Source organism: Meriones unguiculatus, chromosome 5, assembly GCF_030254825.1.
Source record: "Meriones unguiculatus strain TT.TT164.6M chromosome 5, Bangor_MerUng_6.1, whole genome shotgun sequence".
Lineage (NCBI taxonomy): Eukaryota > Metazoa > Chordata > Mammalia > Rodentia > Muridae > Meriones > Meriones unguiculatus.
Genome location: NC_083353.1, coordinates 119,522,308 through 119,594,396, shown reverse-complemented (window position 1 = coordinate 119,594,396; position 72,089 = coordinate 119,522,308). Strand labels below are relative to the sequence as shown.

Here is a 72,089-nt window from a genome sequence, read left to right as displayed (position 1 = left end):
CCACCGGAAAATAGCAGTCCTACTACAACAAGCTCTGGACATATTATCACACCTAAATCACAAGAAAAAGGTTTTAAAGCTGAGGTTATGAAAATGGTAGAGACCTTAAGGGAGGAAAATAAAGGTCTCAAAGTAGCACAAGAAAATACAATCAAACAGGTGAAAGAATTGAACAAATCCTTCAAAGAAATTAAAGGAATACAGGAAACTACAATCAAACAGGAGAAGGAAATGAATAAAACTGCTCAAGACCGAAAAATGGACTTAGAAGCAATAACAAAAACGAAACACAATCTGAGAGTAAAGTGGGAGAAAAAGAGGTAGTAAAACTTTTGCTTATATCCTGAAACAGTATATTCATTTCTCCGCACCCTGCTGACTCCCCAATGGCATTTGTCATTATTTTAAGCCTGACATAGGGGCTGGTTGACATACTTTTTTAAATTCTATTTTATTTGCATTTCTTAATGCCTTTTTCTCCCTACTCCATCCCATTCCTTTCCAACACCTGAAAACCAGGTAGGAAAGAAAGGTTAGTGGGGAGAGGGTTCATAGTTTTCCTTAGCTACTTTCTTCTGGTTAGGGTTGTCAGGTTCCTTGGGACCTATCCAGTCATCTTCTTTTCAGGATATCACCAGCTTCTTATCACTCTGCATCAAAAGCAAACAGGAGCAGCAGGAAGGAAACAGCCTTCTGCTTTCTTGGAGCCCGACACTCTCTGGGCTCTGGCATTTATTTCCTGTTCAGAGTCCTCAGAGTTAAACCATCTGCAGCTGGCTAAGAGCCCCTCTCAGGGCTGGCATGAGACAAATACTTTGCTGCTGTGGTCAATCTGAATTATTCCCATATCCTCCACCTGGGATAAAAACAAAAACATGTTTACATCCACAACATTTCTGTTTAAAAAAATATTGGCTTTTGCTCTAAGATTAATAAACTATATACAAGAATTATGAGAATTATCATGTAAGAATTACATTTACAATGTCCAGTCCATTTGTCTTCGGCAATCTTGGAAAAAGTATTCCAGTACCCATCCTAGCCTGGAGAGCCCTACGTTCTGTACCTAAGTCACATTCTAATCATAGTTTGTATCTATTAACCTACAAACACCTATCTAGCACCCTAAAACATCTTTTTAGACATAAACCATTGTCTTAAGTTTAATTTTAGTAAAACTATGAGAATCTAGTCTTCAACCCCGTCAGAGACTGAGAAGGAAATAATATTACCTAAGTATATAGGAAGCATAGAGCAAAGAGCTTCCAGAATATAAGAAATGACAGAGACAGGTAACTGCCTGGACGCTCATCAGAAGTTTCTCTGTATCACTGGGGCATTCATCTTCAGCCTACTGGCCCAGAATATCTTAGATGCTTTTCTGTGAAGCAGAAATTTTAAAGGACTGGCCTACCTAGTCTCTGTAAAGTGGCCCAATACAGAGAGAGCACTGGAGGGTGTTGCCACAGGAAATCTTAAATAGTCCAACTTTATGTCAATATTTTGTGCGACAACCATAGGAAATAATTTTTAAACAGTTTCCTCAATGTATCATTTATTATTACATGGATAATATTTTGTTGGCTGATTCTGATGAAGCTACATTAGAAAAAAAATGTTTAAGGAGACACAAAGAATTCTGCCATGTTGGGGGTTACAGATTACTCCAGACAAAAATATGAGAGAGAGAGAGAGAGAGAGAGAGAGAGAGAGAGAGAGAGATGTCAGAGTGCAGCTGGGAACCTGCCTTCCCACCCAGAGGCTACAGATCCAGCTGGCTGTACCACACAAAGAGCCCCCGACTTGGGCACCACTTGTTAGTGTTACTTTTTTCTTTTTTTTAAGTTTAATTTTATTTATTACAATTTATTCACTTTGCATCCCAACTGCAGTCCCCTCCCTTGTCTCCTCCCAGTCCCACCCACTCTCCTTCTCTCCCTATGTCCTTTCCCTATTCCCCTGATAGGGGAGGTCCTCCTCCCCTTCTATCTGACCCTAGCATATCAGGTCTCATCAGGAGTGACTGCATGGTCTTCCTCTGTGGCCTGGTAAGGCTTCTCCCTCCTCAGGGGGAGGTGATCAAAGAGCCAGCCACTGAGTTCATGTCAGAGACAGCCCTTGTACCCCTTACTAGGAAACCGACTTGGAAACTGAGCAGCCAATGGGCTTCCTTTGAACAGGGGTTCTAGGTCCTCTCCATGCATGGTCCTTAGTTGGAGTATTGCAGGCCCACATGGGCCCAGGTATTTCATGGAGTTCCTATCCCCTCCAGGTGTCAGTGTGACTTTCTATACTATCTTATTTTGGTTTCTTATACCTCTTCCTCACTTCTCCACCTCAATCCCTTCCATCAGCCCAGTCCTGGGTGGGAGAGAAAGAACGTTAGTGGGGAGAAGGGTCATAATTCTCCTAAGCTGGTTAGAGTGGTTGGTTTTCTTGGGGAAATCTTTGTTTCAGGATTATCTCTAATTTCTTCTCATCCAACTGCATCAACAGCAACCAGAAGCAGCAGGCAAGAAAGGAGGGAAGCACCAGCAGCCTGCTGTCTCAGTGTCCCCTCAACATTCTTAGGCTCTGGCCTTTATTCTCTCTCAGTGTACTCAGAACTAAACTATCTGTACCTGACAGAGAGCGTCTATCAGAGTCCGCATGAGGCAAATATTTTACAGCTATTGACAGTCTGAATTGGCCCCATTTCCCACACCTGGAATTAAAACAAAAACATGTTTACATCCGCAACAGAAAAGACACAAATATTCTGATTTCTGTATATACATTGATTATGCACAAATCATCAATAGAAAAAATCATATTAAATATAGCCACAAAAGTTGCATATTCTTTTGCATGTTTTTTTGTACCGAATTCTAAGGTGTGTCTGGAAACATGCTCCTCCCGTAGATGTTTATCTGAATTTGGCAGAAAAAGCCTTTACATGTGCTATTATACATACTATAGGGTAAAATCTGTAAACTTTTGGAAAATGGCCTCTTCACACGAAATGGATGTGAACACACAAACTGTATGACTGCGGAGTGTGAGCTGCTAGAGAGGTAGCTCAGTGGAAGGATGTTTGTCGAGCACGCACAAGGTCTTGACCATGGCTATCTGCAAAGAAATGTCAGCCTCTCTTATTATAGTCTAGCTAGTACAGGAGTTAGCATTTATTTCATAGCTTTTGCATATCCTGTTAAATTCTTTAATTCTAAAATAACTAAAATTATATCTTACTAATCATCTAACACAAGACATGTGTGTCCCCCTCTGTCCCATATCTTAGAACACTTGAATCTTTTAAATATATTTTACATATTCATTTAATTTCCTCTATTTATAAAATTATAAGAACATGTAGAAATGACATTTTTTAGGGCTGTTGAATTGGCTCAGTGGGTAAAAGTTCTTGCTGCCAAATCTGATGACTCATGTTTTATCTTCAGAATCTACATGATAAAAATGAGAAACAACTTCTGCCAGCTGTCCTCTTTATCTGTGTGTTTATCTGTTTTGACATTCAAATTTGCACACCTCTCAAACACACAATAAATAAATAATTTTAAAAGAGTTCATTTTGATTATGAGTTGGCTACTCATAAAACATTGTAAATATCTCTTGCTTTGACAATCTGTTCAGTTTCATCCTGTTATAATATAGATACATAATGGTAAAACATATCGGAAAGTATAAAAGTTTAATCAGCATTTCACAAAATCATCATAAGCTATACCTTATTTGACATATTTAAATATTAAAAAATTAGAGTACATGGCTGAAACAATATGTAAAAATATAGTGTATTTACACTATCATTTTATATTTCTAAAACAATAAGAGTGTTGTAAGAATGCTATGTTTTGAAACTAGTGCTATAGTTCATAATTATAATGCCTGGGAGTTACCAAAACTTTATCTATTAAGCCTGAAATAAAAATTCATTTCAGGACATCTGATATCTGTTTGTACGATGTATCTTTTTTTATTATTATTATCCCAGCTGTATCCCTCCCTCATTCCCTCCCATTCCCACCCTTCCTCCCTCATCTCCACCCTGCCCCTTTCCAAGTCCACTGATAGGGGAGGACCTCCCCTTTCATCTGACCCTGTTTTATCAGGTATCTTCAGAACTGGCTGCAAAGTTCTCCTCTGTGGCCTAGCAGAACTGCTCCTCCCTTGTGGGGTGGGGAGGTCAAAGAGCCCGCCATTGAGTTCATGTCAGAAATAGTCCCTGTTCCCTTTACTAGGGAAACCCACTTGGTTACTGAGCTATCACGGGCTACATCCGAGCAGAGGTTCTAGGTTATATCTATACATGGTCCTTGGTTGGAGAAACACGATATATCTTATATATTATAACTTAATTATTTTAAATCACAAATGAGTATCATGTTTCTCTAACATTGTGAAATATTTGCATAGTACTTATACCAGGCATAACATAAAAAATTGATAAAGCAATATGAAATGGAAAAGGTTTAATCTGGAAGAATTTCTAATGAACTGAGCTTTCTATAGAGCATGCAGGATGATCTCTAATGTATCTTAGGGACCCATGGGGTGAACATCTTTGAACCTGCATGTCAGCCACCATAGCACAAAAAGAGAGGTTTGTCTCAGCTTTGTATCTCCCCAGATCAAGGCACACGAGTGTCCTGAAGGAAAAGCTAATGTGGCAATCTGGCAGCACCTAATGTAAAAAATGTTCTCCAACAACTCAGTTTTCAAATTTTGTATTAAATGAGCCAGAAAGTAAATGGAACAGAGAAGGACGTAGGTGATCATGGGTTTTAAGACTTTGATGTGGGCATTGGCAAGGGCATCTCTGCATCTTTCTGTATACTGCTGCATCCTCTTATGATGTCTCCATAGGGAGAAAATGAGCAGGAGAAAAGTGGACTGGGAAATCACGAAGGGTGGGAAAGTAAAAATAGAGTAGTTAATGATTAAAATAACCCTGTAAAATGCTGCAGTGTCATTTGAAGAGAAACCGTACAGCGGATATCTTCTATGGCCACCTATCTGGCCATCAATGTATGAGTTTATCAGTAGAGTGTTTAGAAACAAGAAGGCCAAAGACATGAGCAAAGTCCCTGAAACCATCTGGTTAACTCTCATCTTTAAGTAAACAAAAAAAGAGTTAGAAAAGTTGGCTATTTTAAGAAAATAAAAAAGGCCAAGGCATGCAGCAAGCCACATGCTGAAATGACTGCTGAAAATAATGTGAAAATTTAATAGTTTTACCAATATTGTACTTAGCACCAAGTCTGAGTACAGTGTAGAAAGAAATAAAAATGTGAGTAAAGTCGAAAGATGGGAGATTCTGGAGAAAGCCAAGGCTGTAAGTATTTGATTCACTGCTGAGATCTTTCTTTTCTTGACCCAGTGGATGCAGTTCACCAGGGCTATGAATCCATTTCCAAAGCATCCTACTATGATTTCCACAACGACAATACATAAAAGTATGCTCTGTATGATGCCATTCATTGTCTGTAAAGAAAGTTACGATTTCTGAGGTCACTGTAGAAAATTTGAAGAGCTGAATCCGAGTCTTAGACCTTCACAGTATACTCGATGTTAAGAATGCTCTATTCAGAAAAAAAAAAAAAAAAACAGCAAATATCAAACTTTGAAAATATTGGGCTCATAGCATATCATTTTTTTTCTGCCAGAGTGACTTTTTCTCCCATTCATTTCAACCAAGCTTCATCCTGAATGTATTCTTTAGGACAAAACGGTGTGGAGTATTCTTTACTGGATCCCAAAGAAAATACTAAGCTTTTACGTTCCAAGATAAAAATAAATACATGTTGTTTGTATTGGTACCCTGATTCTGCCATAATAATATTTTCATCTGGAAACTGTAGTTGAAGACTATTAACTTAACGAATTCTAAGATGCAGGAGGCAACCAGAACCCAAACATGTGTAAGACGCTTTCTGTCCCCAGGGCTGACACAGCGTTGAACATTAGTGTTGTGCAGAAGCTCTTGAAACAGACATTGGATTTGTCTGATAATGTCGCAGACACTAACATTCAACTAAACACTAAGGAGATAACCACACATGTATATTATTTTGCAAAGTGTCTGGAACACATGCACAAACACCTCCTCCCCCCACGTTTCCTTGAATTACAATCCCTTGTTTCACATTCAAATGTTTACAGACGATCTCATCTCTTATTATTCATCAGGCTGTGTATAGTCCTGTGACAGTTTCTCTGACAATGTTTAAAATGCTCTACCATATAATCACATCAGAATTAATATAAAATTCAGCAAACTTGGGGACTTTTAAACCCACACATGTAGAAAATACATATCATTAGCTTTAGAGATGAAGGAGAAACACAGGTGACGTTTCATTATGAAGGCCCAATCCCATCCTCAGTCTCCTAAATCAACTATCCTCCAAAATCAGTATAATTGAAAAATCCTCAAAACTTTACAATAATTACACGATAGACATACAATGAAGGGAGAAAGGGGTAGTTCTGGAAACCTTTGAGTCAGTTTCTGTGAGTTGAAAAGTGCACTTACCTCCAGGGGCACAAACAGTCTGGCTGGTCTTCCAGCTGGCAAAGATGAGCTCAAGTAAGAGGAGAAACAGAAATGCAAACACCTAGGGTGTGGCAGTGTAGAGTGGGCAGAGTGCTTTAGGGGCTATTTTGGCAAGTTGGTATGTTCTGTTAGGGCTCACTGGGAATACGGCTCTGGCAGTATCCAAAACATGTTTACTTTAAAATGACCTCAAAAGTCCTTTCTCTGGGGATGGGTGGCCCATTCAACTCAGAGAAAAGGGAGGAGAAAAGGCCAAGAAGAGAAACATTGTGTCCTTGAGTAGTAAAATAGTAAGAGGCAAACCATTTCCAACAGATGTTACTATTATTTGTTCAATGACATAAAGATGCCAAATGTGGGAAACAGGGGCTGGAGTTTCATCCATGAGGATCTTATTTCAGGGAAGAAATCTCAACTGGGATGTCCAGCTGACTACGTTACTTTCTCCAGTCAATTTTCAGCTGGAGAAAGGAGAATTTTGTTCCCTGGAAAGAAGGTATGTTTTCACCCTGGTCCTCTTTGCCAAGTCCTAGAAGTATCTTTCATTGTGGCTTGAAAACACCATAAGTTCCACCATCAGTCCACTGGGATTGACCATCTTTCCAGACAGCTAAGATGGCACCAAGAATAATTCAAACACACTTCATTTACAATCCAAAATAAAAAGTGAATGTCAAAGAGATGAGCAGTACCTTCTTCCATTTTAATGTTTCTTTAGGTATATTTGGAGGCTTTAGCATGCTACATATGTCATTGGTATTTTGGCTTTATTATAATGATTATAATGAATTCAAGCAATCAAAGAAGATTAAGCAATTACAATTTTTACCTGTATTTCTCCCTTTATAGGTCATTATGGTTATAATTGTTATCCCGTGATCACATTTCTATAAATATTTAAAATGTATAAAATATAAAACTAAATTAAATGCTGGAACACTGCCATTCTTATTTAGTAAAAATTAAAATAAGTGGTTTTTAAATTTCTCCTTTTGAAACACTTGCAGTATCAATTAAAAAGACACTTTTGATAACAGTAGAAATTTTGTTTTATTGTGAGATAATTGATTAATTGTGCTTCTCAACATTAGCCCCTATCAAACCCAGGAGACATTTAGCTGCCTTCTCAGAAAATAAAATAAAATAAAAAAACACTAATATCAGCAGCAAGATGAACTTTTAACTGAGTGAGAGTCCTCAAGGTTTTGAGGACACACATTTGGGGAGAGTAAAAAGACAGCTGAGAAGTGGTCCTCTGTGATATGGGAAAAGATCAATAAATAGCAGCAAAGGATTAATGACCTAAAAGCCTCAGATGAACTGAGAAACTCTAGACAGGAAAGTTGACATGTTAATAACATCATCCACAGAAAATTACCCTCTGGTATGCCCCTAATAAAAAGATCAACATATCAACACCTGCTGGTATTTAACCCTTTGAAACTGCAGAGAAACAGATCTGCGAAGGAATCTTGCATCCAAAAGTTCCCTTTTCTACCTGTACTCTGCCCCATCTTCACCAAGTCTCAGTGTTGACAGCCTCTGCTCCCACACAGGACCTGCTGCCGCCTTCGTTGTTCTGATTAAATAGCCAGTTGCTCCTGTAGAGGTTCCTCTCCATCCAATCCTGGTCTAACAGGCAGCATCTTGGACCAGCTTCCTCCAGGGATGCTCAAAGTTCAGGCTGATGATTCTGGTGAAGTCAGATTCAAGGATGTAGAGAAGACCACATCCTTCAAGAGCAGCCACCTGAAGTGGGTTTTCAAGACCAGGTTTTGCCAATTTAAGCCATTTAAGTCTATAACCCTAGAAGACTGAACTGAAAGGTGGCTTCCTGAGGTTACTCTTTGCGATGAGAGTAAAAGGTCTTCACGCAATTACCATTGATGTTTGAGTAGTTTTTAGCTCTGTTTTATTTATGTTTCCTATACCTCTTTCTCCCTTCTTTACCCCAACCACTTCCAACACCCCAACACCAGCTAAGAGAGAAAAAAGGTTAGTTGGGAGAAGGGCTGTAGGTTTTATTAGCTACTTCCTCCTGACTGAGGTCATCAGGTTCCTGGAGGTAAATCCAATCCTCCTTTAGGGATATCTCCATCTTTTTTGCCACAGCAACCAGCAGCCTTCTTTCTTGGAGCTCTTCAAAACCCTCTGGGCTCTTGCTTTTATTCCCTCTCCAGTGCTCTCAGAATGAAACTATCTGCAGCTGGCAAAGAGCCCCTCTCAGAGCCTGCACAAGGCAAAACAGTTTGCTGCTGTGGATAACCTGATTCAGTCCCATGTCTCACACCTGGGACTAAAACAAAAACATGTTTACATGTTACCAACCAAAACATTCACAACACATTGAGACAATAAAATGAGGAGAATCTAAGGATCGTTGTCAGTCTATGATTTCTTGGTAGAATGGGACCATCCCAAATTAGAAAGAAAAACAACTGGACCTTGAATAAGGGCCAGCTAAGAAAGAAGAACAAGTCAGGCGATTTAGGCCCGCTATGGGAAAAGAGGGGAGGACTGTCCTTGGAGCTGTGAGCTCCCCGCTACAGCTGCCAGCCGCATAACTGCTATCTTTTCTGCTGACTAATCAATGTAAAGGCCTGATTTTTTAGGAATAAAAACTCTGTGCTTTGTATGCTCGGGGTCGTCTCCTGCTTTGAAGGGACGACCCCCATCGCGATCAGAATAAACTGCCTCTTGCTTTTGCATCTTCTGTGAGTCTCTTTGGGGGAGGGAGCGGTACAGACCCTGCACCGGGAGTGCAGGTTTTGCAGTGGTTAAACAGAAAGTGAGTCACCAGAATCTCCAAAATATGTCATGAGGTAGGTTCTCAATGACCAAGTACTTATGAACAACAGCAACAAACGTCACATGATCACATTTTCTGTGACTTCCTGGGACAGGACTGGAGCAACCGACTCTACCAGCTGGGGATCTCACAGAGCATGTGTTCTGATGTTCTTCGTAAGATTATCTCTAGGGCCTTGACTCACGTCCATCCTAACGGATTGCATTGGTTCACTGGTGTGTTTCTGTTAATCTAGATGAATATGTGACTGATACTTAGTTTTGACAGCTGCTGAAATTTTCACATTGTTTGTAACCTTCAAGTGTTGGGGACCACCTGAGGAAACTCGCCAACTTCAGAGACCACCTGAAGGAGCTCACCAACTTGCCTGTTCCCTTACTTGCAGTAAACATACTGCTTGGAGATGCCCGTTCCCTTACCTGCAGTAAACATACTGCTTGGAGATGTCAGAGACCACCTGTGGAAACCCATCAACCTGCCTCAACTTGCCCGTTTCCTTACCTGCAGTAAACATACTGCTTGGTAACAGCAGAGATGTGCTCACAGAACCATGGCTTATCACAAGATGTTTCAGGCCCCTGGCCGAGAAGAATTTGTAATTTTTCACCCACCCTACTTCCTCATCCTGAACCCTATATAAAAGCTGATTCTGCTCAGTAAAGTTGGTCCTTGACAAGCACCTGTTTGCTTGGACTCATTTCTTTCTCTCAGCCCATCTTTTCACAGGATCGGATTCTCTTCTATCCCCCACTAATAACAGGCTCCGCTGGCCGGAGCATTCAAGGAAAATGACACCATTATAAGGACGCAAGATGAAAGAAGAGTGTCACAGTTGTTTTCCAGGGAAGAGCCTTACTATCATACCAACATGCCCTCTGATGCAGTTTGTAACTGAGTCTGTTGCACAGAAATGTCTATTGACAAGTATTTGTTTTGTTGGAAAATTCAAAGCAATTCTATTTAGGATTTTGAAAACAAAGCACATTACCCTGATGCCTATTCTATGCTCTCAATTTTATTGACATTTTATGAAATATGTAATTCTAATTCAATGTATTAATGCTACCATAATAAGTACCAATAAGTAGGAAATGATAATATCTTTAAATATTGTAACATGAAAGAGTGAAACACAAAACACCATGTTACTAATTCTTCTTTTGTGATGGTATAGCCTTTGCTTTTTTGGAGTAAACATGATTTCTCAAGTATTCATCTTTTTTTTAAAAAATAAACATTTATTATGTATACAATTTTCTGCCTGCATGTGTGCCTGCACACTAGAAGAGGAGACCAGATCTCATTATACATAGCTATGATCCACCATGTGGTAGCTGGGAATTGAACTCAGGACCTTTGGAGAGCAGCCAGTGCTTTTAACCTCTGAGCCATCTCTCCAGCCTCAATATTCATCTTCTTTATCATGGTCTTTGCTCAGATTTTAGAAGGCCTGTGAAAATCATTCATGGATTTTCATGGTAGTCCTACATTTATTTTTATTATTTTCAATGTGGTAATATATTTATTAAAAAACCTAGAAAATATTTTGGAAACATATTAACTCAAAATAAATTTTGGGGAAGAAAACTGTTACTAACTACAAATAATAGAACACATGTCATTTGTGTATAGAAAGCCAGAAAGTATCACTAAAGTAGTTAATTGCTTTCTATTAGAGAAAAACAAAAACAAAAACAAAACAAATCTACCAAAACAGCTTATATATCTCCCAGATAACTATGTTGTTAAAACTCCATCTACCTTTTATGTTCCCACTTCTCAGCATTCACACTGCCAATACACTTGCATCTACTGATATTCTGTCTAGAATTGTGGAATTTTCAGACTTTTTCTCTAATAAATGCTTCAATTTATAGAAGCTTTGTTGGTATAATGTTCTTTTGGAATGTATACAGTTTACCCTCGTTCATTCAAATGCTGATCTCTCTACCCCACAATGTGGTTTCAATCTGGACATTGCATTGTTATGCTTATTCTAAGCATCAACTGTCTCAAGTTTGTGTAAACATGCCACCATTTGTTCACTATATTGTCAATTAAACAACCAGCCCAGTGCTGTGCAATGGTGAGAATAGGATGGCACATCCTGGCCAGAGGGGAAAGAAAGGAAGCAGGAGGAAGGAGGAGAATCTGGAGGAGAGATCTTGGAACCACATGGAGAAATGGAACAGACCTAAGATATGACTAAAAGCAAGTATAATGGGTGAAGTCTGAATGATAGGAAGCTATGCAGGCTTGGAGGTTTAGGATAGAGTAACTATTGCCCAGCATTGTGCTCTAGGTTAGGTAAAATAATCCTAGTCTCTGTGTGGTGATTTGGGTATACAGGTGGTTTAGGAATAACCGCTGCTTTACTAAAAGACAAGTCAATAATAAATATTATTATACCACAACAAAGCTTATAAGTACAGCATGAAACCAATGCCTGAAATTTGCAGTGGTGAAGAGTGTTTTCATCTCTGTGAATTGTTGGTGCATACTCTTCTGTTCTTTCACCCATTTTTAACTAAGGTATAATTTGTACCAAACATCTAATGCCCAAAAATCAAGATGCTACACATTACCCATTACAGGACAAACTGGATCTCCTCTTCAGTGGCTCTTGCATAACTGATGTGAAATTAATTTTAATTTTTATTAATTACAATTTATTCACTCTGTATCCTCTTCTGTAGCTCCTTCCTTCCTCCCCTTCCAAACACACCCTTCCTCCCCCTTCTCTACCCATGCCCCTCCCCAGTCCACTGACAGGGGAGATCTTCCTCCCCTTACTTCTGATCCTAGTCTACCAGGTCTCATTAGGAGTGGCTGCATTGTCTTCCTCTGTGGCCTGGTAAGGCTGCTCCCTCCTCAGGGGTGGATGATCAAAGAGCAGGCCAATTAGTTCATGTCAGAGACAGCCTTGTTCCCATTACTATGGAACCTACTTGGACACTGCACTGCCATGGGCTACATCTGTTCAGGGGTTCTAGGTTATCTCCATGCATGGTCGTTGGTTAGAGTATCTCAGAAAAGACCCCCAACAGCACAGGCTCTAAGAGCAACAACCAATAAATGGGACATCATGAAACTGAAAAGCTTCTGTAAAGAAAAGGACACTGTCAGAACAAAACGACTGCCTACAGATTGGGAAAGAATCTTCCCCAACCCTATATCTAACAGAGAGCTAGTATCCAGAATATATAAAGAATTCAAGAAGTTAAACAGCAACAAATCAAATAATCCAATTAAAAAGTGGGGTTCAGAGCTAAACAGAGAATTCTCAATAGAGGAATATTGAATGGCCAAAAAAACACTTAAAAGAAATGCCCAATATCCTTAGTCATCAGGGGAATGCAAATCAAAACCACCCTGAGATTTTACCTTACACCCATCAGAATGGTCAAGATCAAAAACTGAAGTGACAACACATGCTGGAGAGGATGTGGAGAAAGGAGAACCCTCCTCCACTGCTGGTGGGAATGTAAACTTGTACAACCACTCTGTAAAGCAATCTGGTGCTTTCTCAGACAATTAGGAATAGCACTTCCTCAAGATCCAGCTATACCACTCCTGGGCATATATCCAAAAGAGGCTCAAGTACACAACAAAGACATTTGTTCAACCATGTTTGTAGCAGCTTTATTTGTAATAGCCAGAAGCTGGAAACAGCTCAGATGCCCCTCAACTGAAGAACGGATACAGAATTGTGGTACATCTACACAATGGAATATTACTCAGCAATAAAAAAACAAGGGAATGATGAAATTTTCAGATGGGAAGGTTTTATAAACAACACAATATAAAGTACTATGTGCACCTCTTTTTTAATATTTGGAAGAAAAGATTAACATTTAGTTTTGCTGACAGGTAATAAAGTCATATAGGTCTCGGTTATTATTCAAGTTGAGAGATAATATGTACTTGACAATTATGTTAGCAGTTTCCCTCTATTCACCATTACTCAAACAGTGATAATCTGACAGTAAGAAATTCTTTACTATTAAGCTGTGATTTCATGTGTGTCATTTTAATGTTTGAAAATGGATTGTATTGATTATTATGAATTCTATACTACTTTAAAATGGAATGTTTATTATGATAGGAAAGATTACATCTTTATGATGATCAAAACATGAAACATTTATGAAAAATATGAATCCACTGAAAAGAGAAATAAATATAAGTCTCAGCCCTTGACTTGTAAAAAAACACTGATGTCAACACAATGTCATGCTTATTTTTCATCCCTGTCATTAAACGGCAAAATCTTCTCTGAGTTTTTCATCTGGTTATGGCATCTGGTATGAGTCAGTGCTGCTTGTGGTAATTAAATATCAACTTTATTCTAAATAAATTTGTTACTGTTCAATAATACTTGTGCATGTACTATTGTAATGATTCTCTTTGTGTGACAAAATAAGAAATCAGGATGATATAGTACCTACCTCAAACATACATTTTCTATATGATTTAAAATTGAAGTGTCAGTTGTCTACAATGTTGGAAGTTCGGATAAGTAAATGTAAACCTAAAGTTACAGATATGTTTGGCATAACAAAAAAAGGTTAACATGCTGAAGTAAGATATGTTTTTATATAATATATAAACACATATGAAAATTACTTCTAATAGAGAAGAAAAAGAAAGAACATGTGTATACTTGCCTTCCTATTTGAGAAAAAAATCCTAACACATTTTATATCATTAGAGATTTTTTTTTGCCTGAATCTGCATATATGCTATTGCAATACTTTTTAATTATTTTCAGAAATTTATTAAACTACTGTTCAAATGCAAGATTTTAATGTTATAAGCATAATTAAAATCTAGTGTAAATACCTATAGAAATTAGTCAAATACTAATATTCTGCGAATGCGTGGCAGGAGGTATAAAGAGACACAGATGCCCTCAGTTTGGTTTCTGCAGAAAGTCCCACCCTGCCCCTGTTACTGCTCAGTGAAGGAAAAGGGTTTCGTTATTTCAGACACTGTTTTGCCTCCCTCACAACTAACACAGTGCTGTTCTCGCTGCTGCTTTCGACTTAGCACAAATCCACACGTGAAAGGCTGAGCTGGTCTGATGTTCTGATTCACTTGGACGCCTGGGAGCTCTTCCCCAGCCACACTGCAGACACAATGTACGTGGCATTTAACAAGAAGAAACTGTAATTTCAAGACCTCTCGATGAACCTCGGCGCTGTGATCTGATCACGGGATCAGCTCAGGGGCATAATTTGTATTTCTCCACTCCATAAATGTGTGTTTGATCACAGTTTCAAACCAATGTCAAACTTCTGCAAAATAGCTCTGGATATAGCCCAAACAAAAGATTTCTATTTTTTTTTTCTTTTGACCCAGTTCCTACAGGTCACCAGTACTCTGAAGACAATGGAAAATCCCAGAAGCAAATTCACCTGTTTCTTGGATGGGAAGGAGAACTAATAGGAAGTTTAAGTGTGGCGGCAGACATACATACATATATGTGATTTCTTAATCTAAGTTCATTTAATTAAAGTTGGGTTTCTGAATGCACATTGAACTTTCTACAGCCTTTTACTGTCTGTGATCATTATACAGCAGGAAATCTTGCTACCACACACCAGAGAAAGCTCAGTGGTTTTCATAGAAAACATTGTCCTCAAAGGGCTCAGAAGTTCTATCTACCGATTGCATCGTAGGCTGGAATTTTCAGCAGCAGATGCTGGGCAAAAGTTGATTTTTTATTTGCTAGATTGAAAATGAAGACTCACACTCTGTCATGTTTTTTCAGGTTTTAACCTTGTCTATCCATCTACTTCATTTGGGCTCATCAAGTATGGATGTCAGTTAACATTTGACATCTGAAATGTGACTCATGTAGAAAGTGTCAAACTCGGCTCTCTGAAATTGACCTGAATGCTTCATTATTGCCAAAAATGTGAAAAGGATTAAAGGAATTTTCTTATTAATATCTTCCTATGTTTTTCTCAAATCCCCCCAAAATACAGCCTCAATAATTTAGATAATAAGCCATAAATAAGACACAAATAAACACACACTACCTCCTAGGACCAGGAAACATAGACATGAATCATTACTCTGTATTTTTCATAATGGTCCTCAGAAAATTCTTTTTTATTTTACTCAGGCTTCTCACCCTATAATGCCTCTCTCTCACAATTACTCTGTTCAAACTTTCTTCACCATAAACATTACTTAAAGTTCATCTCTTCAATATTTGATAAGGGTATTTCATAGCTACATGTCAAGTTCACTGTTCATTAGTTTTCATAAAAATTGTATTACACAGAAGAATGTTAATTCAGAACCTGCCTGTTCTGGCAAGGGATCACATTCAAAGAACTTTTAGGTCTATGTGATCCAGCTGGAATAAGACACACCTTTAATCCAGGAGACAGCGGCAAGCAGAACTGAGTTCAAGGCCAGCCTGGTATAGAGCAGGTTTCAGGTAAAGGAAAGCTTAGATCTGGGTGTGGTGATACAAGCTTTTAATCCCAAACAATGAAGGTAGAGTTGTTTGTAGAAGGAAGCACCTATGTTTGAAAATGATGTGACAGAAACAATGACGAATCAGATGAAGAGTTGACAGAATAGGATATGCCCAACTCTCTCATGAGAAGTGAAAGGAAAAGGAAGCTACTTAGACAAGAGAGAGAGAGAGAAAGAGAGAGAGAGAGAGAGAGAGAGAGAGAGAGAGAGAGAGAGAGAGAGAGAGAAGACAGTTTTACCAGGACAGTAACAGAGAGACAGGTTGATGAGAGAGGACTCAGATGAAGACCAAATGAGGCAGAGAATGAGGAGCCAGGAGATAAGAGAAGATTGTTAGAGTTAGTTTGAGGCCAAGCAGAACAATTTAGAGGCCAAGAAAAAAGCCAGATTGAATAAATCAGCTGGGAGCGGTATTTGAGCTAGGACAGTTGAGTTGAACCAGGCATCCCAGAGAACAAGTAAGGACAAGTAAGGGTGAGCATATTCAGCAGTAAATCCCATAGGCAGAAAACACTCTAGGCCTTGGTTTGATTGTACCAAGGCTAGAAGCTTCCAGTACTAGGGCTAGGTTAGCAGAAGGAGGCAGTAAGCCTCCCAGATAACATTTAAAACAGGTGAATAAAAGCTATTTTTACAAAATTATGCAAAAATTATCAGATTGATTAACTTAGTAATTGATTGTTTCAATTTAAGAAGTAGTCACCTAAATAAATTTTCAGTTTTGAAACATATTATCATGACCCTTTAAAATCTTGTAATGGCTAAGAAATGATTTTGTTATTACCATATTTCAAATTCCACAATGTAAATTGTCTTGACTTTTAAATAACTTTAATTGTGTTTGGCAAAACTGCTATGCTTATTCTATTCAGTTATTTGCTAGTAATTTTTATTTTCTCCAGTGGAGTGTCACAGGGTATATTAACTTCATTGGAAAGCAGTTCCCATGTCTAGACATAGTTGGCCAACACAAAACAGAATCTATTTTATTGTCTTGTATTGTACATAGTATTTTTGTCTTATTGGATTTTTTATTTGTTCCTTTGATATTTTGTTAAGAGGAAAAACATGAAGTTGGTGTATAGGGAGATGGGCATGATTTGGAAAGAGTTGGGGAAGGAGATAGAATATGATCAAATGTATTTTATAAAAAGTTAAGTAAATAAATACATAAAAATGACTTAGACTTATTCTAGAGAATATATATGCATATATGTACATACATACTTTCATATATATACTGAATGAGGTAACTCAGACCCAGACAAACAAATAATGCTTTTTCTGTCATATGTAGTTCATAGCTTTAAATTTTAAGATTTTTGTATTTGCTGGGTGTGGTAGCACATGCCTTTAATCCCAGCACTTGGGAGGCAGAGGAAGAGGCCAGCCCATTGTATAAAGTGAATTCCAAGACAGACAGGGCTACAAAGAGAAAACGTGTCTAAAAACAACAACAACAACAACAACAACAACAAAAGATTTCTGTGTTTACATTGAAATTAGTGTCTACAGAAGCCAGGGATCAATATAAGGGCCATGAAGAATGGGATATTAAAACTGAGCTCAGGGACTACGAGAGCTAGAAAGATTTAGAGCAGTGTTTCTCAACCTGTAGGTCGTGACCGTTTGGGGATTGAATGGCTCTTTCACAGGAGTCTCATCTCAAACATGGTGAATATCAGATATTTAAATCGTAGTTCAAAACAGTAACAAAATTATAGTCACAAAGTAGCAACAAAATGATTTTGTGGTTGGGTCTCACCACCACATGACATAAGTATTAAAGGGTCACAGCATTAGGAAGGTTTAGATTTAGATAGAAATTAGGGAAGACGGTGGAGAGATGGAGATGCAGGGTAGGGACAATAAACCAGGATATTGGGAAAATCATATTAAAACACTACTCAATCACAAGCTAACAAAAATATCTGTCTTTTGGAGTCCGGGATACTTCAGTCATGGTAATTGTTTCTATCTCCATCCATTTACTTGACATTATGAACACTAGCCAACAGGGTGAAGGTGTCTGGCTTATTTTCAGTTTGATCATCTGCTGCATCCCATGAGTGTGGTTGTCACATATTTTAAAAATTTTTTAATTGCTTCTTTGTGAATTTCACATCACACACTCTAAATCCCACTCATCTCCTCATCCCTTTGTACCAATCCTCTGCCCTTGCCACCTCCCCACAAAGAAAAATACATCTTATAGTGGAAGCTCCAGATGTATCACACTATGTCACACAGTATACCCTTTTGTCCACACTTCTTTGCTTGCAAATGGCAATGGCACAGTCAGTGGTCTAGGTGGAGGCTTTTGGATTCCGCTACACTATCAATACTGGATCCTCATTGGGACTCCTCTCGGATATCCTGTTGTTACCCTGTGTCATGCAGATCCTGCAGCTTTTGTTCTGCAGGACCAGCCCCTTCACACATTCTAGCAGATCATAGATGGGGTAGGTGTTGGGGTGGGCCAACTCGAAGCACTGGATCTGGGCCTGGGTGGTAGCTGAGCTGGTCATCCCACTATCTCTTTTGCACCCACACCAGCAGAGCTTGGTCCTCTTGTGGAGCTCCTGTCCTTCCTGGGTCTTTCTGTCTCTCTACTCTTCCATAAGATTCCCTACACTCTGCCCAAAGTTTGGCTGTGAGTCTCAGCACCTACTTTGGTCACCTGCTTGGTGGAGTTTTTCAGAGGACAGCTATGGAAAGCTATATAAGGACATCTATGGAACCATTTCTGCTGTCTATTCTACTTGACAATTCTAAATGACAATTAAGCATCTTCCCTAGGGTCTTCTTTGTTACTCAGCTCCTTTAGGTCTGTGGACTGTAGTATGGTTATCCTGTATTGTATGGCCAATGACTGCTTATAAGTGAGTATATAGCATGCATGTCTTTCTGGATCTGGGTTACCTCACGCAGGATGATCTTATCCATTTACCTGCAAATTTTAAGATGAATGGAACAAAACAACAGCCTACAGACTAGGATAAAATCTTCACCAACCCTACACTTGACAGAGGGCTGGGTTTATAATAAAAGTTACATAGTCCTCTTTATCAGATTGTCCCATTGTTTAAATCACAAGTATTTACAAATATTTACTTACAAATATTTACTTAAATATTTAAAATATGTGAATTTATATATGTGAGACCTTCTTGACTCCTGAGTTTCCTTAAGGATAAGTGAAAAGATTCCTTGGATGGCACGTGGACCCTAAACTTCTATGCTTTTAAACCTGTACCTGAACCACAACATGACTGAAAGAGAAGCACACCTCAACCTACTGTTTCCCAAAATCAAGACAAAAGGGTGAGCAGAAAGAACAGCATTTCCCAGAGACCTGACAAGCAAAAGGATCAGGTATCTCTCCGGTGACACAGAACTCCAAACTTTCAGGAAAAATGATAGAAAAAAAAAGAGTATATAACAGTACAGAAGCAATGATAGTTTGCAAGGCTCTGGTGTGTGCTGTGTTGCTGACGTCTCTGCATCCTTTGACATTGTGTTGTATGTTCTTCAGATGTCTCCACAGAGAGAAGATGAGCAGGAACAAAGTTGCCAGGGCCATAACAAATGGTATGAGTGTGAATATAGGGTTGGTAAATGAAAGAAGTTTGCAAATTTGTGCATGGTTACACAGTCTGAAAATTTGAGATGCATTTCTTTGAACACCATCAACACACAGGTCAGAGTAGATTTTTATAACAATAGTATTTAAGACCAAGAAAAATAAAGACGTTAACAATGTCAACAAGACCACGTTTTTAACTCTAAACTTGAGGTAAAGAAAAATAATGTTAGAAAAGTTGGCAATCCTGAGAAAATAAAAGATGCTCAGGCTTGCAGTAAGCCAAAGATTACAATGATTGATCACTGTGCAGGAGATAAAATACATTTTCAACATTTTTTTAGTCATGTGCAATGCTGGGTCAAGCACAGATATCCACCAATCTAGGAATACCAACCAAATTAGAGTGATTCTGGAAATTGCCAGAGCAGTGAGGATTTGATCCACTGGAGAGATTTTTCTTCCTTGGACCCAGTCTATGCAGGTCATCAGAGCAATGAATCCATTTCCTAGGATTCCCATTATGAATTCCACACTGAAAATTACTGCAAATGTGGTCTCGAAAGCAGCAGCCATTGTCTGTAAAACAGTGCCCAAAGTTCTGAGATTACTGCTGAAAATATGTTAATATATTCCTCTAAAATACAATGCTTCTTCAAAGTATGTAATGTACCCCCATTAAAAACTTGCAGAGGAAAAAAAAATTGCAGAGGTGTTATCACACAAGCAGGCATCAAGATTTCTTTATGAGTCATATGATTCCTAATGAAAATCTTAGACTGAGAGGCTATAAAGAAACTTCATCCAAACACTAACTAGGTTGAATGATTCTAGAATATTCTCTGGTTAATGCTGAAGGAAACACCTGTGTTTTTGTATGCCAACATACAAAAATTTATTTGCATTTTTTCCTTTTGATTTTCATAATGTTTTACTTTCTGGATAACTGACTATCAGACAAAGTAATGTTCAAATTAATATAAAAATCATTAAAAACCTGCACTAGTGTGTGGAAATTCTTTAGCACTCTTCAAACTGGGTCTGCACAAAGATATATGTGCATATTATTAAAATATTAATGTATGAATTGCTACCTAATAATCTGTCTGAATCCAAGACTTAAGTGCTTAATATTGAGAAAAATACTTATTGATCACTTTACTTCATATAAAGGCATGTATGCCCTTACAAACACACAAGTACACATTAATTGATGCAAAATTCACCTTTCTCTAGTATTAAAAATTCAGCTTGTTATTTTAGTCAGTACTATACATGTGGCTCAGGTTTAGTGTTTTGATATTAAATATTGTTTAGAGAGTACCGTCAGGTAAACATTAAAGTATTAAATGTACATATTCAATAACACTGAGTTGTATGTTCTCTCCATGTGAAAATAGGTAGAAGATTCTGTCTCCCTTTGAAGTAGTCAGTGTTGTAAATCAGTTAATCGCATCTGTTTCAGTCTCTGCTTCTCTCTTTCCAAGTAAGACAAAAATCTTGCATTAGTATGAATGACTTGCAGATTTAATTTATAACCCCTCACTCCAACATCTCTTTTGTGATCATCATTACAAGAGGCAACATAGGCAGGAAAATTTGCTGCTAGGCAGCATTGACAGTGAGCATGATCACACTATATTCTTTTCCCCAATAGGCAAAACGTGAACAAAAAAAGAAAGTAAGAAAAGAGAGAGAGAAAAACAAGCAAACAAACTCAGCAACACCTGAAACATCAGGAAAAAATGTATTGGAAATATCAAAAGTGGCTGAGAGAGACACAGGGAGGCCCTCGTGGAGTGGAGCCAGAGGCTTTATATACCTAGCATCCCGCAGCAATATTTAGCAAAGTAAATGGATAGAACATATTTTCTTGAAATTCCCACAAATGCTTACACCTAGGTTTCAATAGAAGGAAATCTTTCAAGAATACTAGAAAACAAAACAGAAATGCAAACTTACCAAGAGGAAGGGAGTTCTGTATGCTGTGGCTCCTGTCAGATAGCCAGGAGGAGCTCAGAAATGCCAACGCGGCCACACATGCAAACTCCCCTGAGGTAGGGCTGTGTGGAAAGATGAGGCATCAGGAGTTTCACAGATTCTTGGAACCATTCAGGGCAGGAGTCCCCACCCATAGCTGCACTCAGCCGAGGGGCCCACAACAGCTCCTGTCGTTCTGTCTCCCAAACACTTCGGGCTCTACTTTAACAGCAGCTTCCAGGCAAAGAATCCTCTGTGTAAGCTGAGAATAGCAGTGGAGGTAACTACCAAAAATTACATCTAGAAAACCAAATAACAAATCAAATACCGAGACAGGGATTCAACGCATGGCACTGAATTCAGAGTCAATGACGACGGAGTTGTTTGTAAATGGGCCCCTTTTATCCAAAACTTCAATTAGATAGAAGCTATTGCTCATTTGGTGGCAAGAGATCTTCAGTTAGGGCTTGGTCTCCCTTGGAGACACAAGCTAGGTTTCTTTCATATATTTGTGTATATATAAAGATACAGATATTTATTTATTCACACACACATATTGTGTGTATATACATATAAATATATATTTAAAATTGTCTACTGTCATAGGTTTCCATAAGATCCCTCAAATGACCCTTAGTTTTAGTTGTCTCTGCCTGCATTCCCTCCTTTGTCCTCCTCTCTCCTGCCTTTCCCCACTTAATCGTCTCATTCCACACACCCCAAACTCATGTCTCTCTGTAGCAATTTCCTATTTTTCCCTCAGGAAATCCTTCCCTCCCATCCCCCAGCTCTTACTCTAAACCTAACCTTTGTGGTTATACAGATGGTGACAGACCTATTGAAGGCTTAAGAGTTAGCATCCACACATAAGAGAATGCTTGCCATATTTGTCTTTTGGATTCTATGTTACCCCACTTAGGATGATTTATTTATTATTATTATTATTATTATTATTATTATTATTATTATTATTATTAACAACAACTATTTATTCACTTTGTATCCCAATTATAGCCCCTGTCTCATCTCCTCTCAGTCCCTCCCATTTCCTCGAACCCTATCCTTCTCGCCTAGTCCACTGGTAGGGGAAGTCCTCCTCTCCTACTGTCTGACCCCAGCCTATTAGGTCCCATCTGGACTGCCTGGATCCTCTTCCTCTGTGGTCTCTCTAGGTCATCCTACCAGGGAGAAGTGATCAAGGAGCAGACAACCGAGTTCATGTCAGAGACTGTCTCTTCTCCCCTTACTAGGGAACTGCAGAGTCTGATGCATCAACCAAAGACTATGTATAAAGAGGCCCTAGTCCCCAGCACAGATGTAGTCAATAGACAGCTCAGTCTCCATGTGGGATAATTTTTAATAACATAATCCATTTAACTATAAATTTCATGGCTTTATTTTTTTTTAACTATTGAGAAAGTGACATTTTGCTGTACCACACTTTTATTATCCATTCATTTTTTGACAGGTTTCTAGGTTATTTCCAATTTCTGCCTATTATGACTAGAGTGGCAATGAACATGAATGAGCAAGCTTCTTTGCAGTAGAGTACAGAATCTTAATGGGTATATACCCAAGAACTACATAGCTGGATTTTGAAGTTGTTCTATTCTCAGCTTCTTGAGAATAGAACAGTCACAATGAATATTATGGTGTCTGTGCAAGTTTGCTTTTCCACCAGCAATGGACAAAAAGGTCTCCTTATATGACATTCATGCCAGCATGAGCTGTCATTTGTTTTATCTTGGCTATTCTGCCTGGTGTAAGATGGAATCTCAAAGTGGCTTTGGTTTACATTTCCTTAATGACTAACGATGTTGAATATTTTCTTAAGTGTTTCCTCATACATTTGTGGTTAATTTCTTGAGAAATCTGCTTAGATGTTTATATTCCATATTTTAACTGAGTCATTTGTTTTATGTTCAATTTTTTTGAGTTTTTGAAAATATACTTTAGATATGGCTTTCTATTAAACGCGTAGTTGACAGAATCTTTCCATTCTGTGGTTGGCATCTTTCTACAAATGATGGTGTTCTTTACCACACAGAACCCTTTCAGTGTCATGAATTGTTATAAATTGTTTATTAATAACGATTTATTAATTATTTATTAATTGTTGAGGTTAGCGCCTGTGCTATTGTTTTTCTTTTCAGAAAGTCATTTTCTGTGCCAATGAGGTCAAGACTATCCCATATATATTTTCTTTTCTATTAGGTTCAGTGTATCTTGTTTTATGTTGAGGCTTTTGACCCAATGGGAGATGGGTTTTGTGCAGGGTAACAAGTACGGATCTATTTATATTCTTCTACATGCTGCCGTCTGGATTGACCAGCACCTTTTGTTGAAAATGGGGTCTTTTTTTTCTTTCAAAGTGTATTTCTGTCTTCTTTACCAAAGATCAAACATTTATAGGTGTGTGGGCTTATGTATGGGTCTTCAGTTTGATGTCATTGATCAACCTGTCTGTTTTTATGCCAAATATTATAATGTTTTTTATTACTATTACTCTGAAGCACAATTTGCAATCTCTATTGTGATGTCTCCAGATGTTTTTATTTTTATTATTATCCAGATTTTTAAAAACTATCTGGGTTTTTGTGTTTCAATATATATCTGAAAATTTTATTTTGAATTTCTGTGAAGAATTGGGTTGGGATTTTGTGGGGATTAAGAGGAATCTGTGGACTGCTTTTGGTAGGATGGTCTTTTTCACTATTTTCATTCTACCAATCCATGAGCCTGTGCCTTTTGATATCATCTTCAATGTCTAAAGTTGATTAGTGTACCCTAAGATATTTTATTTTTAAGGCTCTTTTTAAAAATACTGTTTATCTGATTTTTTTCTCAGTCTGTTTGCATATGGGAAGACTGCTGACTTTTCTTGTTAATTTTATATCCTGCCACTTTTCTGAAAGTGTTATCAACGGTAGGAATTTCCTCTTTTTTTGCTTTCCTACTTGTATTCCTTTTACCACTTTCAGTTGTCTTTTTGCTTTAGCTAAGACTTCAAGTACTATATTGAACAAGTATAGAAAGAGTGGACTTTCTGTCCTTGCTATATTCCTGATTTTAGTGGAAAAGCTTGTAGTTTCTCTCATTTACATTGATGTTGGTTATGGACTTGTAAATCTCCTTTGTTATGTTGATGAATGTTCCTTGTATCCCTAGTCTCTCCAGGACGTTTATTATGAAAAGATGTTTTTATTTGTCAAAGATTTATTTTTATTTTTATTTTTTGGCATCTTATGAGAAGATAATGTGGGTTTTGTTTTTTGGTCTGTTTATGAGGTGGATTGAACTTATCAATTTCTGTATGCTTAACCATCTCTGTATATCTTGGGTGAAGCCTACTTGATAATAGTGGATGATATTTTTGATGTGTTCCTAGAAACAGTTTGAAACTATTTTATTAAGAACTTTTGAATCTATGTTCATAAGGGAAATTGGTCTGTCTTTAATTTGCTTCACATATTACCAGTTGCTCTTGGTGATTATGTTATGATGTTAGGCTATTCTCATTTCTATATTTTACAAAAGATTTTAAGAAATCATCTTTTTAAGAAATTCCCAGTATTTATCATAAAGATTTCATAGATTATCCTTCAATGAGCACAGAAAGGTTCATGAATTATACATAGAAATTTCTGCACAAGTATTGTCATGATTTTATATTTGATATAGAAATTTTTCTCATTTGTCCAGGTTGAAACATTTTTAAGAATGTAAAATCAAGGGTATGATTTACAAATCAGATACCTTGACATTGTTAAAACCACTATAACTGAAAATAAATAAAATGGAATCTCAACTTCTAAAACCCTTCTTTCAAGTAGTATAGGAGATCTTTCAATCCTCTACCTCTCTTGAGTCATAGACATGGCACTCCTTTCTCCATCTCACTATAAAAGCCAATCTTTCAAGTTGTTCACTTGATTGTATTAAATCTGATATGTATCCATACCAGTTAATGTACATAGCTACTAAGTTTACTCTATTTTTTCGGTCTTGAAGTTTTATATGATTCTTCTTTACTGTGTACTATAAATGAAATACATGTTTCGAATAAATGAACTCTACTTCAATCATATATTTTAATATACAATTTAGATTTTAAATGTTTCTGCCATCTAAATTTGGTTGATAATGATATGTAGACATTCTCACATGTATGCGATGCAAAATACACTAGAAAGTATCCATAGTTTTCTGAAACACAGTTGCATATGTAACATAAAGGTAGACAATATGTAATTCAGGTAGAAGGTAGCATACTACATAGGTGAAAATTGCTTCCTTCTTAATTCAGATTTTTTTATCCTACAATGCTCTGTATAATTTGATTATCTAAAAACAAAAAGGGATTAAGGGAATATTATTTACAACCCTTCCTATAATGTCCATGTATCCACCTATCTTTTTTTCTTTAGTAAACTTTGGAAAAAGACATGTTAAAGTAGCTTTGTAAGTTATTTAATTATATATATTCTGGAAATATCAGAAAGTATATCTTACTGAGTTGTCAATCTGTAACCCAGTTACACCTTGAACTTTTAGTCCTCCTGCCTCAGCCTCCCAAGTTACAGGGATTGCTGGCCTGTGCTACCAGGCTCAGAGACATTGTTCTTTTAAAAAGCAGAAGTGTTCAAGACCAAAAGGCATGTTCTTGGCTGGCATGAGAGCTTGGAGTACCTCCGAGAGGGAGGTATGAAGGCAGGTGTCCTCTGTTCTTGGGAAGGAAGTGTGTTTGCAAGGCTGTGCATCTTCTGTGCCTGTCTGGACACTCCCAAAGAGTTTTATGGGAAGAAGGTGGCTTTGGCAGGTGAAAGGAATCTCCAGCCACTCACATACCCATTTGTAGCCAGGTGGAAACCACTGAGAACTCTGTCTCCCCATCCAGTTGTGAGTATAGGTAACAGTCTACTGGGAACAGGTAGATGTGAGGTTTCACCTAGTTTCTTAACAAGGTCTAAGGAAGTGGTGCTATGTGATAGTTCCGGTTTCCTGGCAGAGTACAGAGTTTCCCACTGTCTCTGCCTAGATGTCCCAACTTTGTTGCTTTGTCATGACTTGGAAGAGATCAGTCTTCTTCACATGTCTCTGAGGCTCCAGCAAGCTCTGAGAAGCAGTCATTTATAGGAAAGACAGAAAAACCTTCCAGAGTAGTCATGTCATCATTTCACTATAACGTCTTAGTGTGCTCTGGGAGAACTGATCTTTGTAGATAAGCATGTTGTGTTATCTCGGTTTTAGAGTGCCTGCCTACCATGCAGGAACCTCCAGGTTTGATCCCCAGAACTTCATAAAACGGAACATGGTGTTGCACACCTGTAATCTCAGCACTCTGGAGGCAGAGGCAGGCAGGTCTGAAGCCCAAGATAATCTTAGGCTATATACTGAGTCAGAAGCCAGGCCAGGACATGAGATGCAATATTAAAACAAGACCAATGAAGCAAACAACAAACCACCAACTCTGTATTCTGCTCTTTTGGGGACTATGCCAGTCAGACTTCGTTGCTGCATTAAAATGCCTGAAATTATCAATTTATGATGAGGAAAAGTTTATTTTTACTCCTAGTTTTGTGGGTTTCAGTTCGTCACTGGCTGGTCCCGAAGCTTCTAAGCCTATAGTTAGAAAGAATAGCTTGGTTGGAGTTTGGGGTCAGGAAGATCTCCTGTATTTTAGCAAAAATAAGAATAGAGAATTAGATGGCCTATGAAATTTCCAGCCAGATCTTGCTCGCTTGCTCTCTTTCACACACACACACACACACACACACACACACACACACACAGAGAGAGAGAGAGAGAGAGAGAGAGAGAGAGAGAGAGAGGTGGTGGGAGAATGTGGCAAATAACGGAAAAAGGTGACCACTGTTTACAAAACCTTCTTGTGTACCATGCTACTGAAACTCCTTTACTGTGGAATTTCATATTTCTGAGGTGCTTTCACTGAGAGTACATTAACAGCAAAAGTCAGGTCATTTATACAATAAAAGACACCGTATTTACCAGTATGAATACAGTTACGTTTGAAAGGCTCATAATTTCCTTCCATCTGGTCTTCCAAGTGAAGTTTCCCTCATCCTCACTCCCACACACAGTCACACTTATATTCACCACCACAAAATTAAGAAATAAAAACAACGACATACCCAAGAGCTCTATACGAAAAACATTCTCAGCTTTCTCTGTCAAGTAAGGAAATAGGAAAGGGCTATCTTAAGCAAATAAAATACACTAAGTAAGGTTGCAAGCCAGGTGCCTAAGTAGCTGGGTACACCCCAAGCAACATGACCAAAGTATCTTACTTTCTGACTATATACATTGGCACTGAACACCTTTGCATATTGATTCAATAATGTTGCTCGGAGCAAACAAATTAGAGATATTACAATAGCAATTAAAATTCATTTGGCTAAGATCTTTCACTTGATCCAATTGATGAAGTTCACCAATCTTATAAAAACATTGGCAAAGTTTCCTATGACAAATTCTGTCATTATTGTGAAATAAACAGTCTTTTCTAGTATGTTTCTTGTGTGTCTGACAATAAAAATAATAAAAGAAAAACAAACACTGGACATAAGACTGGGCTGGCCTTGAACTCACAGAGATCTGCCTGTCTCTGCCACCCTGAGTGCTGGGATCACAGGTGTGTGCTTCTTTCTTTTCAATCCCATGCCAAATTGAATTGTACTCTAGTGTATGTAAAAGTAACATTTTATTCACCAGAAGTAATTTTTGTCCAAGTTCTGAAAAGTGAACCACATCCACCTGCCAGATTCATTCCTTCCTTCCTTCCTTCCTCCCTCCCTCCCTCCCTCCCTCCCTCCCTCCCTCCCTCCCTCCCTCCCTTCCTTCCTTCCTTCCTTCCTTTCTTTTTTCCTTCCTTCCTTCCTTTTCCTGGTGTTTACTTTATAATATGTGGAAGAATCCAATCAAATGCCCTACTAAAATGCCCTCAGGCTAAAAGCAGAGATAATATAACAGTGAAGCATGGGCAAATCTTCAGAAAAAAAAATTCTAAAAATATATACACAAGCTCCATGATAGTAGCAGCAGTGATAGTTCTAGTTTGGCCTCTTTGTGTACCAAAGATGAACTCTGAAAAGAGAATAAATAAAGTGTGACCACCATGAGGTTGGGTTCATACAGAATGGCTGTGGGTACCAGAACTTCAAGGGCCTTAACCAATCTCTTCTGCTCTTGCCGAATAAGTTTGTTTCGCAAAGCCCAGCTACTTAATATTTGTTTAACAAAACATGAATTTCAAACAGCAATTTGAGGAATTTCAACATTAAATGAAGTAGTAAGTGTTGGTCACTTACAATTTAATTTAAATTTTTGTTCCTGTGATAACCTGGTTGTTATCCAACCTAGTAAAATGCAAGTACATATGTAATAATGTGTTTGGAAATTGTAAGTTGAATTTTGTGTTTTAAATGATGGATAGCCTATTTTAATTCCAGTAATCCATATCTTTAAAATTTCTTTTTTTGCTTTAACCAAATTTATTTCACCCTGAGGCTCTAAAACATTGAATATTTCTTTCCCCTTTTTAAAATTTTTATTTATTTTTTATTAATTACAGTTTATTCACTCTGTATTCTAACTGCAGCCCCTTCCCTCAACCCCTCCCAATCTCATCCTTTCTCCCTCATCTCCTCCCATGCCCCTCTCCAAGTCCACTGGTAGTGGAGGTCCTCCTCCCCTTCCCTCTTACCCGTAGTCTATCAGGTCTCATCAGGACTGGCTCTATTGTCTTCCTCTGTGGCCTGGTAAGGCTGTTCCCACCTCAGGTGGAAGTGATCAAAGAGCCAGCCACTGAGTTCATGTCAGAGACAGTCCCTATTCCCATTATTAGGGAACCTACTTGGACACTGAGTTGCCATGAGCTACATCTGTGCAGAGATTCTAGGCTGTTTCCATGAATGATCCTAGGTTGGAGTATCAGTCTCAGAAAAGACCCCTGGGCCCAGATATTTTGGTTTTGTTGTTCACCTTGTGGAGCTCCTGTCCTCTCCAGGTCTTTCTATCTCCTCCTTCTTTCATAAGATATCCTGCAACCTGCACAAAGTTTAGTTATGAGTCTTAGTATCTGCTTTGATACACTGCTGGGTGGAGGCTTTCAGAGGCCCTCTGTGGTAGACTCCTCTCCTGTTACCTGTTTTCTCCTTCTTCCAATGTCCATCCTGTTTGTCTGTCTGAGTGAGGATTGTTCATCTTACCATCTTAGTCCTCCTCCCTGCCCAGCTTCTTTAGATGTACAGGTGTTAGTGTTTATCCTATATTATATGTCTAATATCCACGTATAAGTGAGTACATACCATGTGTGTCTTTCTGTTTCTGGGATACCTCATTCAGGATGATCTTTTCTAAATCCCACCATTTGCCTGAAAATGTCATGATTTCCTTGTTTTTAATTGCTGTGTATTCCACTGTGTAAGTGTGCCATAATTTCTGTATCCATTCCTCAGTTGAGGGGCATTTAGGGTGTTTCCAGATTCTGGCTATTACAAATAAAGCTGCTATGAACATAGCTGAGCAATTGTCCTTGCTGAATGGTATATGACCATTGAAGATATAGCTGAATCTTGAGGTAGTGCTATTTCCAATTTTCTGAGAAAGTGCCAGATTGATTTTCAAGGTGGTTGTACAAGTGTGCACTCCCACCAGTAATGGAGGAGTGTTCCCCTTTCTCCACATCCGCTCTAGTATGTGTTGTCACTTGAGGTTTTTTTTTTTTTTCCATTCTGATAAGTATAAGGTGGAATCTCAGAGTTGTTTTGATTTGCATTTCCCTGATGACTAAGGATGTTGAGCATTTCTTTAACTGTTTCTCTGACATTCAATATTTTTCGGTTGAGAATTCTCTGCTGAGGTCTGTATACCTTGTTTTAATTGGATTATTTGGTTTGTTGGTGTCTAATTTCTCGAGTTCTTTATATATTCTGGATAATAGCCCTCTATCAGATATAGGGTTGGTGAAGATCTTTTCCAAGTCTATAGGCTGTCATTTTTTTTCTATTGAAATATTCTTTGCTTTACAGAAGCTTTTCAGTTTCACTACTTGATTCTACTTTTTCTCCAGTTGTGATGGTATCTAATTTTTTAAATTATTATTTTTTATTTTTTATATTAATTACAGTTTATTTACTTTGTATCCTAGCTGTAGCCCCCTCTCTTAGCCCCTCCCAATCTCATCCTTCCTCCCTCATCTCCTCCCATGCCCCTCTCCAAGTCCACTGATAAGGGTGGTCCTCCTCCCCTTCCTTCTGACCCTAACCTATCAAGTCTCATCAGGACTGGCTGCCTTGTCTTCCTCTGTGGCCTGGTAAGGCTGCTTCCCATCAGGGTGAGGTGAACAAAGAGCCAGCCACTGGGTTCATGTCAGAGACAGTTCCTGTTCCCCTTACTAGGGTACCCACTTGGAGACTGAGCTGCTTGGGCTACATATGAGCAGGGGTTCTAGGTTATCTAGGTTATCTCCATGAATGGTTCTTGGTTGGAGTATCAGTCTCAGAAAAGACCCCTGGGCCCAGATTTTTTGGTTCTGTTGCTCTCCTTGTGGGGCTCCTGTCCTCTCCAGGTCTTTCTATCTCCCACTTCTTTCATAAAATTCCCTGCTTTCTGTCCTAAGCTTGGTTATGAGTCTCAGCATCTGCTTTGATACACTGCTGGGTGGAGTCTTTCAGAGGCCCTCTGTGGTAAGCTCCTGTCCTGTTTCCTGTATTCTTCTTCCACTGTCTGTCTGTGTGGATTGATCATCTTACCCAGAGTCCTCCTTTTGCTTATTTTCTTTGGGTGTACAGATTTTATTAGGTTCATCCTGTATTACATGTCTAATATCCACTTATTTATTCACTTTACATCCTGGTTGTAGGCCCATTCCAACCCACCTCTCTACCCCCTCCCCTCCTCCTCCTCTATTCCTCAGAAAAGTGGATTCCCCCCTTCTAGTCCACCCCAGCCAGTGAACTCACATAGGGACTGAGAATATCCTTTTCCCATGTGGCCTCCAAGAGGGAAGTGATACAAAAAGCTGGTAAGAGACTCCTTGTCAGATGCACTATCTGCTTCCCTTACCTGAGGACCCACCTGAAGCCTAAGCTGCCCATCTGCTCAACTTAGTAGGGGGTCTATGTCCAGTCCACTTATGGTTATTGGTTGATGCTTCAGCCTCTGCAAGCCGATCAGGGTCTTTTGGTCTTGTGGCACTCTAGTGATCTCCAGGTCCTTTTTCTTTTCTTCCCATTTTTCCTCAAGCTTCCTTAGCATTGTCCAATGTTTGGCTGTGAGTCTCAGTGTCTGTTTTGATGTGTTGCTGGGTAGAGGCTCTCAGAGGACAGCTCTGATAGACTCCTGTCTGCTCCCTTAGGGTGCTGGAGAGGTGGCTCAGAGGTTAGCTAAGCAAGAAGGAGGATCCTGGATAAGATGATCAATCCCCACACAGAAAGGCAAACAGATGGACAATGGAAGAAGGAGAAAACAGGGAACAGGACAGAAGCCTACCTCTGAATGAATGTACCGAGCAGGGTATCAAGGCAGATGCTGAGAGTCATAGCCAAACTTTGGGAAGTGTGCAGGGAATCTTATGAAAGAAGTGGGAGATGGAAAGACCTGGAGAGGACAGGAACTCCACAAGAAGAGCAACAGAAGCAAAAAATCTGGGCCCAGGGGTCTTTTCTGAGACTGATACTCCAAACAAGGGCCATGTATGGAGATAACCTAGAACCCCTGTACAGATGTAGCCAATGGCAGCTCAGTCGCCAAGTGGGTTCCTTAATAACAGGAATAGGGACTGTCTCTGACATGAACTCAGTGGCTGGCTCTTTGATCACCTCCACCTGAGGTGGGAGCAGCTTTACCAGGCCACAGAGGAAGACAATGCAGCCAGTCCTGATGAGACCTGATAGGTTAGGGTCAGAGGGAAGGGGAGGAGGACCTCCCCTATCAGTGGACTTGGAGATGGGCATGGGAGGAGATGAGGGAGAAAGGGTGAGATTGGGAGGGGCTACAGGAGGGGGCTACAGTTGGGTTACAAAGTGAATACAAAATACTGTAATACAAAATAGATTAATTAAAAAAAACAAAAACAAAAACAAAAACAAAACACTTGCTGCCCTTCTAGAGGTCTTGACTTCAATTCCCAGCAACAACATAGTGGCTCACTACCATCTATAATGAGATCTGGTGCCCTCTTCTGGCACATAGGTGTACAAGCAGACAGATCACTGTATACATTATAAATAAAGAAATCTTTGGGCCATGGTTGCACACACCTTTAATCCCAGCACTTGGTAGGCAGAGGGAGATCTCTGTGAGTTTGCGGCCACCCTGCTCTACACAGTGATTTTCAGCACACCCAGGGCTACAGAGTGAAACCGTGTCTTGAAAAACCAAACATCAGCATGCTCTCTATTCAACCCAGAACCATCATCCCATATATTTAGATTTCTAATTCTGACATATTTAAAAGGAATTAACAGGTTTAAAATAAATGTTTGTCATATGCACTTCTTGCATTTAAGTAATCTGTATGTACACAAATTTTGTGCCTAGATATAAACAAACATGTTTTTTTATGTTCTACAAAGATTGTAAAATATATACATAGTATCCATTCAAACTACTGTCATGTAAATTTAAAAGATAACTTTTTTTTATAAAATTCAGAACTGAATATTTATAAATACAAGAAATTTTGGTAATCCAATTTTCCTCTAGGATATGCAAGATGATCCACATAAATGAGCCCCAGCTCTGTGCACCCCAGGGTTTCTGTCTTTGTTCCTGCATCTCAGCCACAGTAGCACAGAGCAAGAAGCCTTTCTCAGTTTAGGGTTTCCCAGAATCAGGATACAGGAGTGCACCGAGGGAAAAGCAGTTCTCGCAGCCTGTGTGATCAGAAGCAGCAGCTTTCCCTCCAGAAGCAGAGAACCCCAAACTTTCACAACAAGAGACAGAAAGAAAATGGCATACAAGAGGAGGGAGGCGATCACCATCTGCAAGGCTCTGATGTGGGCCTTGGTACTGATGTCTTTGCTTCCTTGGGAACTGTGCTGCATCTTCCTCAGATGTTTACACAACAGGGAGAAGATGAGCAGGAGGAAAGTGACCAGCAACACGGCGAAGGGTATGAACACAAATATGGTGTTGGCAAATGAAAAAAGCACGGAAAGTTGTGTTATTCAAACTCAAGCTGTAAGACGTATTTACTCTATATTCAGTGATCAAAATATTCTCAGGTGCATTAAATTACTATAATATTTAAGCACAAGAGAACCAAAGACAATAGCAATGTCCTTGTATTCACCTTTTTAACTCAGACCTTAAAATAAAGGAAATAGTGTTGGAAAAATTTGCTATATTGAAAAGACAAAAGATGCTGAAACTTGTAGCAAACCAGAGACTAAACTAGTTGAATGCTGTCCAGATACTGTTTATTATTCCCACCATTCTTTTGGTCATCCATTTCCCTGGGTAGAACATAATAAGCCATTAATTCGCTAATACTAACCACAGCAGTGCAGTTCAGGAGATGGCCAGAGCAGTGAGGATCTGATCCACTGAAGAGATCTTTCTTCTCTTGACGAAGTCTATGATGTTCATCACAGCTATGAATCTACCCCAACGTTGCCAATCATAAATTTCACACTCAGAATAACTGTAAATGTGCTTTTCAAGACCCCACTCATCTTTGATTGAATGCTTCATTTCCTTTTGTCACTGCTTAAGATTTATTAAAACATCCTACTGAAATGCTGTACATATTGAATACTCAAAACCCCACATCATGTTCCCTTAACCAACTTACAAGTTTAGTACCAAACAAGACATAATGACTTCCTAGTTTCCATCATATAAATTTTGCTTTTCCCTGGACAGTTGAACTGACCTTCATCCAGATGTGGTGTGCCTTACACACAGCATGCTAGAGACATTGCAAATGTTGATGAAGGAAACGTTGATCTCTCATGCTGTGATGCAAATTAAAGTATACTTATTTGCATTGTTTTGCTCATTTTCTTCTTATCTACGTATGTTTATTTGGTAACTTGAATATTGTATAAATCACATAAAATATTCTGTCTTGATTATAAGGCAGCAGGAATCTGAACTTGTATCTAGTAATTCCTTAGTACTACAAGCCTTTAAAGACTTGTGAATTAGCTGTGTTCCAAGCCTGTGCATAGTATGCAAATCACTTCCAGCAAACTATCCACAACCCAATAATCTCATGAAAATCATCATTCTTCAAAAGCTCAGTACTGAGAAAACATGTATTCATTATTTGATTTTATGCAAAGGCCTGCACGTGCCCATATGCAAACACATTTTATTTGAATCTAATGCCCATTTTTGTCAACATGATTTTTCTGCTATTTAGCATTTATGATTCATGTAAATATAGCTCATGCATGGCACTCTGATAATTTTTTAAGTTTTTGCAGTTTTAAAAGTGCTAGTAGGTACCAGTGTTAGAACACTGATTGCAAACTGTACAAAATTGGACTACTTTAATAACTGAATGTAAAGATATGTGTGAATATTTTTGTATTCCCAGGAAGCAGTGACTAAGGGGAATGAGACTATATATGAAACAGGAGTCCTTCTTCTTTTCTGTCTGCCCCTTCTCCTGTAGTATACATTTGTTTATAGGCATTGAGGACTTACAGATTTATCTACCTTCCCTCAACTATGTAAATATCTGTTCAGTTATCTTTAGTACAGTCATGAAGATACATGGCCTCACAAAAGGTGAAACAAGCTACATTATCTAGTCCTTCATTCTTCTTCAATAGCAAATATAAAAGCAAAGGGCCAGTAACAAAAAACGAACAGTAAATAATAAGATACCATATTTATTCCAGTGTGTATGGCTGACCTAACCCTTAGTTCTTGGAAGCAAGATAAAATGTTAAAAACTTGTGAGATGTACAGAGAAAGATCGAGAGCTAAATAACTAGCCATAGCCATCATTGTAGATGTGCTTAGGTGAGGACTTATAAAGGGAATATATAGATTAATTTCCTTCATTCAAGGGAAAGAAACATGGGGATAATATAGTGCGGAAGCAATGGGCAATTTTTTACAAAAATACTAAATAAAAGATACACAAACATGCCAATCATGGAAAGGCAAGAAGCTTCCTCTAATGTGGCTCTTTCCATATACCAAAAGTAAACTCTGGAAAATGGGGCAAAAAGAGATGTAAACAATCCTGCTGTTGAGATTACATGGAATAGATGTGGAGATGTCAGATGCCTGGACTGTATTTAGGGCACTCTGAGCACTGAAGGGCTTCTTTGAGCCCATCACTGCACCTTTGATTCTGAATTGGAATTCATGACATTTTAGTTTCACCTAAACAACAGTTCCTGTGGGAAGACAGTTTTCTTTATAGATATTGTGATAAAGTGACAACTTGAATTTCAGAAATAAATATCTATAATAAATTATGCACTATCATCAAAACCTATTTTGCTATTTTATTTTTATTTTTTATATTAATTACAGTTTATTTACTTTGTATCCCAGCTGTAGCCACCTCTCTCATTCCCTCCCAATCCCACCCTCCGTCCTTTCTTCATCTCCTCCCTGCTCCTCTCTAAGTCCACTGATAGGGGAGGTCCTCCTCCCCTTCTATCTGATCCTAGCTTATCGGTCTCATCAGGCCTGGATGCAATGTCCTCCTCTGTGGCCTAGCAAGACTGCTCCTCCCTCGGGGGTTGGGGGGAGGTCAAAGAGCCAACCACTGAGTTCATATCAGAGATAGTTCCTGTTCCCCTTACTAGGGTACCCACTTGGATACTGAACTGCCATAGGCTACATCAGAGCAGGGGTTCTAGGTTATATCCATGCATGGTCCTTGACTGGAGAATTAGTCTCAGAAAAGATCCCTGTGCCCAGATTTATTTGGTCTTTGTGGAGCTCCTGTCCTCTCCACGTCATACTAACTCCCCCTTCTTTCATATGATTCCCTGCACAATGCCCAAGGTTTGATTATGAGTCTCAGCATCTGCTTTGATACACTGGTAGGTAGAGTCTTTCAAAGGCCCTCTGTGGTAGGCTCCTGTCCTGTTACTTGTTTTCTCCTTCTTCCAATGTCCATCCCATTTGCCCTTCTAAGTGAGGATTGATCATCTTACCCTAGGTCCTCCTTCTTGTTTAGCTTCTTTAGGTGTACAGATTTTAGTATATTTATCCTATTTTACAGGTCTAGTATCCACTTATAACTGAGTATATACCGTGTGTGTCTTTCTGCTTCTGGGATACCCGACTCAGGATGATCTTTTTTAGATCCCGCCATTTGCCTGTTATTTTGCTATTTTAAGTAAAACAAATTAGAATCTAGGTTATCATCACTATGATTTAAGCAAAAATTTAACCAAAGTATTACTAAAGATTTCCTTTTCTCTCTGAGTATTTTAAGAGTTTTTCCATTGAAAATACTTTTAAATTTTGTGGCAAAGTAGTTTTTGCCAATATGATAAGTTGAGTAAGTAGATGGACGATCATTATAACAAAACATTTAGCTTTTGAGATCTACAACCATCCACTACATTATGTCATACCTATCTGATACTTACTGAATCCAGCTTGGCTTCCTTTGCTATTGACCCATTTATGCAGCAGTGCTAGAGAAAGAAGCTGTTTACTTACTTATGTTGAGCACTCAAAGTGTTGCTGACAGCTAACAAGAAATGTTGGTGAAGTATGGGGAAGAAGACACTTGTTCACTGTTGGTGGGAATTCAAACTTCCAGTCAGAATGCACACATCCCACCTGGGCCCAGTTTTTATGTACATGTTTCTGGCCTTTCTTCTTTCCCTTATGGCTCTTACAGGACCTGGTCTGTTAGTCATGTGAGTCATGGCACAGGTCTCAGTGAAGTTTGTGTTTTCATCAGAAGCAGCTTTCAAAACCCTGAAAAGATACCCAGGAATCCGTTATCATCATAACACACATGGCAGAGTGTTACCTGCATCAAAACCACTCTAAGACTTTTGATGTACTGTATCAAAACCACTCCAAACTTAGTAATTTGTTACACAACTAAAAGTAAATAAAGCCTAATTGTTTGTGTTTTGTTACATGAAAAAACTACTTTACATGTATGTGAGTATTAAAGTGTCGTGAAGAATATAGATTATAGCTACATACATATGACTTAACATTTTAACATATAAAAGGCTCTCAGTTTTCATTTCATAGATTCCAAATGAAAATATCTCTAAAAACACATAGAAAAGATGTTCAACATGCATTTATATTTATTAATGGAATAAAGAAATAAATTAGTAATACTGGAAAAGCAGGAAAATCTATTCTATGAGTCTATTCTACAATTTGAAGGATGTTTTTATGCAAACAAATAAATAATATATATTCTAAAGTATATAGATTCTCTCATACTGAATATTTAACATTGCATATAGAATTTATGGACATGTTCTCCTTTCTGTGCCAAAACATCTGAATTTAATTATGGTAACATTTTTAACCAAGTTTATAAGATTATCTTCTATATCTAACACATAACCAGTTAAGTCCTTCCTCTTCATCAAGGAAAATTATCTTTGCAACAAACAAAGACCATTACAGAAAACTACAACCAATCAAAATGCTGAGTTGTGAAGCTCATATCGCTACAATTCACTCCACCACCTGAAGTTCATGACAGAAAATGGTGGGGTAGAAATTTGCAAGAGTCAGAGGGACAGGGCATTTGCAGTGAGATTGTGTCTCCTAGGCATATCAGAAACTATAGCCATAAAGTTTTGCCTAAATGAATGCCTAAACATAAATGGAACAATGACAACACCAATAATTATGCAAACACAGATGGGTGAAAGCTGGCAAGGCCTCCTCCCAGACAAAGAACTACAGACAACTAAAAAATGCTAAAAGTGTGATAGCCTTCTCCAGGGAAGGACACACCAATTGCTTATCTAATACCAAATGGTCATCCATAAAACATATAAATATATGTATGTATGTATATATATATTTGTATATATATGTACATATATACATACATATGTAATATAAAGACTGAGCAGATTATAAACACACACACACACGCATGCACACACACAAAGCCACCGAAAGTAACAACAACAATTAATGAATAAGTGGGCCCAGAATTTGAAAGCGAGAAAGAGCAATATATGGAAGTTTAAAGGAAGGAGAGGAGAAAATTATGTCATTTAATTACAGAAAAATGCTCTTGGGGTATCTGCCCCTGAGCAAACACAAACAGTGTTATGGCAGGGTAAATAGAGACAACTGACAAACTGACTGGGCAGGAGAAAAAGTTAGGCTTAGAGCCACCAGCCTTAGCCCCTGCTTGCCACAGTTAGATGGAAGCCCCCACCAGGAAGCAATCAGCCCTGGTCTGCCACCAAGAACAACTAAGTTCTGGCCCTTCAGTTTGCCACTATCAGTGGAAATCAGAGTCAGTAACTATCAGTTCCGGCCTGGAAAGTTGCCCTCGCAAAAAGTCTGTTGGATCACTAGTCAGCTGCTGGATCTTCACCCCAACTCAGTTTACCCTGTTGTCAATGCTGGTCTTCGGTAGCTGCCCAACCCTTCCAATTTGCACCAGTTTAAGTGATCTTGGGAGACACTAGAGTCTACAGAAAGAAGGAAAGCTGAAGTTAAGACTCCATGTAGCAGCTTCGTTGAGGTCCTCATCCATGACAGGGTAGAACTGTATGGTAAAAGAGCTATTTTAGGTCAATCATATCCCATAAGTAACCCCTCTCTGAGGCTCTGTAGGTTAGTCTCCCAACGTTGTGCAACAGCACAGACACACTTATACTCAGGCAAGGTAGGAAATACATGACGTATCAGAGTAAATTATTACACACAAAAGTCCAAGTAGATAATTTAATTAGAGTTGTTTTGTTTTGCTTTGAGTTACCTGCATGAGGAGAGCTGAGGGGTAATTTACAGGAATGGGGATGACTCAAAATCAGCAGTACCACAGAAAAGCCCATTCCAACATGGATGACAACTGATGCATCTTTGTATCTGTCTGTACCATTTGAAGATGACTTGAAAGGTCAGAGAATATCTGCAAGGCAACTCAGCTTAGCAGTCTCCTCCTGACAAGTCAGCTGGTTCTAGTTTTTCACCAGTTGCTTACTGATTACACAACCTTGGTGAGGGACCTCCATGTGTCTTGTAAGTTTCAGCCTTTCAAGGGATGAGAGAGTTTGATAAGCTACTCTCCTCTGCTGGAGGGAATATTTCATTCCGCGTAAATTGCTAAAAAACAAAATCAAAGAAAAATAATCAAACGAACCAAAACATGAAGGTAAACTCATTGGTTTTCCAAGGGGGACTTGGGTGAAATCACTTCTTTCGATTGTCATCAAGATCTTCTCTGTTATGAACACATTTGTTCACACTGTCCTAGGAAAAGTTGATGCGCCAGAAGTGCTGTCGTGTGACTACTACTGGAGAGACATGAACAAATATGTACCCCAGATATTGTGGGCCAGAGAAATGATTACACTCCAGTCAAGCTTAGGGAACTAGTGAGCTGATAAGTGTTAGCTACAAGAGGATAGGAGAATGGCTATTTACAAGAACATGAATGACTCAAAGGCTGGTGTGAACCAAAAAAGCTCATTCCCAAACTGCAAAGGCTTGTAAAAGCTGCATTCCTGGAGTTCCTGCCTGACTTGCAAGCAGCTCTGTAGTTCAGAATCTCCTTCCAGCACCAACTCTTAGGATTATGAAACCTCGGAGAGGAGCTTCATGGGGTCCTTAAGTCTCAGAAGCTTCAAAAGATGTAGAACTTTTCTTTCTTTTCCCAGTGTAGATAAGGATTTCTTTTCCCTCCAAGGAGAAATAGTTTATTCAATCCAAAGGAATCACTGTACGAAAGGTACACAAGCTAGTAACTGTCTCCTAGACACAAATGCATACACATATGTCACATATGAAACATTTCTCATTTTAAAATTTCAAAATATTAACGAGTACCACAAAATTCAAAATATTTAAGATGATAGAAAATTATCCTGTATCGAGTATCCTAGCATATCAATACACATACTTGAATATGCTAAAGATGTTATGTATTCAGTTAGCTCTTATTCCAAACATTCATTTGTAAACTTTAGTTATGCACAAAAGCCATAATATAAAAATATCAGAAGACTATACTTATCTGATAGTTTATTTTTTAATCAAAATATTTTTGTATTTTATTTTTGTGTTATATTTATACACATGAAAAATCCAAATGAAACTTTTCCATAAAACTGACTAATTTTGGATGTGACTATTTCAGATTGTGTGATTATTCACAATATGCTTCAAAAATACTCTTTCTGGTTTGTTTTTGTGGTTGTATTTTAATTACATTTCTCCCTTCCCTTACAACCCCCCCACCACTCCCTTTAAATTTTTAGCCTCTTTATTCATTGGTTGTTATGGAATACATGTATGTATTTGTATATGCATATATTTTCTCAAATATAATCTGTTGAGTTCATTTAATGTTACTTATATGTATGTTTTCAGAAATGACCATTTGGCACTGAAAAACCATGTGATGTGCTCTTCCATAGGGAGGACCAACTCTCCTGTTCTCAGTTTTACCCAGTGTCTGTAGTTCTTTGTGTATGGATGAGGTTTTGTAGTCTTCTCCTTGTCCAGTTTGGCATGTTCCTTGGTGTCCACCTTGTTTAGCTGACATCTGGGTGGTGGTCATGTTGGTGGGACTTTAGAGGTGACTTTAGCTTCTGATGGTACTAAGAGACATAACCTCAAAGCAAAGCCTTTGATCTTCTAACTCTTGGAATCTTTCTGTTCCTCTTCCACCTTGCTCTTTGAGTCTTAGGTGTTAGAATGTTTTGTTGATGTATTCATTGGGACTTGACTTCACCTCTTTGCATTTTGGTTGTTTGTTTTTTAAAGTAATCCCCACTTGTTTCAAAGAGGAGTTTGCTTGGTAAGGGACGAATATAATGAGAAATGTTCATAGATAATTGACAGGGGTTATGCTGATTTAGTACACCAATTGTTGTAGATTCCCCTGCAATAACCATTATTTCACTCACAGTTAGCTGGTAAGTAGTTAGCTGAGTTTCCAAAGAAGGTATGGTATTCCTCTTTATTCCTCTTGCTGAGAGTTTCTTCAGTCCAATAAAAGAGCAGTTGGTTACCATATATATATACCACAACTGGACCTCGAGGGTTAGTATGTAATTCTGGTAATGGTTTGTGGTGTGGTTCATGGGCATAACAGCTGGGTAGGACTGTTAGTTGTCTCCCTCTTTTGGAATCTTGCACAGTGCCTTCTGGTACCATGAAAACTAGTCCTTTGGGAGGGAACATACAAGTCACTTCTATGTCTGAAGACTCTGAGCCTTAGTTCTTATTTCTTACCACACACATGGTATCTTAAGAAAAGGGAACTTACTTGTTACCTCTAGGAGTTAGCCAAGAGCCCTGGCAGCAGCTTCAATGTCTAAGGAATCTCTTGGTCAGCCCTGGCCAACTGCTCAAAAGAAGACTTGTCATAGATGGAATGGGGGTTTGGTCAGGTGGTCTTTTGCTCTTGGAAGGAGCACAATCAGCCCAGAGAGAAAACATTTATCAAACTGTCTATATCTCTATCTAGATTGACCTGACCTCGATCTGACCTATACCTATATATGTATCAGTGTGTCTGTGAATACATCTCTATCTATCTATTCTATCTATCTATCTATCTATCTATCTATCTATCTATCTATCTATCTATCTATCTATTTATCATCTCTATCTATCTATCTATCCATCCTATATATTACCTATATCTATGTCTACTATATCTATCTGTATATATTTTGAGTTACTTGAATTACAGATTTTCCTAAAATGGCATGATTCCATCTATATTGTCATTTTACCTATTTACCTCTTTTTTATTTTTTATTTTTATAATTTTTATTTTTTTATATTAATCACAGGTTATTTACTTTGCATCCCAGCTGTATCCCGCTCCCTCATTCCCTCCCAATCCCACCCTCCCTCCTTCATCTCCTCCCTGCCCCTTTCCAAATCCACTGATAGGGGAGGTCCTCCTCCTTTTCCATCTGATCCTAGCTTATCATGTATCTTCAGGACTGGCTGCAAAGTCCTCCTCTGTGGCCTAGCAAGGCTGCTCCTCCCTGGGGGGGGGGGAGAGGGGAGATCAAAGAGCCAACCATTGAGTTCATGTCAGAAATAGTCCCTGTTCCCCTTATTAGTGTACTCACTTGGATACTGAGATGTCATGGGCTACATCTGAGCAGGGGTTCTAGGTTATATCCATAGATGGTCCTTGGTTGGAGAAACAGTCTCTCAAAAGACCCCTGTGTCCAGATATATTTGGTCCTTATGGAACTCCTGTCCTCTCCAGGTCATACTAACTCCCCCTTCTTTTTTTTTTAAATTAAAGCTTTTTTTCTTTATTAATTACACTTTACTCACTTTGTATTCCCCCGTGGTCCTATTTACCCCTTTCTACTGTATTTGCCTCCCTCTTTATAGCCTAAAAAGCTCCCCTCTCCCAGTTTCCCCTATGAGATCACTTATTGTTTTTCGTCTTTACCTTCCTCCCACCTTCTTCTGTATTACTCCCTCTCAGCATAGGAGACCCACCTTTCCCCCTTTTCCTATCAGATTACTTGTTTCTATGAATTGATAATCTTTAAGATTTTTCATGCTGAAACTTGGAATTTCTTAGGTATCCAAGGTGTCCACATCTTTGGAGCAGCACCACAGAAACCTCAGCATAACAAGAGCGGCTTTTCTCAGCTTACTGTTTCCCAGAATCAGAACAAATGTGTGGCTTATAGGAAAAGCTATTCCAGAAAAATAGTCAAATAAAAATATCATTAATTCCCCCATAAAGTCAAAGCTAAAAATTCCTATGGCAATATAGAGTAAGTATATCCCATATAGGAGCAGAAAGGCAAACCCAATTTGCAAGGCTTTTATGTGGGCCATGGTGCTAACATCTCTATGTCCTTTGGTCTTGAGTTTCATCTTCCTGTGATGCTTCCACAGTGAGAAGATGAGCATGAGAAAAGCTACCAGGGACACAGTGAAGGGTATGAAAGTGAACACTGAGTTCATGGGTAAGAAATTATTAGATAACTTGACGAATAAGTAGGTTGTGGATGAGTTGATAAGTAAGAGAACTCTAGGAAAATCTGCTGAATCACTCAAGCTATAAGAAATATTTTCTTTATACACATCAAACGAGAAATGATGATACATCTCTATTAATACAATGTTTAAAATCAAGAAAATCAGAGATACCAGTAATATCATTAAAACCACTTCTTTAACTCTCCACTTTAGGTAAAGAAAGAAAGAGTTAGAGAAGTTTGCTATCTTGAGAAAATAAAAGACACTGAGGCATGTGCTAAGCCAGATGCTGAAATGGTTGTTCACTGTCCAGAGAATCTCTGACACTGTAAGCATGCGTGAACTCATAAACAGATGTGGGCACAGCATGAATAACAACATAAAAACGAGCATGTACCACACGGAACTGAGTCTGGAAAGGGCTAGGGCAGTGAGAATCTGGTCCGCTAAAGAGAGCTTTCTTCTCTTGATCCAGTCCATGATATTCACCAGTGCTATGAATCCATTTCCTAAGGTTCCCATTATTATTTCTGCAAATCCAGTGATGGTAAAGGCAAGCAAAATCTTGTTTGTTATCTCTGAGAACATGCTTCAATTTATAATATCATTGCTGCAATTAAAATGCTCTGGATATTTGTGATTAAAACTTCAAAGTATTCATTCTTTAAAATTCCACATGTACACAACTCACAGGAAACATCTGGATTTCCCAAGACTTGATTCAAAATTTCTTCGTGAAAATATTTTTTCTTCTTCCCAAATAGTTCAACTCAGCTCCATTCAGACAGTGTGTGCCTTATATAAAACAGTTTGGACTTTTCTGAAATTGAATGAAATGATGAATTCTCATGTGCTAACGTACAAACAAAAGAATATTCATTTACACTATTTTCACTTTTGCCTTATCTATACATGTTAGTCACACCACATGAGTTTTGAACAGTATTAAAAATTATAATTTATATAGTAGCTTAAGATTTATAAACTCATATGTGGGACTAAGGTAATGATTCATAAAGATTAAATAAACGGATGAAAATGTTTATGGTACACATAAAACTATGTAGAAATTGTTCAAATTTCATCATACATAGCACCCCAATTGTCTAAAAAATCTTTTTGGAGATCATTGTTCCTATGTTCATGTCACAGAGATTATACTAGTCACTTTCTTTATACAAATCCATATGTGCAATCATCTATACACACATACAGAATACACACGCACAAGCACATATTCTTTGAAATTCATCCCTCTTCTATTTCCGTTTCAAATAAAAATGGATTCAATTATCATGTTACTAAAAACATGACTATTTTGCTGCATTCTATTTTCTTTACTGCTGAACTATAATTAAATCTAGAGCCCTACTCATGTCGGGCAAGTATTCTTACGGACAAGCTATATAGCTAGCCCCCTTTTTAATTTTATTGTGAGAAAGTCTCACTGAACTGCTTAGTCTGGTCATGAAATCACTCTGTAGTCCAGACTGAAAGTTGTGATGCTCACACCTCAGGCTTACAAGTAGATGGAATTACAAACCCGGTTCCCTAAGCCACAGTTTCCATAATAGTTATTTGACATTGTTTTAAACAGAATTCCAAGTTATCATCACTCATTATAAAGTAAATATTGAGCAATCTTTGGGAAAGTGTCACCATCTGTGAATGAGATTCTTTTACATGGTCCCTGGATCTGTCTTTAAGGTAAATGAAGTCCTCTGTTCAGGAAGAATCCTCCTCAATCTTACCTCTTCCTGTTTAAATTGATACCATTATTAACATCAAAGACCTGAAGTTTTCTATTTATCTTTCCGATCTACTACTAACATCTGCTCTGTAACTATTACTTTGGACACCAAGATAGATGAAGTATGATATATAGACTGGAAAGCAAAAAGTACAAAGTACTGATTTAAGGAGTTATGAAACTAAAGAAGATAATATATCGTATGCTACCGTACAACATAAAAACAAGCCTCTTTGTCACATATGGAAGGGAAACCTCGAGAAATTATTGTGAAAGATTGACTCTACATTCCCGTTAGTCCCCTAAAAGCACACTCTGCAAAGAACAAGAGTCCATGTATAGTTTAAAAACTGATAACTACACTTCAGTTAGGAGAGGCATATATTGAGAAGAAAATCAGGCCAGAATGGGAAAATTTTAAGAAGGTAAAAGTGAAAACATACTATCAGCACAGAGGTGAGATTGTCTTTTGCTAGGTTTCAGTCAATACAATTAAATACCTGAATTACTTCACTTTACAGGAAGGAGATTTTGGCTTGCAGTCCGCGAAGCTTCAGCTCAGGATCACTTGGCTCCATTGTTTTTGTGGTCTGTGGTAAGGCAGAACAGCAGAGCAGTGGTGGAGTCAAACGCTGTCATGAGGCAACCAAGTGAAGAGTGAGAGGATAAAGCTGTGGCCCTATTATCCCCCTTCGAGTACACGCCTCCAGTGACTTAACTTCCTTTCCCTAAGCTCCTCCTCCTTAGAGGTTCTGCCACTTTCTCTACCATATCAGATTAGCGACCCGGACTGTAGTACATGGCCCTGCATGGTCGTTCACACAAATGTGTAATGGTTCTTCTGGCTTATCTCCTCCAGGGAAACAAGAGTATGCACTGAGAAGAAAAATGCAAATACAAGAGGACAACTGTGCCAAGCGGAAGCTGATGGGAGCACTTCGTGGGCTTTTTAGAAAAGGAGCTGAACTAAGTGAGGTCTTGCTACACTCAGCCCTGAGGCGTTGGTCATGAAGCCCTACCTTTGACTCTGGATGGAAGCTCCTTAGATTTGTACTTGAACTGCAGTTCCTGGGTAAGGGCAGTCTTTTCCAAACAAAGCAAGACAGCATTTGAGAAGAGCAATGACTTTATTGATCATAAAATCAGCATTTTATTAAGAAGCAGAAGTTATCAATGAGATTCACATTAATCATGTCATTCTTGACAAGTTCTATATACTGACTATGCAAATGATAATTAATGTGGTGAAACATACATAATTTACTGAGTATTTGTATACATTGACATTTGTTTCTAAATTTATAATCCTATTCCTATTGATAAACTGTTACATATAATCTTTGAAATTGTTTTGTATAAAAATCATTATGACTGAAGAGAAAAAAGTAAACTTACTATGTTCTTTTCTGCACGGGATCCCAAGAGTGTTGCTTTTAAATGTATCTTGTACTGTTAAAGACAAAAATACACTGTTTAACAGGAGAGATACAATCATAAAATATACATATATCTAAATATATGAATCATAATGAGACAAATGTGCGTAGTCACCTTATTGCCTTGTGAGGGACTATATATCTGTGCACCAGCAAAGAAAATATATGGTATCACATTAAGCAATGAGGTCTTCAGAACTGGTCATAAATTGATTAATTGAGCCCTGAGGTTCTGTTATGATTAGGGAGAACAGGAAAAACTAGCAAGAGTCAACCCCAAAACCCAGGAAATGGTAATATCCCAAAAAGCTAATCAGTTTTATTCATTGCTGCTTGTGTGTCAAAGTTTTTCTGATAAACACATTAAAAGAATTCTTCACAAGAATTGCAAGCTGTATTAACACAAGATGGCCAAAGACACTGTTAAGTGTTCACTTAACAGATGACGGTGTCCAGCGGGCAGGAGACTTAATCGTATTCTCTGGGAGTAGCAGGCATGAGCTGTTGCATGAATTAGATATTTAAACTCAAGAAATTTTGTAGTTCACTGAATGGAATGGTAGTTTCCCAATGTCAGGTCCCCCTTTTCAAAAGCTTTGCCTCCTGTCCAACCCAAGGTACAGCTTATGTATTTGTGTATTTTCCTTATTCTGGAATGTATAATTGGAATTTGGCAGCTAGCAAACTTTCCTATTTCTCCTAATGTGTGGAATGAAAGGGATTATTATTGTCAGCACCAAAAAAAACAAAACAAAACAAACAAACAAACAAAAAAACTTGAGGCCTGTGAAATGCTTTAGTTCTACTACAGCCAATAATACATAGCCATTGCAATCTCCAAGGAATAAAACCGATTGTTACAACAACAGTTTTGAACATTACAGGAAACTGTGTTACGTTCTTGTTATACTCATATTGGGTCAACCCATTTGGACTCTGTCACAGCAAGATGAAGTATGGGATAATATGTAGATTAACACAGGTTTGCATTACCCAGGCAGATGCCCTCTCAGTCTATTTACTGAGCAGACATTACCTCAGCACTGACTGTGTGGCTTCTAAGTTGATAAACATCTGTTGAGGATGTCCATTCTCAAGAACGTCAGCTTCTTATGGGTTGCATCACTTGAGTTGGCCCATCTTCTGATTGTGTTTGTGGGATTTTAACCCCTGAGATTGAGCCAGGAACCTCCTGCATGCTAAGCGCACTCTCAGAGTCGTACTTCCAGCACCCTGCACCAAGTCTGACAGTCCATGAAATGTCGCCCTAATTCAGTATATTAATTAAATAGGATTTTATCGTCATAAATCAGAAAATTCTTAAAATAACAGAGTATATAAAATAAAATCCAAATTCATAAGAGGAAAGTTACTACAGATTCCATTGCAATCCAGAGGAATCATGGAAACCTTACACCTCACAAAATGGAAAAATCTAGAACAGTGCTTCTCAACCTTCCTGTAGAGGGATTTTAATCCAGCAACATGGTTACTCTGGCTGTAATACAGACACATATCTTTATCCCGTTGGCTGGAATACAAACACACCCTAGCACCTACCTTTAATCCCAAACAATGCAAGTAAAGATATTTGTTAGAAGGACACAGTCATCTTTGAAAGTGATGTCTAATTGAGAGGCAAAGTAACAAATCAGAGGAAGATCTGACAGGATAGGATATTTCCATCTCTCACAAGAACAGAGAGGAAAGAGGGGTGACTTAAAAGGGAATAGCACAAAGAGAAAGAGGAGGCAGTTTTACCAGGACAGTTTTACAGAGACAGTTTGTAGAGAGAACAAGATAGACCCAGGTGAAGACAGATGAGCCAGAGAATGAGAATGAGTCAGAAGGTTAGAACAGATTGCTAGAGTTAGTCTGAGGCCACCCAGAGCAAAAAGTCGGAAGCTGAGAGAAGCCAGGTTGAGTCAGTCAGCTTGGAGAAGAGTTTGAACCAGCCAGCCAGAGTTCAGAAAGAACAAGAAAAGGTGAGCTTTTGCAGCAGTAAGTCTCAGAGGCTGAAAATTTCTAGTCCTAGATTAGATTGTATGGAGGCTAGAAGCTTCTAGAACTAGGCCTAGATTAGCAGATGGAGGAAATAACCCTGGGAGACAAGTCAGGTGAATAAAAGATACTTTTACACCATCCTAATCCTGCAACCCTTTAATACAATTTCTCATGTGATGACCACAACCATACACTTATTCATAATAATAATAGCTACTTCATAACTATAATTTTGCTGCTGTTCTGAATAACAATATAAATAACTGATATTCAGGCTACATGATATGTGGCCCCTGTGAAAAGGTCATTCAACGCCCAAAGAGGTTACAAACCAACGTTTGAGAACAACTGATTTAGAAGAAGAGAATAAAAGCCTAGAAAGAAAACTAAATCAATAAGTAATAAAAAAACTGAACAGATTCATAACAAATGACAATGTTGGCGCAGTTATAAAAATATTTCATGAATAAAGCCTGGGATCTCATTGACTCACTATAGTTCTACTAACCTTAAAAAAAAAAAAAGCTTATATCAATAATTCACAAACTAGTCCACAAAATGAAAGAGAAAGGACAGACTTTCCCTGATGCCAAAACTGGGTAAGGATACAACACAAAAGGTACACATACAAGCCCAGAGAAGCTGTGACAGCCTTCACAGGGCCTGTACAAGTGCAAGCCAGTTGGGGTCCCAGCGCTTAGAGCGAGGTGTCTTAGGTATGGAGTACCAATCCCAGCCAAGATGCTACAAGCATTTGATAGAAAAGAAGTGTTCTCCACTGGAGCATCACTGAGTATATCAACCACACTCCACAGTAGGCGCCATGCCCAGAAGTAGTTAGCAAACATCAAATGAGGTCCATGGGTCTTCCTGTGGAGTTCTTGTCTTGTTTTGGCATTTTTCCTCTTACCGATCAAGGAGATGGGTCCTTTCCATGAGGACCTTGTCTGTCAAAGAGTCAACTATGATAGCATCTTCTTTTCCTAAATCAGGACAAATAGATGGCTTGGAGATTAAATGGTACCAGTAACCTGGCAGCATAAATGGACTGAATCATTTGACAACACATCAGAGCTTCAACCTGGTATAAAGATACACAAAGTAGACCACAGAGAGAATGGAGAGGAGATCATGGCTTGCAAAGCCTTCCTGTGGACTGTGGTGATGACCTCTAAGAACACTTAGCCATGCAGCCTCATTTTCCTGCGATATTTGGAGGGTTAACAAGGGGTAATGAACTAGGGATACTATGCCATGCAGAGCTTCCCAAACTAAACAGTCATGTTTTTTTTCTTTGTATTTATTTTTTTTCTATAATTTTATTTTTCTCATTAGTTACATTTTGTTAATTCTGTATCCCAGCTGTATCCCTCATTCCCTCCCCAATCCCACCCTCCCTCAAGTTGAAAACACACCTAATTTTGGACTTCCACAATTACTTATTTTCCTATATATTTAATGACCTGTATTGGTTCATGTAATTTTCATTGCCTAATAATGTTACCACGGCAACCTCGGAAAAGAAAAACACTGATGTCCTCACAGAAGCAGCAGAAATGGCATTCGTCTGTCTTCTCAATTCAGAAGAAAAATGTGAGGCTGGATAATTTGATTTTCGTAAGAAGATAAAGCCTGCTGAGGCTGGTAGCGGGCACAGGGAGACTGCTGCCATCACAGGCAGTGCTAACACCCATCTTCACGTGTCCATTCATCAGCCCGGATGGACTATGTGAACTGGATGAACAAGTGTGTCTTCATTTTCACAAAAGAACAATTTTGGAGATACCCTGATGAGTGAGAATTCCATCACCTAGTAGAATGTATATGTATATGTATATGTATATGTATATGTATAGATTGCTTTGGAAAATGTCAGAATCGTTTACAATGCTATGGAGATACTAACAGAAATTCCAAAAGCAAATTCAATTAGTCATACATGCTTGGCTTCATATTTTTCCAAATATAAAGTTACTGGCGTTAAAGTTCAAGCCAAATTCTCATTTTCTAGCATGCAAATAAAGACACACTCTCTTGTAGTGTTTTGCAAGATTTTGCCTTGCTTGTTCTCTATGTAAATCGGCTCACCAAGTACAGTTGTCACTAGTAAAATTTTAAAACCCAGTGTGAAGGGCCTCAGGGAATAACTAAAGTGATGGTTGAGCCTCAGTCCTCAGAAGATGCCAAAAGTGTTCCTCAAAACTAACAGTTTATTTCTACAAATGCATGGGCTCCATGAAAGAAAAATTGGGAATAAATTTGGAGGTTGCTTCCTTTCTAGTGATTCCTTGTTTTTTTCTGGGGTCTCCCAGAAAAGTTTATTTTCCTTACAATTATTTGAAGATATATTGTGTTGTAGTTTTATTATTTACAAGCAGTTAACACAAATACATACACAAACACACACAGTCTCTCTCTCTCTCTCTCTCTCTCTCTCTCTCTTTCACACACACACACACACACACACACACACACTAGTGTTCTATAAAATGTGAGTTACCTGTCATCACAAGGAAGAGCAATCTTATTATTCTCTACATACCTTTCTTTATGAACCAAGTATGCTGACAGTTTCTTTTACCAATAGTTTAAACTACATAAATGTGTGTGTGTGTGTGTGTGTGTGTGTAAATATTGCATGGTGGGCACGTGAAGTTTAGAACACAGCTTTTAGGAACTGCTCCTCTCCTTCTCTCTGGTTCCCAATGTTAAAAGTCATGTCCTCAGGGAAGACAACTAGTGTCTTTATTTGCTGAGCTATGTTGCTGATAATTTCTATGAAACATGTGAATTGTGACTGGATATTTAGGATGGCCTCCTTCTTACTTATGCCTGATCACGAAACATTATTTTAAAATTAATGTTTGGAAGAATTTTACACGTAGTAGTGAAATCTACTCCTGGTCTTCCTCCCTCAGCCTTCAAAGTAACTAGGACTACAGACCTATAACCATCAAGCTTAGCTTATATTCTTATGGCTTTTTCCACATATTTTCCACAAGTTTTCATTTATTTCTTTTCCATGTGACAGTTGTATAGGGATATAACATGTGAAATAATATGTATGTAAATTAAATGTACAATATATAATTGTATTGTATAACATATGATATATACTTAATAAATGTACACTGATCTAAAATTGTACTTTTTTTGTACTGACTAATGTATCTTATTTAGGAATTTAAATATGTCTTGATTTACTTCTGTCCAAAGTTTGTTGGTCAGCTGATCATTTTTCTTTGTTCTAAACCTTTGCACAAACATACACACTCTCTCACTTTCTGTGTGTGTGCGCGCGTGCATGTATTTCTCTCATTTTTTGTCCTCTTTGTTTAGATTCGTAGAATTGCTAGTTAGTGTTTCACCCTACATCTCTATTAAATGTGCAAGCTAGTTTGTATTTAGTAAGTAAGAGACTCATGTATTTCTCCTGTCACTAAACTGTAGAAATTGTTGTTTCATCAATGAGCTTCATTAAAGACTCTTTATATGTCTGATTGTTTACTTTATTTGGCTTTCTGCTCAGATGGGTGGGTGACCTGGGACTGGGGAGCCCAGGAACCACACAGCTCTGAGATGGAAAGGTACCCCAGGGAAGGGCATCCTGAGACATGATGGTCCAGGAGCCATGCAGCTCTAAGGTGGAAGTGTCCCAATGGAAGGGCGTTCTGAGATATGGGGGTCCAGGAACTACACAGTTCTGAAAGGAGGTCTCCTCAGCAGAGGGACTGCAGCTCTCGGGGGACAGTACCCAACCTGGACTGAGGAGCTCAGCAGACTAAGTCCCTCTCCACTTCTTTGCTTCTTTCCTTATCTTCTTCATTCCTTCTTCTGGTGAGAGAGAGACACACACTAGGCAGCAAATCTCAGAAAAGAGATTTATTGGGAGAGCGGGAGGGGCTACAGAGAGTGGAAGGATAAATCCAGGAGTTGCTACCTTTGCTGCCTGGAAAAGGCAGCAGAAAACTGAGCAAACACTGGCTTTATCTAGTATTTCTTTGTGGGTGAAGCTTTCTCAGACAGAGATTTCCAGCTTAAGGATTGGTGGGATTTCAAGTCCTAAACTTGAGGGAGTTTGGGGATTGGTGGGTTTTCCTGTTCAGGGGTTTGAGTGTTTCTTGCCCTGGGACTGGTGGGTTTTCCTTCTCAGGAATTGGTGGGCTTTTAAAACTTAAGGGATTGGCAGGCTTTTGTTCAGACTTTTCATCCAAAATTAGCTTAATTGAGGGGCTGGATCTGAGCTTTGGGACAGTTACAGAGGCTGGAAATGTCATTATGCCGGTTGGAGAAATGTGTTTGGGTATGTGTGGGGCAACTATTGACATGTCCCAAGGGATTTACACGGACTTGAACTCTGAGTTAAGCAAAACAACTTTCCTCAAATAAACTGTAAACTTATACTAAGGGGCCAGATTCCTAGTGCTGGTTCTCGGCTGGCAGTGACCGAGTAAAGCTCCCTGCACTGCAGAATACCTGGTTTTTAAGTTGTTACCACAGAGATGACACTAGAGCTCACAGACTAGCTCAAGTTGAATATGCCTCCCTCCCTCCTAGTTCGCTGTCAGCAGCAGCCATAGCTGAGGCCTCAGGTGCTGCTGCCTTCTCTGTGGCTTCAGCTTCTCAGTTTCTCCATGAGCCTGATCTCAGGCCCCAGGCTGTGGTGTTGTTACAGGCAGCACAGGCTGAAAACCTGAGCCTCCCTCTCCGGGGGTACAAGCAGGTGGCGCCCAGGGGAGCTGAAGAAGGGTCACCTTGGGACAGGTGTGGGGGGCACACAGGGGCAAATCTTGAAGTGGCTTGGCTGCTTGGAGCTCCTGGGGTGAGGGCCTGGACACTGTCCTGCAAAGTACACAAGGTTTCCAAAGGGAGTCCATGGCAGACAAGGCTTTCCCGCCCACCACTTGAGTCTGCGTGGATAGACAACACTCTTCATTCGGAATTGTTGATTTTTACAGAATATCAACTCTACTCCTATGTGCACAAAGCTAATGGTTGCCCCTTTATTTAGCATATTCACACCCCACGAGTTTCATGTGTCCTTTCACTCCTAAGCACTTCTCTGTTTTCGTATTGTCAAGCTACAAACCTGCCCTAGAAGTCCACTCTACAGAGTTTCCTGGACCTTGCTTCCCCTGGCTGTGCGCACCCACATTGCGCAGGAGCCTCCTGCACCACGCTTCCCTAGCTGAGGCCCACCAGTGAACCCTGGGAATAAAGCTGCAGGCTCTGGGCAGTGGATCCGCTCCTGCACCAGGTGAGAATCCTCTGTCTTCCCTATGTTGTCAGTCTACCTACACCTCCTCCCAGGTAACCTCTTGTACCTAGAGCACAAATCCCAGGGGCCCCTGCACTGTGCTCCCCCAGTCTAGGCTTGCCTAGAGAATATATATATTTTTTGACAATACACACTCATGACAATTTGTAGGGACGTGTGAACAAATGCCCCTTCAATAAGGGAAGGCACCTGAAACAGAATGAGGAAATCACTCCACTTAAGTCTATCTTGTTGGATCAATGAGAGTTTATTGTGGTTAGCAGGTATCAGACATTTTATAAAGAAATGAGTAATCTTGACATAAATACATGAGTTTATTTTCTTTGTAAAATTTTCCACAAGGTTGCAAACGTGGCTTGAACAACTTCCTAGGTGTTTTGCTAAATCTGGGGAGTGTTTCCCTCCCCTGTGGTCATTGCTCTCACTATTGATAGCTTCATGCCCTGAATTCACACCTGAGCAATGGTATATCACACCTGTGTGGGTACCAAAACGCTACAAGGAACACAAATGACTGCCCATATAAACACTAGTGACACGCCTCTTTCAGTGGCTACCAATGCACAGTTTACTTGAAACCTTTTGCTTTTTAACAAATTATCTCTGAAAGATAAATAAAAAGAGAGATAAATATTTATTTTGCATTAATAAAGAAATAAATGAACCATGTTAAAAAAGAAAATCTAGCGGGCTGGAAAAAATGGCTTAACAGTTAAAAGCACTCTTTGCTCTTGTATAGGACATAGTTTTCATTCTCAATAACCACATGGCCGTTCACAGCCATCTGTGTTTTCAAATTCCTGGAGATAAAATGTTTTTTTCTTTTTTCTGGCCTCCACAGGACTGCATTCCTGTGGGAATTTATTTGTGAAAATAACAACGATGGAAGACTTTTACATTTCTAAGAATTCATAGGATTGAGCCCTATTTCAGGTTTAACAGTGCTGAACTCAGGGCACGTTAATGCATAGCTATGCTTAGCTCTTAGAGCTTTTTTTTTTAATTAATTGAAACAGCTCACCTATTTGAGTGAATTTATTGATTTTTATTTACCATTAATTTAGCCATACAGTCAATATTAACACTATACATAGAAACACAGAAGCTCATGTAGATTACATGTCATGTAGATTACATTCCTGTAGATTACTCTGAATCTCTATTCCTGCGATAACTTCGTTGTTGAGCTGTGGTTCTCAACCTGTGGGTAGTGACCCCCAAAGGGTTCACCTAAGACCATCACACAACACGAAATTCTGATGGTCTTTGGTATTGAGACACTGCTCCCTATCTGTGTGCTCATAAAGGATTATCCAGAAGTGTATTAAAGGGCAGCCGTATTATGAAGGTTGAGAATCACAGACATAAAACACACACAAAACCAGAAATTCCACATTGAGATATTCAATTAAAATGCAACCATAAGAGTTACTTACCCCCATGAAAATAAAATTAAAACAGAATAGGTTATATAGATAAACTACATAGAAAAACAGAGTATTTGTCCCAGAATAGTGTGTTTCAATAAGTATTGCTTTCCAAATTACATAATGTCAGTATAAAACTGGAATAAACTAAAAATGTTTTAATTTTAAAAATAAAAAAATATTATTAGCGTCTGGCAGACATTTTTCATGTGGGGTGTGAAGATAAGAGGACAAGACTATGACATTAGCTCTATCTCCAGACTACTGAAAGGAAAGGAGATAATTAAATAGATCAAAGCACTTGATAGTTGGCCCAGATATATATATTTTTCAATTTCAAAATTGATCTTATACTTGAAGCATTTGGAAAGTATATCTCATGGCCAAACCTAGAATTTATATTCAATTCTTGACATCTTTTTTTCTAGATTATAAATTCATTCTTATGTGATAGAATAAAATAATTTTTCATTTCATACTTCACTGTTATGTGTAGACATATCTCATATTTTACTCATTAATTATTTTTAAATATTTAAAAGGATAATTATTCATCCAAAACATATTTATATCAGTTCTTACAGGTAAGCAGTCCTTATGTACATTATACATATATACATATATGAACATACATATATGTATATAGATTGTGTTGGGATAATGGATATACTACGTAGTATTTTCTAAAGTTACACAAAGCTGAAAACTATTTGGAAATCATAAATTTGCACATATATGCATCCCTTATCATTACACCTAAGCCCATCGTGACAGTCTTGTTCCCCTTCAGGTGCTGCTGCATCACGGGCTTAACTCGTGCCTCCTGCAGTCTCTCTTTCATCCCCCACAGAACTTGCAGTTATTCTCGCCTTAAGCAACTTCTCCAGACAACAAGATCCTAAAAAGAGAAGTCCTGAAGACACAACGGCAAACCACTGTTGTATTATACACTAAGTAGTCTCCTTGTGCTTCCAAAGGACTCTTCTCCAGGACTGTCCATGGACCTTTTGAACCACCTGATTGTGTTAGACTATCAGAACACACACTATTTCCATCTGTGGTGAGATGTTACCAGCTAACCTTAGGTACATTTCTCATGGCACAACATCTTTCACAATCCCTGCTTTCTCACAAGGAATATATATATATATAAGTTCTTCTCTTGACAGACTGACACTTATCCTCAGACTACAGCTCACAGGGGGCAATTCCTCTCTTTGCCTCTCCAGTTCTACAGTGAATTCTTTGCCTGAAGGCTCATGGCCTGTGAGATTTATAAACTGGATTCCTTCTTAAACCCCAGTACTTATTAACTGAATTTTCCCTAGACTGTGGAAGAGGATCCCTGATAACTTTTAAGGAGCACAATTCTCTGTCTATCTGTGCTTATACCTCAGCCACCACATCACAGAAAGGAAGGCCTGCCTCAGCTTACCGTTTGCCAGAATCAGGACACATGAGTGACAAGAGGGAAAAGCTATTCCTATGCTCCGTAAAAACACAGAAATAAGATTTTTATATTGAGAGTTAGTATTCAAAGACTGTAAAAGAAGTGACATAAAAAACCCAGTATATAATAACAGAAAGGTGACGACAGTTTGCAGGGACTTTATGTGGGCCATGGTGCGGACATCTCTGGAGCCTGTGGCATTGTGCTGCATGTTCTTCAGATGTCTCCACAGGGAGAAGATGAGCAGGAGAAACATTATCAGGGACATAGTGAATGGTATGAGTGTGAAAACAGAGTTGATGAGTAAAAAGAGCCTGTGAACGTTTACAGTGTTATTTGAACTATACGTGTGGAGTGTGTTTTCTTGGAATCTATCAGTGAATATTTTTATGACTATAATGTTTATAAACAAGATTATCAGAGATAGTGCCAGCGTCACAGAAACCACTCTGTTTACTTTCCACTTGAGAACACGAAAAAGGGAGTTTGAGAAATTAGCTATTTTGAGAAAATAAAACATGCTGAGGCATGTGGCAAGCCAGACGCTGAAATGATTGGTCACAGTCCAGGGAATAGTTTGCATTCTTATTTTTTCCAATGAACCATTGTTCTGTAATGATACCAAAAAAATTGAGATTACTGACAACAAGAAAGCAATTCTGGAGATGGCTAGAGCAGTGTGGATCTTATCCACCGCGGAGATCTTTCCTCTTTTCATCCAGTCTACGGTGTTCACCAGAGCCATGAATGCGTTTCCTAAAATTCCTATGATGAACTCTACACTTGAAATAGTTTTCAGTGTGACTTGTAGGACAGCGCTCATTGTCACCACCACGATGCTTTGATTTCTTCTGTACTATCAAAGAGGTATTAATGCAATCCTCTAAAATGTTGTATCCGATTCTTAACATGTTCGCTTCCATGAGTTCTCATAGTCAGTGAAAACCAAAAACCAATTTTCGCTAATGACCAGGTTTCCTTTCTCCTCACAAGAAAGCTTTTGTTGTTAGACAGCCCAGAGGAACGTCATCCTGATGTTCTGTGCCCTGCACACAACAGCCTGAAGCTCCCCATAGTTGCTGTAGGAGGAAAAATTGAATTCTCACACGCTGCCATGAAGATAAAACATTTATTTACATTACTGTTTGTCTTGCCTCATGTACATAATTTAGTCTGGATTTTTTTCTGTACTACTAATATAGAATCCTAACTCACCATCAGGGAATAAAAATCTAGACTAACATATAAAATAAGAAGCTCATTAAATACATCAAAATTCTGTATGTACAGGGTCCTATGCGCATTTTTCAAAATTCTTCCTTCAATTGTCAGTTACCTATCCAATGACAGAACCGTTCTTCTTCAAATACTTTGTACTGAAGATACTAATTATTTTGCTTTTTATAAGGTCATCATTCATATGCATGTCATGTAAATATACACTAATAAATAATATTTATTTCTATCCAAATCTTTGTTCTCACTTCAATTATTTGAGTTTAACATTCATTGCTCATGTACTTCATGCTAGATGCTATAATAGAGGGTAAGAGATTGTGTGAATTTACTTTCAAGTATAGTTGAGGTAGTAGTAACATAAATTTGTAAATTTGTGACTACCGTATTTATGAGAAAAGACATATAAGCATTTTCTGATAGTGCTGTAAAACAAAGATTAAACGACTTTTCATCTATGGCAGGAATCTTCACAATTCTCTGTCCTCCTGTGTTAGTTCATCTGATTCCCCCAGCAACACCAAGGAGTTTCAGACATCAAGCATTTCATCTGCTTTGAAGCAAGAACTGTACCACTAACATAACTGTGGGTAGCAAGGCAGATGTAGGAAGAAACGTTGCCTAAACAATATGGAGGATGAAGTGGGCCACTGTATCATTCTCCACAAGTTAAAGAATGATCCACAGCTTACATAGCCTCTGGGTAGCCAACCCAGGCGTGCCACGGGGGCAATGCAGATAGGTCCACATACATGGAAGCAAGCCAGATCCTCAGCCTTAGCCAAATGTGGAATTGTTCGTGACAGAGAGCACTCACCATCGGGAAGGTGGAAGGCGGAAACCAGCTCCATCTTTAAGGCACAGCATTCCGCAGCTCTCTACAGTTCCCCCTTTTTGTTTTAGACGCATCAGGCAAGAGTAGAGGTCTGATCTCTGATATTAGAAATAAATTGGGACTTTGTACAGATGTTCATTTAGGTGTCATCCACCCAAAGAGCATCAGACCCGTCCGATACCTTTTTCTCAGAGGCGGGACCTGGGGTATCAACCCGAGGCTATGTAAGCTGTGGGCTGGATTTCCCCAGGGTCAGATGATTGTTCAAGGTTCCTGAATAAACTGCATTGAAAAAAAAATTTCATGACTTCCTTGTTTTTAACTGCTGAGTAGTATTACATTGTGTAAATGTACCACAATTTCTGTATCCATTCCTCAGTTGAGGGACGTCTGGGTTGTTTCCAGATTTTGGCAATAACAAATAACAAATAAAGCTGCTATGAACATGGTTAAAAAAAAAGAATGATCCAAAATACAACAAAAAATCAAAGATGAGAGGAAAACACACGGAAAAGTTTCAGGAAACATGGTGGGAGGGGGCACAGGTGTGACGACAGCCCAGCGCTGAGGAGAGCGAAACAGGAAGACAAGCCAAAAGCACACCTGGGCTGCACCAGGAGATGCTATCTAACAACAATAACATCATCAACAACAAAGGGATCTATGCAGATTACAGGAAAGATGTGGTTTTCCAGCATTACCACAACCTCAATCTCCTGAAAAGAAAACGAAAACCAGATTTAAGGCTAAGACATGCTGAGGAGGTAAATTAGGGCAGGTGCTGAAAGGTTTTTAAGGGAAATTGCTAAGACTAGAAAGTAATATTAACATAATCTTACCATCAGTGCAAAGGCAAGAAGGTCCTATTGGCGTGACTCCTTTCATCTAACAAAACTGAGGAAGAAGACAATGCAAAGCACCCTGTCAGGCTGGCTGTGTGGAGTAGGTGCTGCTACTAAACCTTCAGGTCCTTGAAAAAGTGAGAGAATTTGCGTGTGCCGTGAGAGAGTGACACAAACCCCACGTGCTTCCCCGAGCACACCCCTATCCTGTGCCTTCCACTATACATCGGAAACTCTTGTGACGCTTCCTGAACAACAGATCCTGGGAAAAAAGTCTATTCCAGATAGAGTGGGGTGGCACCAAGGCCAGCTCCCATATGATTCATCTACAGAGAGAAGTTACAGATTATTATCCTAGATGGGGGCTGTCTACACGAACGCCTTTGTAACCTTATCTATAATTAAAGCACACACACACATATAACAACACAGTTTAAAAGAATTTAACAAAAATGTCTAACAGTGCATCTCTCTCTCTGTTTAGGTCATTCTATTTATAATAATAACTCACTAACTATGCATCTTCTTTTAGTGACAATTTTGGAGGTATGGTTTCTTCAAATAACACAGAAATATTATGGGAATATATTTTCATTTTAATCCCAAGGGTGAGATATAAGGCTGCTTCCGATCATCTACAGCAGAAGATTATGATTTGCCTCATGCTCTACTGCAGAAAATTTATGCAACTGTGTGACATTGGGAATTCTGGGTACATAATGTTGTGGCCCTGAGATGAATGGCTGGCTGTTGATTGATTGTTGTTTGGTTGTTGTTGGTCCTGGCTTGTTAATGAGCTGTGCACAAAGAAGAAAGAAGTAATTAGATATTCTAACAGCAAAGATTACTGTCGCAAGGAATTGTGTGTCCCTCATTATCAGGAAGTAGCCTAACAATGATGTAGATCCCTTTTCTCTCTATTCTTTGTTCTCTACTATGTACTCTTAGGGGGTTGAAAGGGCAGAAAAGGGGTAGAGAAGGTTGGAAGATAAAAGAACCCACAAAGTAGCAAATACCAGCTATAATCTTTAATATCTATATTCTAAAAAGATAAAACTACATTACATTCTGCATCACCATCACTACAATTTATACAAAATTCAAGCAAGTAAATTACTTTGTTCTTTTTAAATTTTGTTACTTTATTTTTTTTTTTACTTTTTGTGCTCATAATATAATTATATCATTTTTCTCTTCCATTTCCTCAATCTGAGTCCTCACACATACCCCTCCCTGCTCTCTTTCAAATCTATGACCTCCTTTTTCTTTTTCTTTTTTATTTTTTTTATCAGTTACATTTTATTAACTCTGTATCCCAGCCATGTCCCGATCCCTCATTCCCTCCCAGTCCCTCCCTCCCTCCCTCATCTCCACTGTGCCCCTTTCCAAGTCCACTGATAGGGGGGACCTCCTCCCCATTCATCTGATCCTGTTTTATCAGGTATCTTCAGGACTGGCTGCAAAGCCCTCCTCTGTGGCCTAACAGGACTGCTCCTCCCTTCGGGGGTGGGGAGACCAAAGAGCCAGTCATTGAGTTCCTGTTAGAAATAGTCCCTGTTCCCCTCACTTTGGGAAACCAATTGGTTACTGAGCTACCACAGGCTACATCTGAGTGGAGGTTCTAGGTTATATCCATACATGGTCCTTGGTTGAATGTCAGTCTCAGAAAAGACCCTGTGCCCAGATATATTTGGTCCTTGTGGAGCTCCTATCCTTTCCCCATCAGACTAACTCCCCTTCTTTCTTATGATTCCCTGTACTCTGCCAAAGGTTTGGTATGACCTCCTTTTTCATTAATTATTTCAATATGCATATATGTATATGTATACTCATATGTTTTCCTAAATATAGAAATACAGTATACTTGCCCAGTGTAATAATGTTATTTATATGCTTGTTTTCAGGGCTGAGAATTTAGTATCACATTACCAATTGGTGTTCTCTTCCCAGGGGAAGACTAAACCTTCTGTTCATCATTCCTTGGTGGCTATAGTTTCATTGTATAGGGGGAGGCCTCATGGGTTTCTTCCTGTCCACTTTAGTATGTCTATTGCTGTTGTCCTTGATCAGTTCATATATTGTATTAATATGTTTCACATTTTGAGGCAGAAAACAGTGTTTTCTATGTATAAGACATGGGTAGATATGTAGATTCAGAAATTGATAAATGTATGATATATAAATAATATATATTAGATGATGATAGGTGGTGAATACATAGATAGATGATAGATTATACATATAAATACAATTAGTTAGATGATAGATGGATCAATGAACATATGGATAAATAGAAAGATACATAGTTTCATAGATACATATGATTACATAGATAGGTGAAAGAATAATAAATCTGGCCAACCTGCCTTATTCACCTATGAAATTGATTACTATGTTCTCAGAAAGGAGATGGTGCGGTCCCCAGCAAGGTCAGCCAAAATTTCTATTTGGAATAGAACTTGCTGTTCTTGCCATACAAATTATTTGGAACCACAATAAACACCCAAATCCACAGAATTGAAATAGACCAAACATAAGCAATATTGTGTTTAGATACAAAATAGTGATACAAACAGTGATACAAAATAGAAAATACAAACATAAAACATGAAGTGGAGGACCATAGCCATTATACAGATGAAATATACATTATTTATGATTCTGAAAATGCTCTAAAAGATCTTATGAAGGAATGATTGTTCCAGAAAAAAGGTAGCCTGTTGTTATTCCCCTTGCACAGTGTTACCCCTCAGAAAATTTCATAATATTTAATACTTTTACTTAATAAACTTGCGCAAAATTAAAGGTTTAGTAATCACCCATGTTCAAATAACTTGGGGGAGAAATGAGGATAGACAACAGAAGTTATGAGAGGCTCATCAAGTGTGAGTGATTTTTAACACATTTAAAATATTATTTTACTTATTTATGTGTGTTGAATGTAATGTTTCACCTGTGGGCCAAATTCATGCAATATCTACATAGGCCAGAAAAGGGCTTTCAGATCTCCTAGACCTGGAGTTCGAAATGGTTGTGAGCAACGATCTGAGAGCTGGGAATCAACATTGATCCTCAAGAAAATAAGCCCATGCTCTTAGAATGATGAGCCATCACTCCAGCATGGATCATTTTTGATATCTGGAACACATACACACACACACACACACACATCAGGGTCTTGATGGTCCTGATATATACCAATGAACTCTCCTGAAAGTTTCTGTGTTCAGTAAGAATCTTGCCAGTCATTGAGTAAACAACAGGCATGTCTCAAATGGAAAGTGCTTGCTCTGCAAGAATAAGGGCCTGAGTCCATCTTCTACACCTGTGTAAGGGCCAGGTGCAAGAGTACACCAGTATATCCTGGCTCCATCAGGTAGCGACAGTCAAATACAGGGATCTTTTGGGCCAGAAATCTTAGGAAATCAGTGAGTTTGAATTTCAGAGAAAGAGACTCTCTCAAAATATAGTGTGAAAAGCAATAAGAAAGGACACCCAGTGTCTGCACCTGGGCTCCACATGTGTGTGGATAGGCATGTACCTGCTCATGTGCTTATACATCACACACACAAATAAAAGATAAGGAAAAGCATAACCCCCCCCCCCCAATTTATCACCAGGGAACATTCCTATATTACATCTTTGGGTGAAAAAGTGTGAGATTAGAGAATTTGACTATCCCGAACTGACAAAACATTTTGAGGTTAGTAGTGTGCCAGGTACTGTAAAATTGCTTCCTGATAGGCAGGAAGAACATTCATTTTCTTTCACCAGTATATTAACCTGGATGAAGTATAGTTGAATAGCAGTATATCAACTTCCTCAGAGCAAATCAATTCTGAAGACACGCATGGCGGTAAGAATTCCTGCGATGGAGGTCTGTCTCTTTTGCCTACTTGTGGGACTTTCCCCCTCCTACTGGGTTGCCTTGTCCAGCCTTTATTGTGATGGCATGTACCTGATCTCATTGTAGATTGTTATGCCATGTTTGTTTGATACCCCTTCTAGTTTTGTTCTTTTCTACGGGGATGCAGATGGGTGGTTGTGAAGAGACTAGGTGGAAAGGGAGAGAGGGGACACTGTGGTAAGGAAGTAATAAATGAGAGAAAAATTTAAAGAAAAAAAATCATCATCTTGGGACATATAACTACTCATGCCAGAGTTAGGACAGATAGATCATCAATGACTTGGAGACACTGTCAAGGTTTTTAAAAACTTAGTCTGTAATTTAGATGGAAAATACAGTAAATACTACTTAGGTCAGGACAAAATACAAGGCAAATATAACTTGTTGAGATTTATAATCTCTTAGCTAAGGTTTGCTATGAATATGTGGCTTCTTTGTAGACAGTGAGGTTCTTGAGGCTTTTACATTCTATAGCAAATGTTAAGGAGGAAGGCAAAATTAACTAAAACAAAGTTAATATTCCATGCCAGTTTTACTTATATACTGTACATAACTCCAACTCATGACCTTACTACAGGCTTAATCTTCAGTTGCTGGTGTTGAATTTAAAGCTGAATTCTCATTTGCTGACATGCAAATAAAGGCATACTGTCTTTCACTGTTTTGAAAGATATTGCCTTATCTAAACTCCATGTAATTTGAATTGATCAAGTTTAGATGTCAGCTAGTAAAATTTAAAACCCAGTATATGGAGGATGTGGGGAACTGACTATCCTATCTTAGGGAGATAGCATGATTAGTCTTTGAAAATCAATAGCAAGTAAGTACAATGGATGCATGCAGAAAAGTTTAAAGGAACTGCTCTGTGTGTGTTTTTCTTACAAAGGCTTCCCTGTTTTCTATTTCCGAAGAATGTTTCTGCTGCTCATCTTCTCCTTAACATAGGCCACAAAGTATAAAAACAACAAGAATCTCACTATCCACACAGAAATAATCTTTTGGTAAAATTTTCTCTAGGAGACTATATATCTTATCAAATTGTTTGCCTTGTATTTTCTCCAGACTCTGGTTTCTGGTCATCTAAGGAATACCTGGTGTGGGTACCATCTTTTGGCTTGGACATCAGTTTAGACAGGTCATTGGTTGGCCACGCCCACAAGCTCTGGGCCATCATTGTCCCAGCATACCTTGCAGACAGGACACGTGATAGAGCAAAGGTTCTGTTACTGGGTTGGTGCAACAGTCCCACCTCTGGAAGCTTGCCTGGTTAAAGAAGACAGCCTATTTGTGATCCATATTCTTTTTTACCAGGAGTCTCAGTAGGGTCAATCACCTTCATAGGTTTCAGGAAGTTTGCACTGCACTAGGTTTTTGCATTATCATCCAAATGTTACATGTATCTCTCCCCATATTCTTTTCTTCATTCTCTTACTGCCCCACCTGATTCCTGCTGCTCACATCCCCCTGCCTCTAACCCATCTGCAAATCTATGCTGTAAAATTAAAAAAATCTGGAAGAAATAGTTTTCTCAATAAATATAATTTACCCAAGTTAAACTAAGACCACACAAACAACTTAAACAAGTTAAACTAAGACCACACAAACAACTTAAATATACCTATAATCTCTAAGTAAATGGAAGAAATTGTTAAAAGTCTCCAACCAAAAAAAACTGAGAGAGGGTCTATTTTAGTATAGAATTCTATCGGACATTCAAAGATGAGTTTAATGTCAATGGTAATGCCAATACTCCTCAAATTATTCCACAAAATAAAAATAGAAGGAACAGTGCTAAATTCATTTTATGAGGCCACAGTCACTCTGATACTCAAATCACATGAGGATTCAACAACAAAAAAAGAATTTACTGACCAATTTGCTTCATGAACATAGATGTAAAAATACTCAAAATATCCTGGAAAATCAAATCTAAAACCACACCGAAAAATCATCCACCGTGATTATGTAAGCTTCAGAGATGGGTCAAGATAAAAAAAATATATCAGTCAATTTAATTCTTCATATAATCAAGCTGAAGAAGAAGAAGAAGAAGAAGAAGAAGAAGAAGAAGAAGAAGAAGAAGAAGACAACAATTATTTCACTAGACACCAAAAAAGCCTTTGACAAAATCCACCATCACTTCATGATAAAAATCATGGAAAGAAGGGATACATTTCTTTAAGTGCTTCTCTGCCATTCGATATTCCTCTCCAGAGAATTCTCTGTTTAGCTCTGTTCCCCATTTTTTAAATTGGATTACTTGGTTTGCTGTTTTTCAGCTTCTTTAGTTCTTTATATATACTGGATATGAGTCCTCTGTCAGATAAAGGGTTGGTGAAGATTCTTTCCCAATCTGTAGGCGGTCGCTTTGTTTTGATGACGGTGTCCTTTGCTTTGCAGAAGCTTTTCAGTTTCATGAGGTCCCATTTATTGATCGTTGCTCTTAGAGCCTGTGCTGTTGGTGTTCTGTTCAGGAAGTTTTCTCCTGTACCAATGAGTTCTAGGGTATTTCCCACTTTTTTTTCAAGCCGATTTAATGTGTCTGGTTTTATGTTGAGGTCTTTGATCCACTTGGACTTCAGTTTTGTGCAGGGTGATAAGTATGGATCTATTTTCATTTTTCTACATGGTAGACATCCAGTTGGACCAGCACCATTTGTTGAAGATGCTATCTTTTTTCCATTGAATGGTTTTGGCATCTTTGTCAAAGATCAGGTGTCCATAAGTGTGTGGGTTTATTTCTGTGTCCTCTGTTTGGTTCCATTGATCCACCATTCTGTTTTTATGCCAGTACCATGCAGTTTTTAAAACTGTTGCTCTATAGTACAGCTTAAGATCAGGGATGGAGATACCTCCAGAAGCACTTAAAGAAATGCTCAACCTCACTAGCCATTAGGGAAATGCAAATCAAAACAACCCTGAGATTTCACCTTACACCCAATGAGAATGGCCAAGATCAAAAACTCAAGTGACAACACATGCTGGAGAGGTTGTGGAGAAAGGGGAACCCTTCTCCACTGCTGGTGGGAATGTAAACTTGTACAGCCACTCTGGAAATCAATCTGGCGCTTTCTCAGACAACTAGGAATAGCGCTTCCTCAAGATCCAGCCATACCACTCCTGGGCATATATCCAAAAGAGGCTCAAGTACACAAAAAGGACATTTTCTCAACCATGTTTGTAGCAGCTTTATTTGTAATAGCCAGAAGCTGGAAACAACCCAGATGCCCCTCAACTGAAGAATGGATGCAGAAATTGTGGTACCTTTACACAATGGAATATTACTCAGCAATGAAAAATAAGGAAATCATGAAATTTGCAGGTAAATGGTGGGATCTGGAAAGGATCATCCTGAGTGAGTTGTCCCAGAAGCAAAAAGATACACATGGTATATACTCACTCATATAGACATACAACATAGGACAAACTCACTAAAACCTGTGCATCTAAAGAAACTAAGCAAGAGAGAGGACCCTAACTAAAATGTCCAATCACCATCTGGAAAGGCAAAGAGGATGGACATCAGAAGAAGAAGAAAACAAGAAACAACCTAGGAACCTACCACAGAGGGCCTCTGAAAGCCTCTGCCCTACAGACTATCAATGCAGATGCTGAGCCTGATGGGCAACTGTTGGGCAGAGTGAATGGAATTTTATGTAAGAACTGGGAAATAGTAAGAGCTGGAGAGGACAGGGTCTCCACAAGGAGAGCAACAGAACAAGAAAATTTGAACACAGGGAACTTCCCAGAGACTCATACTCCAACCAAGGACTATTCATAGAGATAACCCAGAACCCCTGCACAGATGTAGCCCAGGGCAGTTCAGAGTCCAATTGGGTTACAGAGTAATGTGAAGAGGGACTGCCTCTGACATAATCTGATTGGCCTGCTCTTTGATCACCTCCCCCTGGGGGGGAGCAGCCCTACCAGGCCATAGTAGAGGACAATGCAGCCACTTTTGATGTGAATTGATAGACTAAGATCAGAAAGGAGAGGAGAACCTCCCCTATCAGTGGACTTGGGGAGTGGCATGCATGCAGAGGGAGGAGGGAGGGGCTTATGGGGGAATGCAGAATGAATAAAGTGTAATTGATGAAAAATTAAAAAAAATTATAAAAAAAATAAAAAAAATAAAGGAGATGCTTAAAAAAAAAAGAAGGGATACAAAGGACATACCTAAACATAATAAATGCAATTTTCAGCAATCATGTAGCCAACACTGAATTAAATGGAGAGAAACTCAAAACAATTCCACCAAAATCAGGAACAAGACAAAGCTGTCCACTCTCCCAATATCTATTCAATATAGTATTTATTATTCTAGCTGGAACAATTAAGACAACTGTTGGAGATCAGAGGAATAAAAATTGAAAATGAAGAAGTCAAAGTATCATTATTTACAGATGATGTGATAGCAATTATAAGCGATCCCAAAAAATTCTAGCAGGAACTCCTACAGCTGATAAACATCTTCTGTGAAAATTAATTTAAAAAAAAGTCTTGCCTTCCTATATACAAATGACAAATGGACTGAAAAAAAAAGCACAGAAACAACACCTTTTACAATATATCATACTATGAAAAGATCTCCCATGCTCATGTAGAATTAACCTAGTAAAACTGGGTAAACCAATCTGCAGATTCAAGACAATCTCCATCAAAATTCCAACCCAATTTCTTTATGAACATTGAAAGAAAAATACTTACATACGGAAAAACAAAAACATAGGATAGCTAGAACAATCCTGACTAGTAAAAGAACTTCAAGGTGTATAACCATCCTGAATTTTAAGTTGTACTACAGAGCTATAGTAATGTAAGCTTCGTGGTATTCATATAAAAACAGATATATTGATCAATGGAATCAAATCAAGACACAGACATAAATCCACAAACCCATGGTACCAAGGTTTGATATTAGAAAGAAAAAAGCCAGAAATACACAATTAAAAAAAGAAAGCATCTTTACCAAATATTTCTGGTCTAACTTGATATCTGTATGTAGAAGAATGCAAATAGATACATACATATCAATCACCCTGCACAAAACTCTATCCAAGTGGATCAAGACATAACATAAAACTGTCGGGAGTTAGGCGACGGAGCCAACCAGTGTAATCCAAGAAGTCATACCACAAAACAGGCCTCATGTGAGAGGTTTATTGGAAGGGGCGGGGGCGGGGGAGACAAAGAAGTGGCTTCTGTCGGGGAGAGGCAGGAAGAAGGTGTCGAGAAAAAGAGGACTTTTTAAAAAATATTTTTTATTTTAATTTTTATTAATTAGTTAGAGGACAGGTTCTTTTATAAGGTGACTGCACACGTGGCTGTGGTAAAGCTGTCACAACTCAGTGCCTGTTTGGGTACCGACAAGTGGTTCGTGGTGGCCTGAAAAAGGTGGCCTGCTGGTGATGAGTATTTTGCTACCGCTAGGTTCCTGGGGATGATGGCAGAGCTGCCTGATTACTAATAAAAACCACACGTACTGAATATGATAGAAGAGAAAGTAGGGGCTAGCCTTGAACACATTGCCACAGATAACAAATTCCTGAACACAGCTCAGACTCTAAGATCAACAATTAATAAATGGGACCTTACGAAACTGGAAAGCTTCTGTAAGGCAAAGGACACCATCAGTGGGACAAACGTCAGCCTGTGGAATGTGAAAATACTTTTTACAAACTCCATATCTGATATAGGGCTAATATCCAAATACATAAAGAACTCAAGAAACTAGACATCAAAAAATTAAGAAATAGGGGTACAGATCTAAGCAAAAAATTCTTAACACAGGAATCTCAAATGGCTCAGAAATGTTTTACATCCTTAGGTATCAGGGAAATGTAAATCAAAACTTCTTTGGCATTCCATCTTACACCTGTTAGAATGAATAAGATTAAAAACACAAGTGGCATCTCACGTTGATGAGATTATGGAGCAAGGGGAACACTCTTCCATTGCCAGTGGGAATGCAAACTTGTACAACCAACATGGAAATCAATGTGGCAATTTCTTAGAAAACTGGGAATCAATCTATCTCAAGACCCAGCTTATATCATTCTTGACTATATATCTAAATGAAACTACAAACTTACCAGAAGGATAGTCGTTCAACTATATTAATAGAAGCTTTATTCATAATATCCAGAAACTGGAAACAACCTAGATGTCCCTCAACAGAAGAATGGATAAAGAAAATTGTGGTAAATTTACACAATGAAGCATTGCTCAGGTGTTTAAAAAAGTTCACACCATGAAAATCTTCAGGCAAATAAATGCAACTGGAAAAAAAAATCCTTCTGAGTGAGGTAACCCAGACTAAGAAAGGCAGATTAAAGATTTCCTCACTTATAAATGGATATTTGCTGTTAAGCAAATGATAATCATCTTCGAGTCCACACACCCAGAGAGACTCATTAATCAAGAGGGGTCTTGGGGACAGAGGGGTGCATGGATAATGCTAGTAAGGTAAATAGAATGAACATTTATTTAAATTCAGTTTTTACTGTATTGCCAATGGGATGAAGAAGTGAAAGTCATGTGTGTTGTGTATGTTTGATTAACACCTGTTATCTAGATTACTGAAAAGGTTGGCTGTAGAGAGGTGCTTGTTGTTGGGCTAGGAAGAAAGAACTTACTGGTTTCAAAAAACTGGGATGTAATAAATGTAGCAGCTTTATAAGCTTAGATATAGTGGGCTTTCTTTGGTTCCCAGCAGGACTGGTCCCTGCTGATGGGGTCCTTGTTGAGGAGATTCTTTTGTTTGCCAAAAGGAAAGGAAAAGAGAAAGACAGAATGATGGTCTAAACATTTTATGCTCATTACTCAAGCTTATGCTGAGTACTCAGGCCATATATTTTTTTTAATTGAGAGAAGGATACAGCCAGAATAGAAATACAGAGAAAAAGGACAAAGACACATGACACATATTTCTGCACATTTGTATGTGAAACTATATATTTGCTGAGAAAACAACTACTGGAGACAATGGAAGCCACAGAAGCTCCCTATGACCACTAAGGAGCCAGTATTACACATTTCCCACTGGGCTTATCTCACAATGGTCACTTCTGTATGGTGAATAGCATGCTTGTCTTGAAAACTGGCTTTCTTACTAAATTTGGTTGTGCTGCTCATAGTCTTTTTTCTTTTTTTCCAAAAATATGATTTGATTTTAATTTTTCAAATTAATTTTTATTTTAATTATTAGTTACCTTTTATTAACTCTGTATCCCAGCTCTATCCCTCTCCTTCATTCCCTCCCAATCCCACATTCCCTCCCAATCCCAAACTCCCTCCTTTATCTCCTCCCTGCCCCTTTCCAAGTCCACTCATAGAGGAGGACCTCCTCCCCTTTCATCTGACCCTGTTTTATCAGGTATCTTCAGGACTGGCTGCAAAGTCATCCTCTGTGGCCTAGCAGGGCTGCTCCTCTCTTGGGGGGTGGGAAAGTCAAAGAACCTGCCACTGAGTTCATGTCAGAAATAGTCCCTGTTCCCCTTACTAGGCCTGAGCTACCACAGGCTACATCCGAGCAGAGTTCTAGGTTATATACATACATGGTGCTTGGTTGGAGAAACAGTCTCATAAAAGAACCCTGTGCCCAGATATATTTGGTCCCTGTGGAGCTCCTGTCCTCTCTCTCCCTTCTTTCATATGGTTCCCTGAACTCTGCCCAAGGTTTGGTTATGAGTCTTAGTATCTGCTTTGATAACTGCTAGGTGGAGTCTTTTCTGAAAGAAAAAAAGCTCCTGTGCTGTTTCTTGTTTTCTCCTTCGTCCAATGTCCATCCCATTTGTTTTTCTAAATGAGGATTGATCATCTTACCCCAGGTCCTCTTTCTTGTTTATCTTCTTTAGGTGTACAGATTTTAGTCTGTACATCCTATCTTATAGGTCTAGTATCCACTTATAAGTGGCCTGGTAAGACTGCTCCCCACCTCAGGGGGTGGTGATCAAAGAGCAGGCCAATCAGTTTATCTCAGAGGCAGTCCCTCTTCCTATTACAATGGAACCCACTTAGACACTGAACTGCCATGAGCTACATCTGTGCAGGGGTTCTAGGTTATCTCTATGCGTGGAACTTGGTTGAAGTATGAGTCTCTGGAAAGACCCCTGGGTTCAAATTTTCTGGTTCTGTTGCTCTCCTTATGGAGTTCCTGTCCTCTGCAGATCTTACTATTTCCCACTTCTTACATAAGATTCCATGCACTCTGCCCAACAGTTGGCCATAAGTCTCAGCCTCTGCTTTGATAGTCTGCAGGGCATCATGACATTTGCAGGCAAATGGTGAGATCTAGAAAAGATCATCCTAAGTGAGATATCATAAGAGCAAAAAGACAATGCATCCACTCCTGATGAGATCTG

The 72,089-nt window shown here is 38.7% G+C and overlaps 4 protein-coding genes and 1 pseudogene across 4 annotated transcripts; all 5 read right to left on the bottom strand.

Annotated features, from left to right (window-relative positions):
• Window positions 1-4,540: 4,540 nt before the first annotated feature.
• On the bottom strand, window positions 4,541-5,482 carry LOC110564020 (taste receptor type 2 member 129-like). Its single transcript, XM_021661295.1, has one exon. The coding sequence runs from the start codon at window positions 5,480-5,482 to the stop codon at window positions 4,541-4,543; it is 942 nt and encodes a 313-aa protein (XP_021516970.1).
• Window positions 5,483-19,086: 13,604 nt separating this feature from the next.
• Window positions 19,087-20,017, bottom strand: LOC110564019 (taste receptor type 2 member 113-like). Its single transcript, XM_021661293.1, is given in 2 exon segments — window positions 19,087-19,287; window positions 19,289-20,017. Coding segments are annotated over 2 exon segments (930 nt in total).
• Window positions 20,018-33,144: 13,127 nt separating this feature from the next.
• On the bottom strand, window positions 33,145-34,119 carry LOC110564024 (taste receptor type 2 member 116-like; annotated as a pseudogene).
• A 9,031-nt stretch (window positions 34,120-43,150) lies between these two features.
• Window positions 43,151-44,149, bottom strand: LOC132646023 (taste receptor type 2 member 110-like). Its single transcript, XM_060383423.1, has one exon. The coding sequence runs from the start codon at window positions 44,147-44,149 to the stop codon at window positions 43,151-43,153; it is 999 nt and encodes a 332-aa protein (XP_060239406.1).
• A 12,683-nt stretch (window positions 44,150-56,832) lies between these two features.
• On the bottom strand, window positions 56,833-60,899 carry LOC110564025 (taste receptor type 2 member 103-like). The gene is made up of 3 exons (XM_021661298.1): window positions 60,885-60,899; window positions 59,610-59,693; window positions 56,833-57,762 (listed from the first exon to the last, which is right to left on the bottom strand). Exons 1-3 carry the CDS (start codon window positions 60,897-60,899, stop codon window positions 56,833-56,835), a joined length of 1,029 nt encoding a protein of 342 aa, XP_021516973.1.
• Window positions 60,900-72,089: the final 11,190 nt, after the last annotated feature.

Excerpts from the sequence above, each read along its gene's own strand:
- LOC132646023 (XM_060383423.1), bottom strand. The coding sequence starts at position 44,149 with ATGTTCTCAGAGATAACAAACAAGATTTTGCTTGCCTTTACCATCACT.
- LOC110564025 (XM_021661298.1), bottom strand. Across the intron at positions 57,763-59,609 it reads TTGTTGATGATGTTATTGTT|TACAGAAGAAATCAAAGCAT; the intron begins GTTAGATAGCAT and ends CCTCTTTGATAG.
- LOC110564020 (XM_021661295.1), bottom strand. The coding sequence starts at position 5,482 with ATGAATGGCATCATACAGAGCATACTTTTATGTATTGTCGTTGTGGAA.